At 35.3% G+C, this 72089-nt stretch overlaps 3 protein-coding genes and 1 long non-coding RNA gene across 6 annotated transcripts in view; 2 read left to right on the forward strand and 2 right to left on the reverse strand.

Moving 5' to 3' along the window:
• Positions 1-1090, forward strand: part of LOC123313994 — a 2704-nt gene extending 1614 nt beyond the window's left edge. The window contains exons 2-3 of the mRNA XM_044899107.1: positions 1-986; positions 1067-1090. The exon at positions 1-986 is cut by the window's left edge and continues 1006 nt beyond it. Of these exons, the coding sequence (XP_044755042.1) occupies positions 1-986; positions 1067-1090 (1010 nt within the window). The remainder of the gene's footprint in view (positions 987-1066) is intronic.
• A 17382-nt stretch (positions 1091-18472) lies between these two features.
• On the reverse strand, positions 18473-20883 carry LOC123313562. 2 transcript variants are annotated; one of them, XM_044898502.1, is made up of 2 exons: positions 18600-20883; positions 18473-18523 (listed from the first exon to the last, which is right to left on the reverse strand). In XM_044898502.1, exon 1 carries the CDS (start codon positions 20872-20874, stop codon positions 18757-18759), a length of 2118 nt encoding a protein of 705 aa, XP_044754437.1. In that variant the 5' UTR covers positions 20875-20883; the 3' UTR covers positions 18473-18523; positions 18600-18756. The 2 variants fall into 2 exon arrangements, with proteins under 2 accessions (XP_044754437.1, XP_044754436.1); XM_044898501.1 differs by having other exon boundaries at positions 18582-20883.
• Positions 20884-66661: 45778 nt separating this feature from the next.
• On the forward strand, positions 66662-68262 carry LOC123313582. 2 transcript variants are annotated; one of them, XR_006537755.1, is made up of 5 exons: positions 66662-67069; positions 67173-67362; positions 67418-67657; positions 67715-67908; positions 68003-68262. It is a non-coding gene; the product is annotated as an uncharacterized LOC123313582 (long non-coding RNA). The 2 variants fall into 2 exon arrangements; XR_006537754.1 differs by having other exon boundaries at positions 66666-67069; positions 67418-67653.
• A 2322-nt stretch (positions 68263-70584) lies between these two features.
• Positions 70585-72089, reverse strand: part of LOC123313561 — a 6409-nt gene continuing 4904 nt past the window's right edge. Inside the window, exon 4 of the mRNA XM_044898500.1 lies at positions 70585-71047. Coding sequence (XP_044754435.1) covers positions 70632-71047 — 416 coding nt within the window. The 3' untranslated portion in view covers positions 70585-70631. The remainder of the gene's footprint in view (positions 71048-72089) is intronic.

The raw sequence follows: 72089 nt of genomic DNA on the forward strand, positions 1-72089 counted from the left end.
TCTACGGTCTACCAAAGATCCATAAAGAGGGAACTCCTCTCAGACCTATCGTCTCCACCATTAAATCCCCAACAAGTGAACTTAGCAAGTTTGTCGCCGACATCCTCAAGTCAGCTTTCAAGGACGACTTCCACACTTGGGCAGTCAAGGATTCTTTCGATTTTGCGGAGAAGGTCAACAATTTGCAGATTCCTCCAGACCATGAGATCCTTTCGTTGGATGTGATCAGTCTTTTCACCAATATTTCCTGGGAGTTAACGGAGAAGATAATAGTAGACAATTGGAGCAGGATTGAGGCCGTCACGAACATTCCTAGGCCTAAATTTGTTAACCTATTGAAGTTCCTGTTCGATTCCAACTATTTCAAATATAAAGGCGAATTTTACTCTCAAATCTTTGGGTGCCCAATGGGCAGCATCCTCAGCCCAACTTTGGCAGCTCTGGTGATGACGGTGTTGATCGGTTACTGCCTTGGCAAACTATCTTTCATTCCAGCATTCTTGTTCCAGTATGTTGATGACATTATATTGGCCATTCCTTCAAATATGAAAGAAGAACTCCTAAGGATCTTCAACTCCTTCAACCCACATATACAGTTTACCATAGAAGAAGAGAAAGACAGATTTGTCCCATTCCTGGATACCAAAGTGATACGTTCTGAGGACAACACAGTAAAGCTGGATTGGTACAGAAAGCCGACCAGCTCAGGAAGATATGTCCACTTCAATTCAAGCCATGATTGGCAAATGAAAATCAACGTTGTTAACAACCTAAAGAACAGAATAATAGGCCTTACTCACATGGATTTCAAACAGAGTGCTCTGAACAGATTATATGACATCCTAAAAGATAATGGATATCCCCACGGCCTGCTTAAGAAGTTGATATTCTCGACATCCAATCGACGGATCTCACCTGATCCTCCTGAACATCCTCCTACTACACTGCCTCAACAAAGACAGGACGCTCCCCACGAGAGCTCACATGTCAGCCAAATAAAGTTTGCATCTCTGCCCTCATTGCCTGGTTTGACCAGTAAACTGGTTCACATTTTTTCCTCTATTAGCAACGTGAAAATTGCCAGATATAACGTTTTCCCCAATAAGTTTCTTTTCACCAATCTCAAGGACAGAGCGGACGTTCTTTCCAGCTCTGATTGTGTCTACTCAGTGAGATGTTTAGACTGTGATGGGGTCTATATCGGACAAACCTCCCAATCCCTAAAAAGAAGATTCGCGGTTCACAAAAGCGACGTCAGACTACACCCTGACAGATGTGCCCTTGCTTTGCATGCTGCGAGAACTGGTCATATTTTCGATTTCGATAATCCGAAGATACTGTATTCTTGCTCAAATAACACCAAACGGGTTTTTTTGGAAATGTGCTATATTAATGAGCAATCAAATCCTATCAATAAACGTACCGACATTAAGGGTCTTAGTAACATTTATAATTATTTGCTCACTTTGGACTCCAAAAGCGACATCTCTCCTCAACTTTCACAAACTTTATAATGTCATCCCACAAAATATGAGGATGGTAATTGTTCTCACTTTCGCTTTGGACTCCGGGGCGACATCTCTATTCCAAAACTCAAAACCTATTTCACTTTTAAAGAAAAAGATTTGACAGATTGTCATAGTCCTCTGTGGTCTGAGGATTTGTCTGTCCTCTGTGTCAACTTTTGGCGCCATTGTGCTTGTAACCTAGTTTAGCGATCTTTTTGACACGATTTTGTTTGTGTTATTACTTAGAGAATATTCATGTGGTTTCTCGAGATTGATGTAGTTTTCTTCCTTCCAATGATTTGTAATTGGTTGGACACATGCTGATTGTTTCTTTGCCATTCTTTCCACAACTAGTCAAACGTTAGTTTTTGTCTTGATGATTTTTTAGTCTGTTAGATTTTAGAGGTTTTTATTAACTTTTTTAGCATCCTGATGAAGGACCTAAACAAGTGTCCGAAATATAGATGTACATGACAAATGGTTGTTTGATTTGTCTACATAGCCCCTTTATGCCGAGTACCCAATAATTAAGTAGATTATATATATATATATATATATATATATATATATATAATCTACTTAATTATTGGGTACTCGGCATATATATATATATATATATATATATATATATATATATATATATATATATATATATATATATATATATATATATATATATATATATATATATATATATATATATATATATATATATATATATTACATCTGGCATACTTTATTGCGTCCTTTCAAAAAGCAACCTTATTGCGTCTCCCAGAAATACGCTACCTAGGTGGAATCTGATCGAAGTATATTAATCTACGCAAAAAATTACGTAGTTTGGTCGTTTCAGATCTCAAATATCTTTATTAATAAAGAAGTTGATATACGCACATTATTGCGTCCTTTCATGGTCCTACCATTAGTGCGTCCGGCGTATATTTTGTTTTCACATATAGCACAATGCTGCGTCCGAATTATATTCAATCTTTCACCATTAGCATGTTGTTGCGTCCAGCGTAGTTGCCACATATGTTTTAGAATCTGGTACAGTAGGATTATTCGAAATCGATGACGTGATCGTATTATAACATTGGCTCCAGTTATTACAACTTTCATCTTTCAAAACACCTCTATATTTATGATGGCTTTCATCCTTAGTTTGTGGACTGCTCACTTGGGGAATCGTATTTCAGAATGTTTCAAACACTCTTTAAGTGTCTTTTTGTCAAGAAGAGCTGTAGTGATTATGTAATAATTTTAAAAACGTTATATATTTCATTTTCGTTTTTTTTTAATAACGAATGAATGTGAGAGAGTGGTGCTCTGGAGATAACTTAAATTAGGAATGCATTAACTGCACAGTTGTTAGTTTATCCTACGTTTATCCTACGAACAACTTGGCAGTCTGGAGAGTAAACTACTCTCTCAGGGTAGTTAAATGGACGGCGAATGAAATTCTCGAGTTCGATAGAAGAGTTTGAATATGAATCGTAGCCTGCATCCTAGCTCTTCGATATACAAGGACTCTCTTTGCTTATAGGAGGACGAAACCATTGAGCATATCCTCAGTGACTGCCCAGCGGCAGAAAAGGTTCGCTCAGGCTGGTTCAAGGGGAACTCATGAACTACTCCTCCTCTGTTATCACCTCTTCCCTTTGGAAGATGGCACTGGAGGTGAAAGTTTAGCTCTTTGAGCTTGTTTGTGTGCCACAATAGACCGCTTTGGTCGCGGTAGCAGGTCTGGGGGATTCGACAGATGCGCCGAACAAACTGTAACTGTAACTCTTCGATACAAAGGATATACTTTCCTCGAATGCAGGAAGACAGGGGTTTCAAAGTTTGCAATACCAACATTATACACAAAAGTTGGAAATGGAATAAGATTATTGAGAGGTCAAGACCCACTCAAGGGAATAGTAGCTCATCATAAAATCAAATTCAAAGAGCTGGAGTGCTTTGGAGAAGCTAATATCCGACAAATGAATCGATCTTAAGCTAGTAGGGAAATCTATCACGCCAGCAGAACAAAAATTATTAGAAAGCCAGATTAGACAAGCAAAACTGAAGTTTTCATTCGAATATCATATGAGTAAACATATTCTTTATATATTTCAAGAGATTGAAAGACCATGACTTGCTGTAAAAATCATCTTCTGCTTTTCTGGAGTCGGTTGAGTTGATGTCGGAAACGGGAGAATTTATTCATCCAGATGGAGTGATACTAGATACTAGAATACTAGGTAGTATAAGAAGAATATAATGCAAGTGGTCACCTCAACATCTTGCAGGGCTAGCCGTGATCGACGAAAACTCTTATGCACATCTTGTCCGCTTGCAGAATTCATACTTTATCAGGGTATATAGAGAGACACAATGCAAATTCCTTACTTCCATCTGAGAGAAGTTTATGGCATAGACAAATAACCAAAGCTCTCATTTGTACCTCCAAAGACCAAAGCAGTTTTTGAGAATGATACATCTCGCATATATTGCAGTTAGGCTTTTTCAACAACTTGGCATATGCCAAGTTGTTGAAGAAGCGTCTATATACACGCAAGGGCTCGATAAAGTTCTGCCAGTAAAAGAGCTCAAAGAATTTCTTGTGTCGTATTCCCTTCGCTGCCAAAAATAATGGGGTAGTGAACGAAGAACAGAAAAGTGAAAAATACAAAGGATCAATGTTCGAACAGGGGGCTTCATACCCAGGCCATAAAGTTTGAATGGTAATTCTGATTGAAGAATTTTTAGATATGAGAACTTATAACGTTACTAAATTTGAGATTATTCTGGCCTGCAGAACTCTGGCAGAATGAAGGACTATCTCAAGAACGTGGGGACAACACCTGTTCTGTGACTAGGGGCAAGAAAAGGGGTTCTGGACGTGACAATGTTCAACGCAGCTTCCAGAAGAAGTGTTAAATCTTGGGAAATGTTGACCAAACCATCAATCTATGACCATAGGATAATCGAATATAAAATAACAGAAGAGGAACTGATCCACCATTAAGATCCATCTGAAGCAAAACTTACAACAGTTCGAAACTAATTGGCCAAACCCCTCGCATTACGATCTGGAACAAAAAGTCGATCAAGAATTTTAGAGGCCTTCCACTCCAGTTTTCCACTCCCGGAAGTTTGAACAAGTGAGGATGCATCTAATTAATCCTATTCGTGCATGGGCTCATGCCGACGATTTCAAAATCTTTGGTGATATAGGCTCTATTGAAGACTGCGTTTCCTGCAGCGTGCGTGTGGACTCATTCTTGATTTGGTGTGGCAGAAATCAACTAACATTGAGCATTTTTGAGTGCAATGTCGCCACGTACACCAGGAAAAAGAACTATTTTTGTATAGTTATAGATTTGATGGCAGCGTCCTGAGCAAAAAAACGGAGATAAAAGATCTTGGAGTTGTTTTGATCAAAGTTTTACATTTGTTCTTCATGTTAATCATTTACTTGGTACGAGGCCGAGAGTGTATGAATTCATCGTTCGTAATAGCAGATATTTTCTGATCCGGTAACCATGATTTTGCTGTTCAAAACATTTGTGACGAGCAAACTGGAGTTTGGATGCATTACTTGGAACCCAATATACGATTGCCATACACATCACAATGACATATACTCCGAGAGCTGGCGACGAAAATCGGCAAAAGATTTGTAATGGATCATAATTAAATATGAGTTAGTTTTGACGGCGATGCTCTTTGATTTATATAAAATTACAATATCCGTACTTTGGGGTGACTGCTGACTGCCTCTCTTCTATTGATATGTGGTCTGAATATTTAATTCACAAATAATATATGATATTTGAGCAGTAAATGCAGTTTCAGCCAATACAATTCTTCTGAAACAACCTCGTTAAGACAGCAACTTATGTGGTGTACTGACACACCGCGTTTCACTAAAATGAGATCTGACCACTTTTTCAAGTTTTCTGTTCTATTAACTAGTGACAATTTTCAATCATTACAAAATACTTGTAGAGTGTGTTGTAATTTCATATACCTACATCAAAGCGCATCGCCGCTAGGTGTTCCACTACCTGACCTTGAGCGTGGGTACTGACTTATGTACACCCTCAATACTAAATCATATTAAATTATACGCCAGTACAAAACTTTTGCCGAATTTCGTTGCCAGCTCTCGGACTAATGGAGGCTGTTCAGAGAAGTTTTTTCGAGTAAGATCATGATGTTTTGTTGAATAAATTCGGTGCAGTTAAGCTTGATGTCAGGAAGGGCGTTGTTTGTTTGAGGTTCCTTCCTGGACCCTTGAATGGCACATCTACTCGCTAGAGTAGGATTTCATGTAGGACGCCCAAGTTCTAGAACCGTACGATTGTTCAACCTTACTACGCCCAGAACAAATATATTGTTTCAGTCATCTGTGTACAATATGATTTGTTCTAAATTCAATCAGATCTCGCATCTCTGTGATATACACTTTGACAAACAGTCCTTATTAATTAATATATTACAGGTACACTACATATATACAAGAGTTTACATAAATTGTAGAACTTTTTAATTTTTGTGGTAATGTCACTTCTTATCCCACAACACTCAGAATACAAAAGGTCATGGCAAAAGGAGTAATCAACCCCACAGACAGTCCTTATTAATTAATATATTACAAGGACACTACATATATACAAGAGTTGACATAATTTGTAGAACTTTTTAATTTTTGTGGTAATGTCACTTCTAATCCCACAGCACACAGAATACAAAAGGTCATGGCAAAAGGAGTAATCAACCCTCACAATATCGCTCAATAAGCCAGACGGATAATTCACCGAAGGAGAACAGGAACGATCTTTCAGTTTTCCCAAAACAACCTTCACAGGTAGTAAACCCATAACTAGAATCGATACAGCAATATAGACCAAGAATCCTCGTAAGGAAGATTGGGATATTTAAAAGACGATGTTTGGAGTGGGCAATAAACACCTTCAATCTATATAGATCACCAGAAGTGTAAAGAAAAATACTAGAAGAGATTCGTCTTCATCTTCTGAAAATAACCAGAAGCTGCTTAGAATGAGTCATATACACAGAAAATGGAGAAGGACAAAAGTTCCCTTCACACCAAAATGGGGACCCACAATCTTCAAGAACAATTAATTCAACATCGTTTCTATTGAAGACGATTAGATGAAGAAAGTAGTAGATAACAACATAAGAACATAGAATCTGGAGAATACACCAATTCACAAATGCCAGAGGGCCTACAGGACCACCGATCAACAAAAACTGCTCTGTATGACCGTAGTGACTCTATAGCTAGGTTCCTGGTCCCTCGGGAACTAAAGGAAATGGAGAGGCAAATACACTTGCCTCTAGCAACAAGGGAAGTTGTTGTTTATTCATCCAGTGGAATAAAAAAATTTTAATTCACAAGTGAAATGAGATGACATAAGCATAAGCGGATAAAGCGATACCTTTCATGTCAGTTTATAAATCCGATAATTCTCTGGAAAGTGTTATCGTTTGATTTCTAATTGAAGTGGAGTAAAATTCACGTGAGTTATAATTTTTTTTCATTCGAAAAAATAATGATGACAGTATCAGTTAAAAGAACTCCATAAGGGCACTTCAATCGGAACTGCTATTGCTCTAGAAACAGATTCCAATTCTTCACCTAACAGACTTTCGGGATGACCTTGGAGCCTAGGAAGCTAAATCATTTCAGTTGTGCAAATAAAACTTGGTTTACTTGTATACACAGTTGCCAGATTTAGGACGCAACATTATGCGTCGTGTGAAAGATGTATATTGACTGTATATCAGTTTTCATCATTTGAAGCGCCCTCGAAGCGGAATTTGCGTGAACTAAAAATATACATTAGGTTTCATGAGACGCACTTTACTGCGTCTGGAGATATGTTTTTCAACATGGAATAACTCTTTTATCAAAAGATGAATGAAATCTATAATTGTTCCAAAGATAGCTCTCGACGTCCTTCACGATTTGCGACCACCCCTGTCGTTGAATCCCTCGAAATACCAGAGAAAACTTTGAAAAACAATGCTGCGTCCGGTATACGGACGCAGTATTATTCAGGACGCAATAGCGTATGGCCCAAAGACAATGTATGGACGCAACATAGTATGCTGGATAAATATATATATATATATATATATATATATATATATATATATATATATATATATAGTTATAAAGTGTTAATACCACCTCCAAAATAGTAACTCGTTTAACGCTCTCACCTCATATATATCGATGTCACCTCCGAAATCGGAGGTGACAACGTTTTGCCTTGTTTTTTAGCTTGTTAGATTCAGGAGGCTTCAGGGATCAACATATCAAAAAATCGTTTTGAGGTCACAACGCACCCCGTTTATGTACTGAACAATCTTTTAGTTCGAGTGTATATCACTGGCGCTAGTGTGCCGAGCTGTATATAGAAGAATTGCTCTGCGGGACTCTTTGCTGGTTAGCACCTCCGAAAATGGCAACGTTGTACCGTACAAGCAGATGTAGACAGGCGGAATATCAGTATACGGAGGAATTAAGTAAAGAGAGGCGCAGCGCGCTATCTCCTCCATAATTGCAATCCAGGCGGCATATCTCAACAATTTTTATCGCATTCTTTTGTAGGGGAAAGAATCACGAGAAAGAAAACCAATCTTAGCTCTCTCGAATGGGATTATGACTGTATACATTTCATCGTGTGTATCTATGCATCCGTTGAACTTCTTTCATCTCAAGCTAACACCATAATTCTGAATTTGGCGATTTAATTACTTAGGTACTTGAAAACAAATCGATTTGAATCTTGTACATAATAGTGATTCTTTCTATGAAAATGATCTATATAGATAATACCACTCATTAGAATAACGAATAAATCAGTAATGTTCTTAGAACATAGAATAACAGGAAGGAGCTTTTCTAGGTACACCTAGAGGTAAAATATATCTATATATACTATGAAGAACTTTCTTTCAGCTCGAACTTTCGATATTCATTTATATCAACATCGATAGCACTACAAAAAGTGTATCACTCACAAGAGCGTAATGCTCTATGTAGGGAAACGGCTTAAATGGATGATACCAGATAGTTTTTTGTTAAGAATGTACAACTACCTGCAAGATAACACAACAGGAGAAAAATTATTAATTGTTTCAAACACTTGTTAAAATACATATCGGGCTAAAAACCCTGAATCTACGCCAACACGAATCACGAATTTGTACAATTGGAGATATTTCAAGTTATTCCGTCTCTGGTTTCTGCATGATTTTATCGGGCCAAATGTTGCCTTGTTTCGGCCGGTTTGATAACCACTGATAGGAAATATTGACGAATTTTCAATGAAGTGTGAGAAATTTTTGAATTTCTTTTTCCTATTTTTTAATGAATAACCACTGATATATCTATGGGAGATGATTCCCCAACATGAGGGTTCCTCAAGCAACTGAAGAACAGAAGAATCTTCACTTGGAAGGCCGAACCTAGTCGAAAGACCTTCATGGTCATAAGCAAGATTTGGAATACTATTAATTCCACTACTGGGTAAACTGAGCTTACCTTCACCCACCTGAAGATGTTATTGTGTCGTGGTTCAAAACTAATTTTGTAAAATCGTATTATCTATTTTGAGTTCAATTATGGATCTTCATCCAGTATCAGTCACATCAATTCAATATATCTCTATAATTCTGAATTTGGCGAAATAATTCATTACCTACCTGAAATAAAACCATAATAATATTGATTCTTTCTATGAAAATTATTTATATAGATAATACTTCCTATTAGAATAACGAATAATCAGAAATGTTACATTGCATATAAAAAAATGAGCTGTTCAGAGAAAGGAGAATACTTTTTGGAAAAGAATATTCAGAAGTACAGGCCGATCCTTGGCGTGCCGAATTCCTTATGTGCCGCTCCGCCCGCTCCAAAGACAAAAAATATACTTTTTTTTTACATATATACGGTGTCCCAGATAAGATGAAAAACATTTTAATGTGAGATAGAGAACACCTCGAGGATTACGAAGAACCCCCACATGTAGTATCTAAGAGTTCTAGATTCTGATTTACAGGGTGTTTTTCAAATTTAAATGGAAATTGAAACCACTCTATCTCCTGAACGGAGATATTCATCCGAAATTTGATATGAAGATAGCTTCTATGAGGTTCCAGAAACTGATTTTTCGTCTTGATAGCGACAATAATTTTTTCTATCGTGTCGATATTCAACATCCTATTGATCTCATAACGAAGTGAATTTTGAATTTTTATGGATTTAATCAATTGAATCACTATTGAATGTTAATTTTAGTTTTCATTTGATCGACTACTTAGATCAGTTTTCTGAAGAGTAACTCGAGGATGGTTCTTCAACAATTATTTATTTTTAAGTAATTTAATTGGTAAAAATAAAATATAAAGTGATCGTTTTCATCCTATGATGAAGTGAATTTTATATCTTAATGAATTGCATTAAAGAATTAATTGTTCCTACATCTTTGGTTGCAGAGATGATTTTATTTGATGTTATTTTATAGAACGCACCGCACCTTTGATTTTTTTTTTGTATTGGATCAAATGAAAATTGGAATAAACATTCAATAATGTATATTTAATTGATTAAATTCGTAAAGATTCAAAATTCACTTCGGTATGAGAAGAATAGAATGTTAAATATCAACACGAGAAAAAACTTATTGTCACTATCAAGAAATTGAATAAATAAAATTTACAGTTTACGCAGATATCGAGAAATCATGAAATTCATTGGGTGATTTCGCGAAATTTTAACGACAACGACTGTCCAAATTTACTGTCCTGCAAATAGAATGATATTGATTGCAGTTTTCTGGAACCTCATGGAAACTATCTCCATTCCAAATTTCGGATGAATAGGCGATTCCGTTCAGGAGATAGAGTTGTTTTAATTTCCACTCCACTCAAACTTTAAAAACACCCTGTAAATGAGAATCTATAATCTCCCATTTGGATGATGATGTCCCTGCCCTCCGACATCTTCTCTACAGATTTTTATGTTATCTAATCTACACAATAAAAATGCAATTTACATTTTTAAGTACACCCATGCAGTAACTGTAGGAAGCATCATAATTGAACCCTAGCCGTTTTTGTTTTTACGACCACGCGATTCTATTTCAAAATCTGGTAATTTTTACAAACCCTAGACATTCCTATCTCGAGTCCCTATCGATAACGATAATTGCTCTCAGATGGTGGTTTGTTCGATCTTTACATCACGTTCTTCTGAAGCAAGCATTCTTTTGTTTTTCTTTTTTTCGGTGAAAGGGAACAAGGAATATTCGATTTGACAAGATTGAAAAATTCAGTTTCATTTAATATTTTTCGTCGTCTCATTCAAAATTTGGATAATTGGAGTTAGAAAGTAATACTCAATAATTGACACTGACTGACAAATGAAGGTGGCTGTCTGAGGCCATCCCTTTTATTTGGGCAAAAAGTTAGGGGTGGTTTCTCGGGGGTTGTTTGTCAGGGGGTGGATTTTGCTATGCTGCATGAAAGAGCGTATGGTCTCCTACGACAAGTATTTTTTTCAATTTTTTTTTTCCGCAGGTAACTGAGATATTTGCTGGCCTAAAAGCTCTGGGACACCCGGTATACAGGATATCTGTAAACAAATGCGAAGGACTAAGGGAGATGATTCCTTAATGAGAATAAGCGGGGCTAGTTCCTATAAATTTTTTCCCAAATAGACAGCTCTTCCAAGATGCAGCCTTGGAAGGCGATGACGAGTCTACAGTTTTTAATTTTTTTTTACAGGTTCTGAAAAACACTGAGTCATAAAACTATACATATTATGAAGCACTGAGTAGATTGGTACCAGTTTCAACTTCGGCAAGCTCGCAGTTTAGGCGGTAACTTCCTATCGATTTTTTTTAATGTGTCTCTCCCTTAAATTCAAAAATTTCTGTTGTTCAAAAATGTTGAAATTTGAGTTATTATGCTATTGTCATAGAAGTATACGAAACTATCAGGTCGGGGGATCCAAGATTTCGGGCCGATTCACATCAAAAAAAACATAATAAAATGAATTTCGTGAATACCGAGGCTGAAAACCACTATTCTCCGCTATAAAAATTTAATATTATTCCAATAAAATACCGAGTTAATTAATGCTACGTTGCTATTACTATAAGGCCCGGTTGTTCAGTTCAGGATAAGGCCGAGATTTAAGATGATCCTAGACTAACCTGACAGAACTGAACTGAAATGTCAAAATCAATTTAGGATAAACTTTAATCCCGAACTGAACAACTGGGCCTACTCATGTAGAGTTTCGGATTTTGCGAGAATCTACTGCTTTTTCTTCAAAACAACAACTGCGCTGAAGGAAATGTGTTTGACTGTTATCTATATCATTTACATCATTATTTGCCGAACTTCAAAGTTCTGAATGAATTAAAATCTAAACTTGAAAATACACGAGATAATTTTCGCAAGAATTTCAATGAAATCTGAAAATTTTCATCATTCTGGAGCATTCTGAACATCAATAATTCTCGAATCATCCATGGAATAAATTCAATTTTATCCAATATAACACGCAAAACGAAATGTTATTCGAACTCGGCATCTTGAGCAATTCGTTCCCGAATCAGGTAGAAAATTTTGAACCCTTCATATCAGCGTTAACACGTGTTTTGCAGTAAACAGATGCCGATTTCGTTTTCAACGGGCCATGTAACTAGGGTCGGCGTTGGGTGAAAGGATGAACGGTTCTTACAACAAGAAGAATTTGAATTTTCATATGACGGTGAGGGCATTTGTTTTAAAATTTTCAGAGTACAAGAAGTATACAGGGTGTTTCACGAGTAAACAGACAAATGAAAACCGTGAATAGAGGGCATTGAGCTGAGTTCAGAATCATACCATATACAGGGTGTTCCAAAACTAGTGAATCAAACGTCACACCACGATAGAGTAAACCAAATATTATCGAATGACACAATGAAAAAAAAAATGACACAACATTAGTTCGACGAAAATGTACCATTTCCAAAATAATCAGAATTTTATTAAAATACATAAAGTTGCCGATTTTCGAACTATTTTTCCTTATAACAGGGCCAGTTTGTGGAAATGGATATCGATTTTAAATTATATTGAAGTAATATTATTGTTTCATCTCCCCTAATTGAAATTATTTTAAGTAGTTAATCGATAACCATAACCTAAGTAAATGTAAATCAAAACAATTGTTTTTTCTACATGATTTTTAATACTCAGAATAAACAGGGGTGATAATATGGGAGAAAAACGCTATCCCTAATAACAAATTGGCCTTGTCCTTGTGACTGAAAAAATAGTTCGAAAATCGGCAACTTTAGGTTAGGTTTTTTTAGAAACGGTACATTTTCGCTCAACTAATGTTGGTGTCATTCGATAGTATTTGATCTACTCTCTATCGTGGTGTGACGTTTGATTCAATAGTTTTGGGGCACCCTATATATAGGTTTCTTCGGGGTTTTTTGAAATTTCTCGAATTTCCGTTTGGCTATAACTCCTGAAATTCTGATCAAGTCGACTGAAAATTTATATTTAGCCTTGAGTCGTTAATTTCATCGAAACAGAGCATTAAAATTCGACAAAAATCTGGACCGGGCTCAGTGAGGCTTTACTTAACTTCAAACTCATAAAAACACCATGTATGTAGTTTTTTAATCATAATTTCAACTTTTTTGTTATCTGCATTATTATTGTCTCAAAATGAATTGATTTTTGGGTTGCCCCACCTGTTGATCATGTTCTAGAAATAATTGTTTTGGTCAGACGCCTCTAAGGAATAGAGCACTTCATGAAAATGTATTTAGAAATCCTTAATTGATTTTTTTCAAAGAATATTCTGTTGAATGTGTTCAACAATTATACCATATTCGGTCTTCAAAATACTCTTTCACGAGGATAAAATGTTTCAAAATTGATAATATCCAAATATGGATGGAAAAACTACGCTATCTTGAAACTAAAATTTAAAACTTGATATTCAGAATGAATCTATTTTTCTATGGACAACTAGTTGTGTGAATAAAAACAAAGAAAGAAATCGCGGGGTGTCAGATCTGGAGATCTAGCAGTCCAATATTGGGGTCCTACCCTTCTAATAAAATGACCTGAAATACTGATAAATACTTTTGCTGGTGCATGAATATCATCAATGTTCCAATAACAAATTGTAATAAGACCAGAACAATCCATAGATTTCCATAGATCCAATAATGACTATAACGGAATCAGTGAGTGCCAATCATTACCTTCACTAAAAGACCAAATGAGGTGAAAATCAGTTCGGAAAATTACTTCAGTTCCACGTTGTCCATAAAAAGCGATTCATTCGGAAGATATCGAATTATAATTATTATTTTCATGATCATGATAGCGTAGTTTTTTATTTCTATTTTTGTTCATTATCAATAATAAAGCTTATTATCACTGTTAATGACTTATCTGAATAACCAGATATGCTATAAATATCAAAAACAAATGCAAGACATATATTGAGAACGAAAAAATTCAGTTGAACATTTCCAATTCCATTTTTAGATTTCCTCAGTTGATTGGCGATCATATTCATCCCATTAATTAATGTGAAGTGAAAGTCAATATGCAGCGCTGTTTTTTCCAGACATTTCACGATCAAACAATTATTCATTAGAAATAATCTGAAAAGGCATACCAAAGTTTCATTGATTTTGAGAAAATCAATGAAGATACCTGAAAATTTCAAAATTATGACGAGAAAAACTACAAACAGAGTGTTTTGCATGAGTTTAAATTTGAATATATCCTCAATGAGTCCGGTCCTGTGTTCGTCAACTTTTAATGTTCTGTTTTATTGAAACTTAGAAGTTTAAGCGGATAATGAATTTTTAGCCGAATCCAACTAAAATATTTGGAGTTATAGCCGAACAAAAATTGGGGAAATTTGAATAAACTCCTCTCTATATCGGAAACGGAATGCCTAAGACACACATATGAGGTGTTTTTGAACTAAGCTCAATGCCCTCTATTCACGGTTTTCGTTTGTCCATTTACTTGTGAAACACCCTGTGTACTGAAAAATTTCAAAAGACTCATCGAGCAATTAAGAAATGCCATTAAACCAAGGAGTTTCTTTTGAACCGCTATGATGAAAAATGTCAATATCCAGTTATTATTATTATTTGGGGTGATTCATCGAAAATCCCCAATATCTCGAAAACCAAGGCACTTTTGCCAAACGTAAAATATATTTATTTGAACCGCCATAGAGTACTCTACCCGCAGGCTCCATATTATCCATTCATTACGCCACACCCTGTATAATTATTATTATTATATCAATAAATTGAAAATAAACAGACATGAATACTAGGCAGTTGTTTTGTTTGAAGGTGAAGCTCCTGTTGCTTCAAACTTCTTTTAATTATTTTGACTACCATTCACGCAAGATGATTTTTGTTGAGGAATTCAACATTCTCGTAATTATCCGTTCATTTCTTCAAGAGATACCCATTCCCTACCACCTATGAGTATTCAAATCAATGCTAACACTGCATCAAATGCATTTCATCTTCGTGTTGATTTTTTTGAATTCTACAACTGATGTAACATCTTCAGCCTTCAGCCAAAGAAAATAAACAACAGTAACTCTCCTCAAGCTACTGATTACTTCCATTTTCCATGTAAATAAATAGATTTGGTATGTCTTCAATCAGTTTGTATAAATGTCAATTATGTTCGTTACATATTTTCGACGCAATATTTTCCGAAGTGATTTGATATTGTGATGAAATACGTGATTACTGAGAGTCTCACGTAGAACGGACTACGTAGCACTGATTTAAAACTCAAAAATGTTTTGACAAGCGTCTTAACCCAACATTTTTGTACCATACAGAGTGAAAGGTATTCAATTTCCATGGCCAATCCTGCGCTAAAATGAAAGTGAATGAAGTATAGAAGCTGAAAGTAAAACGTATATCTTTGTTGATTCATTCGGGAAAAACATTTCAATGGAGTTCCTCATGTCGTGAATATAATGCCCAAAATTTAGATAACTAGTTCATACCAGAACAAATTCGGTAAAATTTTCTTTGGAATTAATCTTATATGTAACGAAAAATTTCATTGTCATGTATCATTCATTTAAGGACCTATACGGTATTAAACTCCCCTATCGGACGAAGTATCGTAGGCATAGCATAATTATTCAAAACTGTTGATATTCATGAAGAAAAGATAATAATTTCTGTCCAAATTCATTTACTCCGAATCCTTATCAATCAATTATTAGCGTATGAAGTTTATCAATATTAGTATCGTTCTCGAACTATTTACAGGTTTCAATATGTGTGAATGAATCGGAAAAGCAGCTGTATTCTATATATGAGTAGAATTCAACCTGCCTTACTATCTGTCCTCCTAAAATCTGACAACGTTGCGGGAGGTGAGAGCGCACTACTAATATGAAATATATGCAGAGGTAGTAAGGTCTGATTGGTTTGAAGAATAATTTTTCGATAAAAATCTTTTCCCCTCTTTAGGTACCCCTGTTATTTACCTTCCCCTCTTCATATATAAGCAAAATGTATTCCAATTAAAAAACTCCTTCACCCGGAGGTCAGGTCGCCCAATGAACTTAACGGAGGTAACAACGAACTACAGGTTCATATATATATATATATATATATATATATATATATATATATATATTTATACATTATACATTTTAACAGAAATTTTTGAATTTAAGGAAGAGACACATTAAAAAAATTGATAGCAAGTTACCGCCTAAACTACGAGCTTGCCGAAGTTGAAACTGGTACCAATCTACTCAGTGCTTTATAATATGTATAATTTTATGACTCAGTGTTTTTTAAAACCTGTAAAAAAAATTAAAAACTGTAGAAGCCTTCCAAAGGCTGTATCTTTGTATTTGGAAAAAATTTATAGGAACTACCCCCGCTTATTTTCATTGAGGAATCATCTCCCTTAGGCCTTCGCATTTGTTTACCGATATCCTGTATACAGATATATTTTATCTATGTACCTATTCATTTTGGATAGTAGAAGTTTAATCAATATGTGTTATTTTCGAAGACCAAATCAAAATTTTCAATTGCACCTGATTCGTTAATTATAAGAATCATCATTTATTTTGAATAATAAAACTGCATGCGAAAATACTTAAATTAACTTTTATCTTTCTCCTTTCATCATGCGCCCATCATAGTGTCCGCTGTTCATCATAGCTTTTGGGAATTTACCAATCATCTGTATATCAATCATATGTATCCGAGTATGTATCTAAATTATTAACTTCATTTTGTAGATTCATCATGTCTTGACAAAAATATGGTTGCAATTTCAAAATAAGTTGACTCGAGTCATTCAAAAGACTTCAATTTTGTTTATTTTTTCCCTTACATCCTGTATGATCCATCGAAAAATGCAAATCTGTTTTGGATAATTCTTCATAAAACCTTACTTGTTCCGTTATAATTGGTAATTTTCTTTATGATACATGACTAAAAAATTTAAACCAGGTAGATGGTACAAGCTCTTAAAATTTTCGGGAAAATCCAATGATTAAACATTATCGATAATAAGAGAGATGTGTCGGAGCGATTTAAGAAAAATGTATAGAGCGTTCCATTTGAAATAACACAACAATGTCCAACATTCGGTTTAGCCGACGTTGTCCATTTCTGTGATATTGTAGAATTTGTAGAATTTTTTCTCTTGGTTCTGAAATGAAAATTTTCGGACCGGCTCATTGTCCTTGAATATTCATCACCATTTACATCTGAATATTCTTTTCCAAAACAATTTTTTCTCTGAACAGCTCCTTTTATTATATGCAATGTAACAATACAGATTATTTGTTATTCTAATAGGTAGTATTATCTTTATAGATAATTTCCATAGAGAGAAGCAATATTATTATGGACAAGACTCAAATCGATTTGTTTTCAGATAGGTAATGAAATAGTTCGCCAAATTCAGAAATATAGTGTTAGCATGAGATGAAAGAAGCTCAACGGATGCATAGATACACACGATGAAATATAAACAGTCATAATCCCATTCGAGAGGGCCAAGATTGGTTTTCTTTCACGTGATTCTTTCCCCTACAAAAGGATGCGATAAAAAATCTTTGAGCTATGCCGCCTGGATTGCAATAATGGAGGAGATAGCGCGCTGCGCCTCTCTACAGTTAATTCCTCCGTATACTGATATTCCGCCTGTCTACATCTGCATGGACAGTACAACGTTGCCATTTTCGGAGATGCTAACGAGCAAAGAGTCCCGCAGAGCAATTCTTCTATATACAGCTCGGCACACTAGCGCCAGTGATATACACTCGAACTAAAAGATTGTTCAGTACATAAACGGGGTGCGTTGTGACCTCAAAACGATTTTTTGATATGTATATGATATATATATATATATATATATATATATATATATATATATATATATATATATATATATATATATATATAAGCTAAAAAGCTAAAAAACAAGGCAAAACATTGTCACCTATTTATAATATATATATATATATATATATATATATATATATATATATATATATATATATATATATATATATATATATATATATATATATATATATATATATATATATATATATATATATATATATATATATATATATATATATATATATATATATATATATATATATATATATATATATATATATATATATATATATATATATATATATATATATATATATATATATATATATATATATATATATATATATATATATATATATATATATATATATATATATATATATATATATATATATATATATATATATATATATATATATATATATATATATATATATATGAATCGGTTTAAGGGTATATCGACTCAAAAAGGTATAAAGAAAACTCTTTTTTCTGTAACCAAGCTTTCGCAATTGTTTTATTGCTTCATCAGGGTTGCTAAAATAAAACATGAAAGTTCGTAATCTACATCACAATCACAACAAATGTATCCTACCGAATTTGAATTTTTTACCTCTAATCTTACATCTATCAAGAAACATTTACATTCAATTGAAATTATTATTAAACTATTTGGATCTTCGTATCAACACTTTATTTCATTCTCTATTTCACATCTGTCCTGTCATCCTTCATCCCGCTTCAAACCATCTCCGTCAGTTCTTCTTCTTTCACAATGGTGGTCGTGTCTGTGAATTTATGTGAGGTGCGCCCTCTGCCTGTCGCGCCAGTAGGTAGCAGTATACATTACTTAGTTTGTTTGTATCAGACTTCTTATTTATGGGATCCTTGTGTCTATTTATCTGGATCATCTCTTGTATCAATCGTCTTTGATAATTTCTTTCAACTTTCAGCACTTTCACGCCCTCGAAGTCAATTCTGTGGTCTAAATTTTGTGCATGCATTGCTAGTGCACATCTATTTCTAGTTTTTTTGATGTCTGATTTATGGAGGGCCATTCTGCTCTTGACCCACTGTGAGGTTTGTCCAACATATGCTTTATCACAGTCTTGGCAATTTAATTCATATACTACTCCACTTTTTAATCCTATTGGTATGGGATCTTTTAGTGTACTATACAGTTCTTTAACCGTTTTCAAGTTGTACGTTGCCATCTGAATGTTATAATTTTTGAATGTTTCCTTAATTTTCGATGTCAATCCTGGGATATTTGGAAAAGATACATAATATTTTGTTTCATTGTTTTCATCATTATTTTGTGCATTTGTTGTCACTGCTTCACTTGTTGCATATAGTAACTTTTTTAACATGTTCTTTGGGTAAGAATTTTGAGTAAGGATATCAAAAAGGTTATTAAGTCCCTCTTTCAAGTACGTTTCACTACATATCTTTGTTATTCTATTTTTCATTTCTTTGATAAAATTGATTTTTATATTTATCCCATGATTTGAGTAGTAATCTATGAATTTATTTGAGCTTGTGCTCTTCTTGTACCAATTTAACTTGATTTCATTTTTTTCCCTATGTACCATTGTATCCAGGAATGGGACACCTTGATCACAGTTTTCCATTTCCAAAGTGAACTGCAGATCTGCACAGTACGAGTTTAAACATTTCCATACATTGTCAATTTCAGTTTCAGGTAATGCCATTATTATGTCATCTACGAATTTCTTTATCAACTTTATTATGAATTTTAATTTTTTGGAACAATCATCTAGTAAATCATCCATGACATACTGTGCCACAATAGGACTAACCTTTGACCCCATAGCACATCCAAATACCTGTTTGTAAAACTTTCCTCGAAAGGTACAATAGTTGTTACTCAATACATATTCCACTATCTCAAAAAACAGTTTTTCATCTACCACAGTGTGTTGTCTAATCTTGTGCCATTTACTTTTCAATATATCAATTATTTTATTTTTATCCAAATTTCCAAACAAGTTTACGACGTCAAAAGATACCAATCTGTGGTCTTCTGGAATCTTTAAATTTTTAACCATTTCTGCGAAATGGAATGTGTCTCTTGTATAATATTCATTGTTTGTGTCATATGCTGCCTTGAGTATGTTAGCCACATATTCAGACAATTTATTTAATGGGCTATTTATGCTTGATATGATAGGTCTTATGGGGTATCCCTGTTTATGGACTTTGGGATTGCCGTAAATCCTTGGACTGACCGAATTGTATGTCTTCATCTCTTTCGCTTGTTCTTTCGTTATGTAGTTTTTGTCACTTAGTTTCTGTATAAACTTATTACATGCATTTTGTATAGTTGTAGTAGGATCTCTAGGTAATAATTTGAAATCTTTTGAATCAAGTATAGTCTGGATCTTATTTTCATAATCTGACCTTTCCATAATCACCGTAACCGATCCCTTATCACTGTTTAGTACTATAATGTCTTGATTTTCTCTTAAAAACTTTTTTGCTTCCATATACCATTTGTTCATGGGTGACTTTACTGGTATATCTTTGTGTATGAAGTTGGTAATTATATTTGTAACTCGTGCTCTTTGAATTTCTCGTGTTTCTTCTGGAATATATCCTATAATGTACTCTACATCTGCTATGATATTTTCCAATTTTATGTCCTTTTTTGTTGCTTGTAAACTGAATTTAGAACCTAGCGAGAGTACACTCCTCACATCTTCAGGGATGGGTTTGTTTGATATATTCTTTAACCATCTGTCTTGGATGTTTAGATTTTGTCGTTTCTGTTTACATAGATCCATGATCTTCTTGATGTTTACTTTTTTTATTTTATGAAATACTCTCTTGTAAGCTTTATTCATTCTAGAAGAGTATTCCCTCAACATAGATTCTGGTAAGTTAAGACCTAAGTTAAGACTTAAGTAAGTCTGGTATATATATATATATATATATCCTCCTATCATTATGGCTTCATGTAACATGCAAGGACCATTCATTGTGGCTTCAGGCGAATTATGACTTCAGTATATGTGAAGCCATAATGTAATTCACGTTTTCCGCTCAATGAAGCTACCGATTTGACTCTGGTTTACGTGATTCGAAGCACTGAGTGATGTGGAAGAACCTTGAATACAGATATCTGCTTAAATTGTAAAGATGACATCACTATTACGAAATGAAAATTTCTTCTCGTGAAGCCCTAATGGTCGGAGAATGGTAAATATTGTATATTTTAGTTTGAGACATTGCCACCGGGGGCGTGACTGTAATATACATGTCCTGTATATTGTAAACTACACCTTGTACTTTATGGACTCAGAGATGTGGCAACATCTCCTTCCCGTTTTTATCTATAGTGAATAGAGAGAATTCTCATCCAGCTGTTGAATTTCGAATATCCCTTGGGGATGCAGAATTCTTATTGCGCGTCAGAGTTAGGTACTCATCTTGTGGTCTTTCAAAGCTTCTATGAAGGAAAACGTCATATATGGATGTTAATATTCTAATCAGTGATGAAAATTCGTGGTTCAATTTTTTATCAGTCAAACGCATATTCTAGTTGAATACTGAAGAATAACTGATATGTTAATTCAGCCCAAATGCTATCTCAAGCCGAAACCATGTGATAGGCCAAAATATAAGGGCTTCCAGAAATTTTTTTAGGTGTTCTGATGATTCGAAGAAAATCAGAACTTCTTCACATTAACTGAAAAAAAAATGAAATGCTTGAATTGCAAACTTATTTCCAAAATTAATAAAATTGTTTTTCGCTTCATATAAAAAATTTTAATCTGATGGAAAAAACAACTTTCCATAAAAAACAAAAAACCTGTTCTTTTCATTTCATAATGAACTTGCAGTTCAAATGTCGTCGAAGTTAGTAACAAGACCTTCGAAATAAAAGAATTTTACCAACGACATAGAGCTCAGGAAGATATTCCTGAAAAATGTTGCAATGAAATGAGTTTAATATAACAAATACCTAGTTGGTTTAGTTGGTTTTAGTAAAACACAACTACATAATAATTTTCCCACATTTGATCCCCACCTCGAATGATATGAAATTATTCATTAGCATAGTAGTCTATCAGCATACTGCAAAAGTATTATCATTTTGTGGGTAAATATTGAAAAACATCCCAAATGAAGATTCAGTTTATTATTCAAACAATAATATGAAGTCAAGGATAACAGAACAAAAGTAGGTTATACATAGTGTTTGTTCATGAAAATTTTGAGTCAGTATAAAAACCAACATATTCTGAACCTTAGGAAGTCTTTATTTACGGTTCATGAGAATAAACGTTGAGATATCGTCACAAATTCGATTATCTCCTAAATTACATTAAAAGTCAACGATTTGAAAATTTTTACAGTCGAATTTCAGTTAAGATTGTATCAATATTCTCTAAAAGCCCTTATTATAATTCGATATTCAATCTTAATTTTACTCTATATCAGTATTATTATTTGGTAATGAAAAATAGTAGGTAAAGCTAGGGTTTTTAGCGTATATGGAAAACTCGGTCAACCGTTTTCAACATCTCTTCACTTAATTTGATGAAAAATATATATTTGATGATAATTCTCATCAATAATATCAATATTGATCAATTATAATTGATAAGAATGAAGGCTTTTAGAGTAATGGAAAACTCTGTCATATTGGAATACTTGTGGCGTTTTTTCACTCCTGATGAGAGTCTTCAATTCTCTTATTTTTTTTCGTGTTGAGTAATACTGAATAATGATTCTACTATGGTCTTAAATTTAGAGCCAGCTCGTCCAGCATGGAAGAAAATGACACTAAAAATAAAATACATACTGTGCGAGTTTGGCAAATCAAAAACGGTATGAGATTTTCTAAATTATTATTCTTTAAATGGGGGAAAATTTCATATTCTGCAAAAAAACAGGCTTCTTCAAGGTTGATTCGTGTTTGACTGAGGTAGGAAGAATCACTTCACGATGTGGGAGCGAGACCGATCATGTTCGAATTGTTTTCCTCAGCCGGAATGCAAGCTTGATATCTCCTTAAAAGGGGTCTACACCGTTCTAGTGGTCAGTTCAAAAAAAAAAAAAAATGAATATCTCACGTCAGAAACTGCTAATTTATATGGGGTATTCATTATAATTCAATTCAATCAGTTCGTCACCTAGAAAATTCAGAAATTTTTTTATTCGTCAAACGGAAAAAAAATTTTTTTATTGAAGAACAAATATTCATTCATGTTATTAACTTTCCGATGTGGAAATATCTCTTCTATGAAATTCCACATGAAAAAATTTCTCCAAAAGTCTCGCCATTGGCTACAATTCGTATCCTGGTGAAATTGAAAAAAGACGTTCGTCTTTTCGACGAAAGTGGAATGGCGAGGAATTCCCGTGGTATAAACTCCTCTATAAAATTGTGTTATCAAACGTTTGTTTCTTCCATTGTTAACAAATTCAGCTGCCTCCATTTATCTGTGCAGTAACTCAGATATTTTCGATTGGCTAAATAAACCTTTACTTTCTCCGCTCCCAATAAGATAAATCTTGCAGATTTGAATCTGGTGAACGAGATAGTAACCAATCGCTAGAGTATACCTCATCAAGATACTTTCTAACTGCCACTCGTGCAAGTTATGCGTGCTCCGGTAACCATATTTTTTCAATGTGGACTCATCTGTCCATAAATTTTTCTCTGCGAATCACGGATTTTCCTGATGCTGTTGTTCGACAAAAGCTACACTTGGTTGATGGTTCCGGGACAGCAAACATTTGTACTCGCGCGCGTACTCGAGTCTAATTTAATTGCGTCATTCTCAGTCTCGCTCCCACATTGTAAAATACTTCTTTCTGTTCAACTCAAACTACAATAAGCCCCAAAGAAGGCCTTGGGACACAAGAATTATTTTCAAATAACTAAGAAAAATGTCTTGGAAACTATTTTTTGCAAGGAATCAAATCGTCCACTATTCAAGGAATGATCTAGTATTTTTTCAAGAAGAGTCAGATGGTCGATGAATCGATCTCCCGGTTACAGCTTGCCGTCGACATCTGGGACACCCTGTATATATAGTGCTTACTTTATTATGACTATCATTTTTAACAAAAACCGTCCAAAATTGAATAAACAACCCCTTCATGGTGGAAGCTATGCCAGAATTTGATTTCGTTGAATTTGCAGCCCTCGCAAAACTCTTTAGATACAATCAAACTTCAAATCACAAAAGCAACATGGATCCGAATAAGAAGAAGAAACCACATATAATACCTACCAACCGCACTGGCATTTGTAGATATCGATAATCGTTTGTGGATGAAAACAGTTAAAACAGATGATTCAAAGAAAAACGCCAGCCTAGCAAACCTTCCCTGACATTCTGATCTACCAAAAATAAATTTTCAGTGTGAAATTTCTAAAGAGAAAAAAAGAGACCTCCAAAAAATGCTCATATATCTCGGGAATGAATACTGCTGATTTCATGAGAATCTTCTCACTGTTCCAAGAAACGCAGGGAATAAGCAGTTGATGTTGATATCGCAGGTTGAGAATATGAATAACTATTCATGGTTAGGTACAGTTTTCCCATTCGACTTTCAGAATTTAGTTTACTCATTGAAACTTCTTTCTTATTATTCAGTATATTTTCTTATCGGACTGTTGACTGAGCATATTCTCGTTGTTTTAGTTAACATTGTTTCTCCAGGGACAGATGTCCCTGCAGTTAAAACAAATTTCCGATACTTCTTGTTGTGTTAATATTCATTACACAAATTTTGAGTATTAAGTCAGCAGTAGTTTGAATCGTGACAGCATAGTAAACATGGTACGCAAAATGGAAAAATAGTAAATTTTCTTGTGCAGATAAAAATATTCACACGGTGCATGAATTTCTGGGTTCATGGGTTGAAGCTTGCATAGGTATATTATATTGCCATCACAATGAAAAAATTGATCAGATACGTTTCGGTATATTGAATTCTCACTGAAATAACCTTATATGATTTGGTTGACAACGAGAGGTTATAATTGTTTCGATTCAATTCCATATACAATTCGAGTATTTCAGACATCTCACTTGGTAGATAGTTGAATAGAGTAGAAATTGGAAAAAAACTGTCATCAGCAGTACCTACTAGCCACTAAATCTTCATAAACAAAAATGTGGGTTCATCAAGAGATCGAAATTTAAGTTATGCATAAGCGATCTTGAATAAAGAAAGTGTGAAATTTTAAGAGAGAACTGTATCGAAAGCATATGAAAATAAACAACAAACAGCAGCGATATCGGCACCAGTGGTTCAAAATTAAATAAATAAACTCAGTAAGTATTCAAAATAATACATTTCAATATTCAACTCATAATACTGAAAAACAAGGAACCAAAGATAGAACTCACTCACTATCGAAACGAGATAGCTGTTGCGATATATCAAAATCTATAATTGAAAAACAAAACTGTATAAAATTTTGTCAGTATTTTCTCTGATCGTGCTAAGTAGAGGTATTTTCCACTAAATCTTTCAGACGAAACAGTCAAATTCCATGAGATGGTTCTTTCCTCTGATTGAACTATCGTATACTATTTGTAGGAAACTAACGGCCGTTTTCGATAAAACTATTTATCCATCGTTTCACTTACTGACGATTAGTAACCATTGGTAACCATTCTAAAAAATATCTACAGATAGATCATAGAAACGAAATCAGATGTATTGTCTATCTTCAGTAGCTGAAACAATGGATATACGATATACGTTTATTGAAAACGGCCGTTAGTATATCGAGCACAAATAAAAAGCACACTTCATATTTCATAAACTTATGGCTTTGAAAATGAATTTTGGATGGGGACAAATCATGAATATCCATAAAGAAATCTCTTTAATCTTGAATCTTCATAAAAACGCACTTTCGAGTTTTTACATACAGTGTTTTTCATATCCGGTACATTCATACATACGACACGAAAACTGTGAAAATGGACTCTTAAGAAAATAAATCAGCAGAAATATGCTTATCTCATACCGAAAATATTCCTACTAATTCAGAACTGGATTTAAACTCAGATTTTGTTTGCTTTTTATCGAAATCATTTATCTAGCAGCTTTTTCCATTTACACTCCAGAATAGTTGTATTATGCAAACTTTATAGGTATTTTAAGTAGATAATTTTTTCATAAAATGATCAGCACCGGCTTTCGAAAAAATATCAGTTGAATATTTCAGGTCGAGTAGTTTTCACAAAATTAATTATTTTGGATAACAAAGTAGAAAAAGTTCAAAAATTCGATTCTATATTCCAGTAACCATAGATTTTTATACTGAAGTACTAGAGGATTCTTTCTGGTCCATTTTTATAATGGATAAGATCGCGATCCTGACCAGATGGATAACGAACTCAACTAGACACGTGAATATTCAATTCGAACTGGAAACGAAGCTGTAAAATCTACCTCATAATTGTCGGAATAGCAATCTCTCTGGCAACGCTGTGAGGGAATTAAACGCCATTTACATGAGTCCGTAATGTTATCTTCTTGTACAAAAAGCGTATATTTGACGCCACAATGTTATGAACTTATACTGAAGCCATAACATACGCCAGATGTTGAAAATTCGTATATTCATTTTTCATCGTACGCTATTCTTCGTAGACAGGGAGTATAATTGGTCGTTTTGGTTGAATATACACAAATCAAAACCGACATAGGTCGTCTCTTTCTAGGTGACGCCATAATGGTTGGTCTATGGTCTGAAGCCATAATGTTCGGAGATGTAAATATATATATTTACATCCCGGCATCTATAGGTCCTCACCATATGATCCAGCAATAGGTCCTCTACCAGAACCCATGAATATATATCAGATTTCTCTGCGTATATTGATTATTTGGCAAAGTTCGAATGTGAATCCGCCCTAATACTGGTCAAGAAAAAAAAAATTTTCTTCGCATTCTACTATGTTTGGGTCCTCCCACGAAAATGTTCACTTTGGCTCCTCCATGTGTATATATTTTTATCCATTTTACGATGCTTCAGTCTTCCGCTGTATATAGAATATCCAAAATGTGGTGGATAGTTCTTCCGACGTATAATTTTCATTTTATTTCACAGTGGATCACTCCTCCGACAGTGTTGCCGGAATTAATGGTCATAAAATTTACGGTTTTTATTATTCGATCCGTTCCACCAGTAATTTTGTCCGTAGTGAATCATCACGTGTTGTGGTAACAAGAATATTTCGAATGAAAGGGGGGTACAACTATCGACTTTTTAATAAGAGGATTTGCCATATGATACATCATTTGAAAGCTCTTCCTTTCAACTTTTCATGATTTGCAGCTTTTTGTACAATTGAATTGAATTTCAATAATCAATGGTTTTTCATCATATCCCCTAAGAATATTTCCTGATTCGTGCTCTTGCATGAATCTTTTCTCAAAGATGTCATATTTTTCGATTTTGTTTATTATTCAGTTTTTTGAGTTACTTGAATCAGCAAATATTTGCTTGCGGAAAAGTCAGAAAGTGTTTAGGTCAGGAAAATCAAAAGAAAGTACAACTTTAGTTTGAAACAGAAACTCTGTGAAATAGTTTTCCAAAAGAACGTTGCCATAAGTACTTTTTAAGAGAGAGAATCTCAAGTTAGAAAATTCATTTATTGAAAACTATTAGTTACACAAATGTTTAAATCGTTGAAGATCATTTTGTAACATCGCTTGAGTCATTTGTTGACATTCGTTGACAATAAGATGACGTAATTCTTCTAAGAATTCGGGCTGAGTAGAATAAATTCTATTTTTTATGTGAACCCGCAACAAAAAAATCGAGTGGTGAAAGGTCAGACGATCGTGAGGGTCATTCTGAAGATCCTCTTCTTCCAATCCAAAGACTTGGAAATATATTGCAGAGTAACCTCATTCTGCTGAAATATCAACTCATCTTCTGAATACTGCTCATTATTCTCGATAATGTCAGTCAACATATTGAATCACTGTGGTTTTGAACGTATCTCCATTCAGATTTCCTGGTAAGAAAAAAGGGCCATTTATGCGATCACCAAAGATTCATGCCGAAACATTCAGTTTTTCTTGGTGTTGTGTATAAATTTACAAAGTTAATTTGGGATTTTCATCGGCCCAACCGTTGAGAGAAAACGAACATTCATCTATAGAACAAATATTAAAAACGAAATTTAGATCATTGGCCAATCGCTCACTCATCACTTCACATGGTCCGAGAGCTGGCAACAAAAATGGTCCAGAGTTTTGTTATGGTCCAAAATTAAATATTATTTAGTTTTGGGATTGTACATGAGTCAGCACCCACTCGCAAGATCAGGAAGTGGAACACCTGGCGGCGACGCGCTTTGATCTCGGTATGAAAAATTACATGTTCTCAAAATGTTTTATAATTGAAAATTTTCAGGAAACTAGTATATAGTGCAAAGAAGATGGAGAACTTTCTCCACTTGGTCAGACCGCATTTTTGTGGAATACGGCGGGTCAGCATCCCTCATAAGTTGTCGCCGAGGTTGTAGTCATGACAGTGGAAGAGTTTTGTAATGGCTGAAAATTGAGACACATGGAGACTCAATCGAGCAAGGCTAATGTAATTTTTTGGTCTACTCGGAGAGTGCTTGGTAAAGGATGGGGCTTCAAACCACACATTATGCACTGGTTGTACACTGTAGTGGTGAGGCCTATCCTTACCTACGCATCACTGGTGTGGTGGACTTCCATGGGGAAGAACTCCAGCCGCACCATTATGACTAGATGTCAGAGGAACGCATGTCTAACCATCACAGGCGCTCTGAGGTCCACCCCTACGGCAGCTATGGAGTGTCTGCTGGGCCTACCACCTTTGGACCTTGTAGTTACACAGGTGGCTATGAAGACAGCTCTTAGAGTTTGAGCACAGGGACAATGGCGCGATAGAGGACTATTCAGGGGGCATGCGAGGGCTCTTAACATGGTGGAGGATGCCAACGCATCCCTTCTCCATAGAGGGGACCGCGCGGGCACCAGCTTCTACTTTGCCGAACCCTACAGGGTAATTGTCCCTGACAGAGACCTATGGTCTACACCAAACAGGCTTCTTGAGCCTGAAGGTCCCACTTGGTTCACCGATGGCTCTGTGATGCCCACAGGGACTGGAGTGGGAATTGTGGGACCTCGTTTCAATCTATCCATCCCCCTAGGAAAGGATTGTTTCATAGTGCAGGCTGAACTGTATGCTGTTTTAGCCTGCACACTGGAGAATATCCGCAGAGGGTATTCCGGAAAACACATCTATATTTGTTGTGACAGTCAGGGAACCCTGAAATCCCTTTCTGAGGAAAGGTTTAACTCACACCTAGTAAAGGAATGCAGAGAGGCTCTGCGGGAGCTAGGCTCTGATAACATTGTGAAAGTTATCTGGTGCCCGGCTCACGCAGGACTTCCGGGAGCCGGGAGCCCGCTCAGCTTTTGTTGGTCCGGGACCGGCGCTGCCTATCTGTCGTACATCTGTCAAGAACTTCTTCGATAGTTGGCTGGACAGGAAATTTTCCTTTGGATGGAGCATGAGAGGTGGTCTTACACAGTCGAGGCTTCTCACTGAGAGACCATCCTCTGTGCCTGAGGTCAAAAAACTCTTAGCTCTCGAGAGGTAACAACTGAGTCTAGTGACTGGAGCAATGACTGGCCATTTGTTTAATAAACACTTAAATAGAATGGGACTGACTAGCTGTTTCCTGTGCCGCTGGTGCAGGAGCACGGAGGAAACAGTTGAACACATTTTGTTTTTCTGTATCAACCTTGAAGACTTAAGGATAAAACACCTAGGAAACAGAACACGCACAACTCCTATGGTGAGAGAGACACCTCTCTGTCGACTTGTGGCATTTTTGTCAGCATGTCACAGAGTTTAAGTGTCTCCAACTACAAGCGGACGAACAATGGGTCACGAGGCCTCAGTTCAGCCCGGTGGGGCACCGCACGTAGTAGAAGAAGAAGAATGGCTGAAAATGATTTTACTGTTTAATTATCATATATTATTTGAGACTATCAGAGTCAGATGAATAGAACAGAGGCAGTCAGCATACGCTCAAAATGCGGATATTGTGATTTTTTATACAGCAATGCGCGTCGCTGACAGGTGTCTACCTACCTACCTACCTGAACTTGCGAGTTGTGACTCATGTACCTACACACTCAATACTAAATCATATTCAATTGTGAGCCATTACAAAACTCATGCCGATTTTTGTCGACAGTTCTGGGACTAACAGAATGTAAGATGAAGGGGGAAGGATGCGCTTTAAAGCCGCTCCACTCAAATGCCAACCTTACCTACTCGCAGTTTTTACAAACGAGACTCTGGCGACCGAACACGAGCGGTATAACATCGACAGGTCGAGCAGTTCAAATACTTGGGAAGCTTCATTAACACTCTTTGGCTAACCTGAACAGAGAAATATAAAACTGTATTTCGACCTCACGGACATTCTCGAAACTAAAGGACAGAGTGTTTCAAAATCACGAGATCAATCTGAAGACTAAAACAGCTGCTTAGTGGTCCTCCTAACGCTGCTTTACGGAAGCGAAATCTGGAGGCTCTACAGACGACATATTAAATAGCTTGAACAAACAAAACAACGTCGTCTGAGACAAATTATGCACATGGTTCCATGAAGTTTCAAATGCAGAAGTCTTGCAGCGCGCAAGTTGTATAACTATTGAGACTCAAGTAACGAGGTCCCTTCTCAGATGGAGTGGCCACATTCTGAGGATGCAAGACACAAGACTCCACAAAAAACCTCTGTGTGGCGAATTCACACTGAGAGCTCGGAAACCAGGAGGCGGTTCAAGCGGTTTAAGGATATACTGCATCAATTATTATTATTATTATTATGAACTCTTTATTGCTGTAATAATATTTACAAAAGTGTGTACATAAACAAGTGCAATGGGTGGACATATCGCCAAGTGCGATGTCTTCCTGCCAACCCTCCTAACTCAAGACTACATGTAGGAGTTCGTGATTTGAGAAAATGAACACAATAATTCAATAATACAATAATACAATAATACAATGGTGCTCCTGCTGGGACATAGGACGGAAGGGTCGAGGAAGGAGAAATGGGAAAAGGTATCCGAAGGAACGACATACCTACGAAGAAGAAACGGACCGCAACAAGTGTCTTTTGAGACTCCACTTGAATGACCTGAAAGTGGGCTTACGAGATATCTCCACAGGTACACGATTCCAATGCTGCAATCTCTAATATCTCTAATATCAGTTAATACCAATCATAACTGGGAACAACTAGCGTTAGACAGATCACAGTGGAGATCTCTGGTCCACAGTTATAATGGAGACTCCAGAGAAATACAGCGGCGGCCAGATCTGGTCAGTGACTATCCATGCCCGGAGTGTGATTTTGATCACTTATTCTTCAGATAGTTTAAAAGCTTAAACCTATATCTGTGGTATCTACATGCTCAATCTGTGGATCACCGGTGGGTTTTTTTCAGTCACAGGAGGGCACACAGTCGCAAGTAGCCCTAAGGAATTGTTTTTTTTTTTGGAGTCTTTTTGTAGATATATTCTTGGTAACGGGATACAGCAATGAATGAATAAATGAACAGAATTCCAGATCTGCAGGGTATGTACAAGATGAAATTTGTACGGATGGAATTTATGGCGCTTTGAAATGTTCAAAATGCTACGATCTTGGATTGAGAGCCACCGGACCAAGAACTGTCACATTCACCCCTTCATTCAGTTTTACATTTCGCTTTTTACTACACACTGAACCAGTTTCTCGGAACTATGCCATTAACTCGAATACGTACTTTCGATTTACATTTCGATCCAAATGAAGCTGATTGAATAGTTCAGCCGTTCTGTTAGCTTAGCACATAGGTTATTTTCGAAAGAAGTGATATAATTTCCAGCCTCTCTGTAATTGTGTAAACCATGATTTCGAATGAACGCAGGATAAACAATTGAACTAATCGACGAAAAAAATTAAGTGAAATGAAAATCGTGGTTTCATTGTGATTTGATTGCAAGAAACGGCTGGAGGACACAAGAATAATCTTTATTAGATATAACAAAAAAGGAATTATCAACAGTTCCACTCCGAACACGAGGTAAATCAATAAGTGCCGATATTTGTAGCAGGAAATGAAAACTCTTTGCCAATAAATGTCGAAGTTACAGAAACAAGTACCAAAAAATACAGAAATTCAGAATCAAAGAATATGACATCTTTGAGAAAAATTTATGGAAGATCACAGGTGATTCGAGGAAAAACCATTAATTATTGAATTTTATTAAATAATTTTTCATATCTGAAAGCTTAAGTGATGTGCTTACAAATGATATATCACATGGCCAATTTTTCCCTATTGAAAATTCGAGAGGGATAACCACCCAGCTTAGGGGGTGGCTATTTCACTTCTTAAATGTCTAAGAACCCATAGTTCTAAAATAAAATTTTTTCCACAATTTTAAGAAAATATTCTGTAATTTTATGAACATCCATTAATTAGTCAAATTCAATAAGATTTTCGAAAAAAGGACAAAAATAGAAATCTGACTTCATAAGCTTTCATAATATGAGGTATCACACAACCTATCTTCCCTATTCAAAAGTTGAGCTGCCACGTTCAAGGGAAGGCTATTTTACTAATAAATTATGAAACAAAAAGTGTCCTCCTTCAAACAAAAATCTCCGTTTTCAAGGAATGTGGCCAATTCGCCGCATTCTGTTTCGTTTTCAAATGGCCCCCCTGTAAGTTCACCGTAACTTATACCCTTACACCTGCGAACAAGATATTGAAAACAGAAACTCATGAAATAATCCAACCTCTACACAAAGCGTAATGTACGATTCCCGAATGAATACAGTGTTGCCGAAAACACGGAAGACCAAAGTACGGTGTACTGAAAAATTTTGTATAATCGAGGAGGACCGATCCTATGTAGAACGCTCAAAAATATACAACTCAATATACGCGTGAGAGCGCCCTCCTGGTTCAAAGCGACAACTGCCGGAACTAAAGTATTCAAAATCGACAAAAATCAGCTCTAAGTCGTCCCGCTGAAATTTTGCCAGGTGGTTGCCTATGCTATGAGGAAGCATTTAACAGGCGATGTGTTAGGTCCTCCGTATACGGACGACTTATCGCAGCCGGAGGACCCATACCATGAAATAGGGCTATTAGAAGAGGACCTATTTACCGCAGGATAAATATATATATATATATATATATATATATATATATATATATATATATATATATATATATATATATATATATATATATATATATATATATATATATATATATATATATATATATATATATATATATATATATATATATATATATATATATATATATATATATGTATGTAAATCGTCAAGTTTGGGGACATTTTTAAGGTGGATTTTTTTTTGTATACATTACTATACATTTGTATATATGACCTATTGGACCGGAGAAAACCAGAAAAAAAACATTTTTTCAAGTTTGGGGTCATCCTTATATTCGATTTTTTTTCTGATATTGTGGTATACATATGTGTTATTCCGTGAATGGAGTCAGAAAAATCACAAACAATGAAAAATCAATCGTTATTAAACGTCAATATTTGCTTAAATTCTGTTGATTCATTATTTCAGGATCTTCACGGTCTGTTTGCACAAAGTGTTCAATTCACTCGTGTAATGATATGTGTTCAATTTATTGAAATGGAAATTTCATAGATTTTTTTGGTATCTGAAAACACTTGAGTAATAAACAGACTCTATTGAGTCTGATTGTATGGGCTATTACATATATACAGGTTGAATGTATGTTATGAATTTTCATTGAACTGATTTAAATCAAGAATGATATGGAATAGTTATTTCAATTATTACTGAAAAAAAAATAACTGAACATATTTTTCAGAGAATTTTCTAATGAAATCAATGAATCTGTGAAAATTATATAAAGCATCAAGAACTTCAGACGCAGAATATTCAAAATATCACATGATATTTCATTTCGCCGAATTACTCAAAATACAAGATGGTAGTTGATCAGTGGGCGTATCTTATCTACTGAGTAGAGAATAGTAAATCCCGGATAGCATGCTTGACACCGGATTACAGCACTTCAACTCATCCATCTACTATGACTGAAATCTATGGCAGAAATATTGATTAAGATCATTTCAATTCGTGAGAATTTGAATATTCGAACCGACAAACTGGTTATTATATGCAGCAAGTTAAATGAATATTTCAGTATTTCATTGCTGAAAAAATTCCATAGTGCAAATGCTGCATCTATAAAAAAAGATTGAAAGGGAAAGAAACCAACATCTGTAATATCAACACACAAAGAGTCCACAATAATCTATTCAAGTTAAGAAGTTATATCGTTTCTTCAAATTACAATATAAATCATACTTACAAACTGACCTGTCAAGTATATTGAAAAACATGAATTGAACAATGAAATCAAAGTATCAATATGTCGAATCATCAACACTAATAATAGAAAACTTCTAATAGTAATATCAATTTGATGCTGATTGATTATTTTTCATCCTTCAGTAGTAATAGAAGACTGCAGCAAAACGAAAGCAAATAAACCGGGTTCTCGATAGAGCTTCCCGCTGCGAAACCTAATAATTTCCAAAAAGTTCCTGTCGAAAAATCTTCAGTCGGGCTTATTATGGGAAACTGAAATATCAAATTATTCAATAAAATTTACTGCAGCCAATCGTTCTGTTGTTGAAATACTGTATTTTTACAGGTAACAATATTTTTATTGTTACCATAACAAAAAGTTCTCAAAACATTACGATTCTCATAAGTAGGTATGAATATGTTATAAATATAGGAAGATCGAAGGGCCGCCACTGCCGCCCTATATAAATTAATTCATGTTACACGGAATATATCGAATGAGTCGATAAAATTCATTGAACCTTTTTTTCCATCGTTGAGGAACATTTGGAATATTACTGACCCCAAACTTACCATACCATAACAAAAAGGTTCCAAACTTTACTATTTTCATGAGTATAAATGATGTATGTTATGAATTTTCATGAACGATATGGAATAGTCGTTTCAATTATTACTGAAAAAAAATAACTGAACATATTTTTTAGAGAATTTTCTAATGGAATCAATGAATCTGTGAGAATTATATAAAGCATCAAAAAGTTTAGACGCAGAATATTCGAAATATCACATGATATTTCATTTCGCCGAATAACTCAAAATACAAGATGATAGTTGGTCAGTGGGCGTACGTTATCTACTGAGTAAAGAACAGTAAATCCCGGATAGCATGCTTGCCACCGGATTACAGCACTTCAACTTATCTACTATGACTGAAATCTATGGCAGAAATATTGATTGAGATCATTTCAATTCGTGAGAATTTGAATATTCGAACCGACAACCTGGTTATTATATGCAGCAAGTTGAATGGATATTTCAGTAATTCATTGCTGAAAAAAGTCCATAGTACTAATGCTGCATCTATAAAAAAAGATTGAAAGGGAAAGAAACCAACATCTTTAATATCCACACACAATGAGTCCACCATAATCTATTCATGTTAAGTTATATCGTTTCTTCAAATTACAATATAACTCATACTTACAAACTGACCTGTCAAGTATATTGAAAATCATTAATTGAACAATGAAACCACAGTATCAATATGTCAAATCATAAACACTAATAATAGAAAACTTCTAATAATAATATCAATTCGATGCTGATTGATTAATATTTTTCATCCTTCAGTAGTAATAGAAGACTGCAGCACAACGAAAGCAAATAAACCGGGTTCTCGATAGAGCTTCCCGCTGCGATACCTAATAATTTTCAAAAAGTTCCTATCGAAAAACCTTCAGTCGGGATAATTATGGGAAACTGAAATATCAAATTATTCGATAAAATTTACTGCAGCCAATCGTTCTGTTGTTAAAATACTGTTTTTTTTCAGGTAACAATATTTTTATTGTTACCATAACAAAAAGTTTTCAAAACATTACGATTCTCATAAGTAGGTATGAATATGTTATAAATATAGGAAGATCGAAGGGCCGCCAACTGGATAATCTCAACTATGAATTGATGTTCAATTCTTTCTCTTAGTCTCTACATACAACACATTTACTTAATACTTTTGAAAGTAGATTGTAGATCCCTATAAATTCAATAAAAAAAACTAATTATATGGACACATTTCAATTAAACTCATTGAATCCACCCGTTCTATTGTTGAGATACCTACTCTGAAGATAATATTGTCCTCATGATCATCATACTGTAACATAAAGCATAAAGGTTCCTAACTTACGTATATAACATTAACAACGATATATTTTAACTGGCAGAATCATTGAAATTTTCTACATCTCCTCCACCGGTTGGAAAAGTGTTGCTACGTAAAAGATCTCAACCCTAATTAGCCATTTTTTTCATTAATTACGTGTTTCAAACGATTTGAATATAAATCCAATCCATAGGGTGCGATATCCATCCATCTAAAGCGATCAGGAATTTTTGATGACAATTATTGACTCAATATGTATTACCAGATTGCGGAAAGGTTGTAGAATATTTGTGGGAGAAAACTTCTGAAATCAGAATTTCCGTACTTAACTGAATACAGACAAAGTATTCCCCCCTTTTCATGAACTGACCCTGAACTGAACAAATTTCGGATATACAAGCTCATCAACTCCCGAAAATTCTAGAATATTCTTCCCCGTTCGCTGCTGTCTATGAAATTAACGAATGAAATATATCCACATAGCAACAGCCGTAGAAATTACCTGATGACGAAATTCGCCAACTTTTACCTATTCAAAATATCCCAATATTGAGCAGGAAATCTTCTATAACAATGATATGAAACTCAAATGAGACTTTGAAACTCAATAGCAAGAAAGGAATATTTCGTACTTTTGATATTCCTATAGACGCAAAACTTCGGTGGGTATATACAGGGTGATTTCTGGCCAATGACCCATTGAAAGGGGATAATAGAGGACAATATGAGGAATCAGAAATGGACACTCAATCATATTTTATGCCTACTAGTTTCTGAGATACTGGGTGTTTCCTGAAAATCATTATATTGAATCCCCGACAGTTTCGAATCTGCTGATTTTGATATTTGGTAAAATTTTATCTTTGAGACAATCAAAAACAGAAATCAATAAAAAAACAGGACCGTACAAGATCATAAACTTTTTACGTTCTAGTATAGTAAAACATCCCTCTGTATATAATTCAAAAAATTTCAATTATCAATTTCGTAGACATGAAAAAAAGTTATGGAAATCAATGATCAATCTGAATAGCACAAATTTTCTGTTTATAGTAGAGCCATCTGAAGAACAAAGTATCTCGATTTTTTTTTACAAATTTCGAAATAATCGACTGATTTCAATAATATTTAAAACTATGTTTTCGAAGTATTTCGATATTAAAGACTGATTTTGAGCCCTAGTTTTGATGATCAGATATCAAAAACACCACTCCGTATGATTCACAGTTTTATCATCAACATATTCGGAAAAAAAGAAAAAATATTTCTGAAAGAATTATTTCCCATCATTCAGAATATCCAAATCGGTGGATAAGAGGGGGAAGTCCTAGAAGAAGGCCAGCACCATCTCCTGATTTTATCCCTTTGGATAATTTTTATAGGGTCATCAGAAAAAATTCATCTATCCGAAAAATATCAATACTAGAGCTGAATTATTTCAGAGATTTGATGGAGTATGTGCTGATCTTCGGTATAACCCTCGAATGTTACGAAAATCAGTTTTATATGTATAGAAAAAAGTTGAAAAATGCATGGTTATTCAAAGCAGCTTACTGATGAAATTTCATGAATAAGTTATCATATTTCCTATGTGTTCGTTAGAAGTTCAATTCAAATATGAATTGTTGTTGAATTGTGCTAATTGAATACATTGTTGCCGAATCATTTCTTCTCGTCTTCACGAATATGTTAGTTTCGAATTCATCATTGATTTCTATAGCATTTTTTCTTGTCTTCACGAAACTGACAGAAAAAAATTCTTCGCGTGCAGAGTTATGTTTTGATACATGGGCGTAAAATGTTTATAATAGAGTACGGTCCTTCTTAAGAGAATTTTGCAAGAAAATTGCAGAAAGTATGCAACTGAACAGTGAATTCTACTGAAAGTACGTATGTAACTGCAGAGAATTCACGGTGCATGAATTCACTAGTAATTATCTAGAGAATTTTCGACTGTTGTAAACGGGCTTTAAAGACAAAAATATTCAATAGTTTGAAAATTATAGAGGTTTGAATATACTATGATGGTCAGAAAACACCAAGTATCTCAGAAATTGGATGTTTGAGTGCCTATTTCTGACGCCTCATATGATTCCCTATTACCACCTGCCCGATGGGTCATTGGTCAGAAATTACCCTGTATACTTAGATACATTGGATCTTTTCGTATTTTATACAGAGAGGTTAAAAAGATTCACCTTTTTTTCCGAAATATTTGTGTCGACTTGAGTATTTCGATCGTACCGAAAGTGTATATCAAATGAAGTCAAAGTTCCTGAAAAGAACTGTTTTTAATATTTTTCATAACTGATCCATGAAAAGTGATTGAAAACTTATAAATCGTTCAGATTTTTCGGAAATAAATTTGGTAATTCAATGACTGGTAATACAGCAGGAAAGTGATTGCTCTATATTTTTGGGGACACCTTCGGCGAATGACAAATCTTGTCAAAGGTCTACAACAGAAGGAAAATTTTAGACTCAAGTATATACTATAAATGAACCATTTTCGGGTAGAATACATTTCACAAATGAATTTTATTTCTGGACGTAAGACATGAAGTTTATTTTTGAAGAAAAAGAATATTTTTTTACGATGAGGCCTAATTAATATATATCATTGAACTAATGAGTTCAATGAAATCTACAGGGTGTTTCAGAATGAGGTTCCGTGAATTCGAGATCCTATTCCTCAGATGATTTGATGCTACAAAGACGCTATGGATATTGATTCTGAAATACAGGGTGTTCAAATACAAAAAATTGTAAAATCAGAAGTTATCTTCAATGTACATGTACATGAGTACATGAGATAAGTAATTGCAGAATTTCATAGCGATCTGATGAAATTGCTTTTATTTTTATCTCAGAGAGTATTTATTTTAGGTGAAAAACTCAAGAAACCATTCTGACTGTGGATTATTGGATAATTACGAGAATAACTTCGAATTTGAAAAAAAGCATTGTCGTACCATTTTTTACTGAATTTATTCGGAAAGAAGTCTCTACGGACGCCTCTGGGGAATATAAGAAATAGTTTGAAATTTGAAAAAATGTATTTTAATGCGTACTCATAACCTACCAAAACTCAAATGAAAACAGTGTACGGTTTTGAAAATATTTCCGAAAAATCAATTTTTGTTTTGAATTTCAAGAGCCTGTATTTCAGGAACAATGCACAAGAAACCCATAGTCCATGGTATCTTTGTATCATAAAATCATCTGAAGAATAAGATACCGAATTTACAGAACCTTATTCTCATCTTGAAAATTCATTTAATGAATTGAGTGTTTGGGCCCTATAATCATGGACTCCAAATGTATATGTTTAAAATGAGTTTCTATTCAGTGAGGATGAATTAAAGTCTCAAATGCGTTTCTCTGCTGAATATTAAATTTTAATTTACAAAAATACAAAGCAGTACCTATTGTCGATATAGCCGTCAAATATCAAAGAAACAACATTTTCAGCCTTCAATCCAGATTTCTTAGATCGATAACGGAATTCCATGAATTGAATTTGATTTTCACAATTATGACAAAAAACGCGGACTTCAAACATAAAAACTCTCAGATCACGTAATAGGAAAAATTATACCAGAGAAACGCTGAAACATGCGATATTTTCTTTACATGTATAAATCGTAATATTTGAGGACGTTTTTCGTTATGGTATGGCCAGTTTGGGTCAAAAATATTTCAGTCAGAAACAGGTTTTATTTCTGGAGAATAAGAGCATTCACAATGAGGCCGTCATGTTAATCTCTACGTCGTGTTATGACTATAATTATTCGAAATATATTTGTGTTTTCCAATATATTATAAAATATGTTGCTAAATATGGTGAAAGTATTTATTATATTCAATTGATTCATTGTGGAAACCTTGAATCTTGGTCTACAAATTTATATGTGTGTGAATCGTAAAGTTTGAGGTCGTTTTTCGTTTCGGCCAGTTTGGGGATTTTATTCATTAAATGATGGAAATACCTCTGGTAAATTCTGCACCAATTCCTCAGGAGCAAATCAATTGGAACAATTGTCGCCCGGCAATGAGAGAACAATGAAACATCTACATATTTCAGATAGTAATTAGATGTGTCATGTACCCTGATTCTAGTATATTTCACCCTCAATTGTCGATAACTGACGAATCAGCGAAATGTTCAGAGAACAAATAATTTTTGTTATGGTAATATTAAGTTAACCATGTAAACCATCATAATATGAATTTCCAGTGTGTGAAATATCGACTGATGGATTGTAATGAGGAATGATATTGATCGGGTCAGCAGTCAGTATTAGGTGTTTACTTTCTCTTTATTGTTTAGGCCTAGCTTTCGGAAAACCTCGTTTCCATCTTCAGGGCCACTAAAATGTACATGGTAATAAAAACAAGAAACATACAATATGACAACAGAGACTTACATCAATGCGAGAAGAAAAATATCAATACCAATGCATTTATTACGACAGATATTTTTCTTCTCGCATTGATGTAAGTCTCTGTTGTCATATTGTATGTTTCTTGTTTTTATTACCATGTACATTTTAGTGGCCCTGAAGATGGAAACGAGGTTTTCCGAAAGCTAGGCCTAAACAATAAAGAGAAAGTAAACACCTAATACTGACTGCTGACCCGATCAATATCATTCCTCATTAATATGAATTTCTTGAAGTGGATATAGGATAAATTTCTTCACGAACCCTATCAATCTGATTTCGTGCATTATTATTGATCATTAAATCATTATTGGTCATTGAACTTTACTGCACTTCATAACTTTTTCTGTTGTGTAAGTTGTGAGGTTTGAGCTTGTTTTTAGTTATTTTATGAACAGTTTGGGGATAAAAACATTTCGAAGACTCTTTCAGTTTGGTCGTCTAAGAAAGTCATTTAACTGTACAAAATTGTTCAACAGATTCACTTTGTAGAATAATTCGAAAGAATACAATACTCTCAGGAGAGATGCACACATTTTTTTGAATCACGTCCCCAAACTAACCATCTAAACAATTTCTGAAAAAGTTTGGGGTCAGGTCTCCAAACTAACCAACTCCCAGGAGAAAAGTTTGAGGGCCGACCCCAAAGTTGACAAATGTCTCCAAACTGACCATTTAGCGACTGAAAAGTACCCCAGACTTGACGATTTACATATATATATATATATATATATATATATATATATATATATATATATATATATATATATATATATATATATATATATATATATATATATATATATATATATATATATATATATATATATATATATATATATATATATATATATATTATAAATAGGTGACAATGTTTTGCCTTGTTTTTTAGCTTATATATATGTTAGCAAATGTTAATTTGACCCCCCTTAAAATATACTGATAATGTCCGACGACGAATGTCGAAGGAAGAATAAGAGTATAGAACCTATGCTCTGTGAACTCTGTGCTCCAATATTACCTGCCCTCTCTTCGAACAGGCCGAACAGACAATTACTTGAACTATCTTGTCGGGCGATACTCTTTGTACCTGACCCTTTGTTAGAGCACCTCCACGTGCTAGATAACCGACCGCCATCTTACTTTGTGAATAAAAAGTACCAACCACGTGTTTTATTAAATCTAACATCAGAAGTGGGATTAAATTTCTTCTTTCGAGAAAAGAAATTGAGGATCCTATTTTGTGAGTGAAAATCGTTTGTGTTTTGTGAGAATCTACAAGAATAAGCCAAAATGGACCAGCAAAATCTCAACAAAGCTCCCGAAGAAAGTGAAGCCATTTCGTTTAAGGAACGACACCGACCACGTGGTGACCGCATAATTATCGTTAGACCAGTTTGACCCCGACGATACATCCTTTTCAACCAAGGAGTGGATTGAGGAAGTTGATCAAATTAAATTCGAAACAGGTACGTCTGATACTGTTGTAGTATTAAAAGCTGAGCAAGCCCTGAAAGGCCGTGCAGCCAAAATTTATCAAAACTGGAAACCGATTGTTAGAAATTGGTTAACATTTTCTAGGAATTTAGAGATAGCGTTCCCTGAGAAAGGAACTCCGGCCACGAGGCTTAAAGCTAGCATGTTGATAAGTAGTGTAAATTTTAGTTCGTTAGTAGAGTATGCTCATGCCAAGTTGAATTCGATCTCCTGATCGTGAAGTGAAGTGAAAAGTTTCCGTGGGAAATTGTGTTGAGCTTGATAGCACATGATATCACTAATGTAGAAGTTAAGAATAGATTATTAGTGCAAGAATCTAAGAATGAAATGCAGCAGCTGAAATTGCCTTCTTCATAGGATTCCGACGCTCCATATTAGTCTCAGATAATAGTAGAAAACTAGAAAAATGAAGCAGCTACTGAAAACAGAATCAGACAAAACCTTTCATGGGAATTGTAGGAACTGTGGAAAATTTAGGCATAGAAAGTTAGATTATTGTGAAGAAACGTTGTTTTAATTCTAATCCAGAAAATTCCAGTCTTGAATGTAATTTCTGTGATAGAAAGGGACATACTGAAGATTTTTATTTTGTTAAGAAAAAGAGAGAAACAAGTTCAGTTAAACTTTAGTTACCCATTGTTCGTAACAATCAATTAGCACATTAGATTTGAATCTAGACTTGTCAGGATTGGACGAGCGATTAGTGAAGTATTGAATAAATCGAATGTTGTCAAATAACAAAAATATCAAGCATGTCGACTAACTTAGTCGAAACATACCTAGTGGAAATAAGATACTGGCGCTTTGTTATGTTTCAGGAAAATCAAAATCAATTGCAAAAGTTTGATCTGTTTTGTACGTGAATTCTTATGAAGATTTACACAAGACAAGCGCTCTCAAGAATGTAAAATGTTCCCGTTGAGCAATCCAGGAGTATAGTATAACGCTGGCAGGTGACATTTATCGAATGAAGAAAAACTGAAGCCAACATTTATTGGAACTTTCGAAGTGCAAGCAGTCCTACCAAACGATCTATATGCCTTGAGAAGAGTAGGAGTCCAGAATAGAACCAATGAGATCTTGGCCTAAAAAAAAGCAAATAGTGATGAGTGAGTGCTAGTTTCAATGATGCGCCATGATGAAGTGAAATATTCTCATGTCCATCAGATTTTATGTTCTATACTGTTCCTTATGAGATTCTTATTGTTATGTTATGATCCATTGTATTGTCTCATGTTCATTTTATGTTGAATGTTTTCCAAAGCACTTGAAATTCCATGATAAGTTTTCGGTACTTTAAATACGAATATGTAAAATTGACAAGTAAGGCCCAGACGGGATGTCGCTAGTGAGGCTAACTCTGTGCAATTGAGAAGTAAGGTCCGGACGGGAGTCCCTAGTTGAGGCTAACCTCTGTTCAATTTCACAGTTGTGATATTGACAAGTAAGGCCTAGACGGGAGGTCGCTAGTGAGGCTAACTTCTGTGCAATTGACAAGTAAGGTCCGGACGGGAGTCCCTAGTAGAGGCTAACTTCTGTGTAATTTTACAGTAGTGATATTGACAAGTAAGGCCCAGACGGGATGTCGCTAGTGAGGCTAACTCTGTGCAATTGAGAAGTAAGGTCCGGACGGGAGTCCCTAGTTGAGGCTAACCTCTGTGCAATTTCACAGTTGTGATATTGACAAGTAAGGCCTAGACGGGAGGTCGCTAGTGAGGCTAACTTCTGTGCAATTGACAAGTAAGGCCCGGACGGGAGTCCCTAGTAGAGGCTAACTTATGTGCAATGTCACAAACCTAATTTAACAGTTTATATGTTGTAAATGACAATTTTATCAACTTTTGAAATTCAAGTGTTTTGCTGACCTGATCTGTAAACAGTAAGCGGTGGTGGTTTTTTTCTCGCTTGGCTCTTTTTTCCATCTATAATAATGCCGCAGCGCGAGCCAGCGCATCAAACAGAGCCATGTACACAAAGATTCAACTGTTTTATGTTTACAAGCTTCCTTTAACAAAGTTGTTTGATATTAAGATATTGTTTATGCCTAGTAAGTGAAACGAGGACGTTTCAGTGGTCAGTATGGCCGTGTTAGCAAATGTTAATTTGACCCCCCTTAAAATATACTGATAATGTCCGACGACGAATGTCGAAGGAAGAATAAGAGTATAGAACCTATGCTCTGTGAACTCTGTGCTCCAATATTACCTGCCCTCTCTTCGAACAGGCCGAACAGACAATTACTTGAACTATCTTGTCGGGCGATACTCTTTGTACCTGACCCTTTGTTAGAGCACCTCCACGTGCTAGATAACCGACCGCCATCTTACTTTGTGAATAAAAAGTACCAACCACGTGTTTTATTAAATCTAACATATATATATATATATATATATATATATATATATATATATATATATATATATATATATATATATATATATATATATATATATATATATATATATATATATATAACAACAAATCCGGGATATGTGGAAGTTGAGGGATGCGAGAATAATGCCGCTGATAATATCTGCCAACGGTATCGTCCACAGAAAAACCACCCAACATCTACTCGAATTGAAGCTGCCGCAAAACACGATTATGTGGATGCAAAAGGCGGTTATACTGGGAACAGTGAATATAATAAGGAAAACCTTATACCCTCACTAGCAGCAGCACGGGACTACCCTTGACGGCAAGTCCGGGTAGTCGCGAGAAACCCACGAATATGTGTGAAACTAAAAAAAAAAAAAAAAAAAAAAAAATATATATATATATATATATTTACATCTCCGAACATTATGGCTTCAGACCATAGACCAACCATTATGGCGTCACCTAGAAAGAGACGACCTATGTCGGTTTTGATTCGTGTATATTCAACCAAAACGACCAATTATACTCCCTGTCTACGAAGAATAGCGTACGATGAAAAATGAATATACGAATTTTCAACATCTGGCGTATGTTATGGCTTCAGTATAAGTTCATAACATTGTGGCGTCAAATATACGATTTTTGTACAAGAAGATAACATTACGGACTCATGTAAATGGCGTTTAATTCCCTCACAGCGTTGCCAGAGAGATTGCTATTCCGACAATTATGAGGTAGATTTACAGCTTCGTTTCCAGTTCGAATTGAATATTCACGTGTCTAGTTGAGTTCGTTATCCATCTGGTCAGGATCGCGATCTTATCCATTATAAAAATGGATCAGAAAGAATCCTTTAGTACTTCAGTATAAAAATCTATGGTTACTGGAATATAGAATCGAATTTTTGAACTTTTTCTACTTTGTTATCCAAAATAATTAATTGTGTGAAAACTACTCGACCTGAAATATTCAACTGATATTTTTTCGAAAGCCGGTGCTGATCATTTTATGAAAAAATTATCTACTTAAAATACCTATAAAGTTTGCATAATACAACTATTCTGGAGTGTAAATGGAAAAAGCTGCTAGATAAATGATTTCGATAAAAAGCAAACAAAATCCGAGTTTAAATTCAGTTCTTAATTAGTAGGAATATTTTCGGTATGAGATAAGCATATTTCTGCAGATTTATTTTCTTAAAAGTCCATTTTCACAGTTTTCGTGTCGTATGTATGAATGTACCGGATATGAAAAACACTGTATGTAAAAACTCGAAAGTGCGTTTTTATGAAGATTCAAGATTAAAGAGATTTCTTTGAGGATATTCATGATTTGTCCAAAATTCGTTCTGATTTTTTCAAAGCCATAAGTTTTTGAAATATGAAGTGTGCTTTTTATTTGTGCTCGATATACTAACGGCCGTTTTCAATAAACGTATATCCATTGTCTCAGCTACTGAAGATAGACAATACATCTGATTTCGTTACTATGATCTATCTGTAGATATTTTTTAGAATGGTTACCAATGGTTACTAATCGTCAGTAAGTGAAACGATGGATAAATAGTTTTATCGAAAACGGCCGTTAGTTTCCTACAACTAGTATACGATAGTTCAATCAGAGGAAAGACCCATCTCATGGAATTTGACTGTTTCGTCTGAAAGATTTAGTGAAAAATACCTTTACTTAGCACGCTCAGAGAAAATACTGACAAAATTTTATACAGTTTTGTTTTTCAATTATAGATTTTGATATATCGCAACAGCTATCTCGTTTCGATAGTGAGTGAGTTCTATCTTTGGTTCCTTGTTTTTCAGTATTATGAGTTGTATATTGAAATGTATTATTTTGAATACTTACTGAGTTTATTTATTTAATTTTGAATCACTGGTGCCGATATCGCTGCTTTTTGTTGTTTATTTTCATATGCTTTCGATACAGTTCTCTCTAAAAATTTCACACTTTCTTTATTCAAGATCGCTTATGCATAACTTAAATTTCGATCTCTTGATGAACCCACATTTTTGTTTATGAAGATTAAGTGGCTAGTAGGTACTGCTGATGACAGTTTTGTTCCAATTTCTACTCTATTCAACTGTCTACCAAGTGAGATGTCGGAAATACTCGAATTGTATATGGAATTGAATCGAAACAATTATAACCTCTCCTTGTCAATCAAATCACATTAGGTTATTTCAGTGAGAATTCAATATACCGAAACGTATCTGATCAACTTTTTCATTGTGATGGCAATATAATAAACCTATGCAAGCTTCAACCCATGAACCCAGAAATTCATGCACCGTGTGAATATTTTTATCTGCACAAGAAAATTTACTATTTTTGAATTTTGCGTGCAATGTTTACTATGCTGTCACGATTCAAACTACTGTTGACTTAATATTCAAAATTTGTTTAATGAATATTAACACAACAAGAAGTATCGGAAATTTGTTTTAACTGCAGGGACATCTGTCCCTGGAGAAACAATGTTAACTAAAACAACGAGAATATGCTCAGTCAACAGCCCGATAAGAAAATACTGAATAATAAGAAAGAAGTTTCAATGAGTAAACTAAATTCTGAAAGTCGAATGGGAAAACTGTACCTAACCATGAATAGTTATTCATATTCTCAACCTGCGATATCAACATCAACTGCTTATTCCCTGCGTTTCTTGGAACAGTGAGAAGATTCTCATGAAATCAGCAGTATTCATTCCCGAGATATATGAGCATTTGTTGGAGGTCTCTTTTTTTCTCTTTAGAAATTTCACACTGAAAATTTATTTCTGGTAGATCAGAATGTCAGGGAAGGTTTGCTAGGCTGGCGTTTTTCTTTGAATCATCTGTTTTAACTGTTTTCATCCACAAACGATTATCGATATCTCCAAATGCTAGTGAGGGTGGTAGGTATTATATGTGGTTTCTTCTTCTTATTCGGATCCATGTTGCTTTTGTGATTTGAAGTTTGATTGTATCTACAGAGTTTTGCGAGGGCTGCAAATTCAACGAAATCAAATTCTGGCATAGCTTCCACCATGAAGGGGTTGTTAATTCAATTTTGGACGGTTTTTGTTAAAAATGATAGTCATAATGGAACTTACTTTATACAAATGCGCGTTCACTGAAGAACAAGATTAATGAGCTCGTGACACTCGCTGACCACTTCAGGCCTCACTTGATATGCGTCGCGGAGACCTGGTTTCATCCAGAGATACCGGACTCTTCTTTCAGTATCGATGGTTACTCATTGTTCCGGAGTGACAGTGCTACAAGCGTTGGTTTCGGTGGCGTTTGCATCTATGTTGTGGAGGAGTTACGTAATAGTTTCGATATCAAAGTCACTAGTCTTGCGTTGCCTGGCATCGATACTATATTTTTCGACTTGTGTTCTCCTGAATTCTCAGCCTATGTTGGCTGCATATATCGTCCTCGTCCCTCCTCTTCAGACAGTTCTCTCTTCGAGCATCTGACTTCCATTTCAGGTTGCAAAAGGAATATAGTTATTGCTGGGGATTTCAACTTCAGAGAGCTCACCTGGCCAATTACTGTTCCCCCACCTGGTACTTCCTTGGCTGCACAATTCCTCACAGTGCTCCAAGATGCAGGTCTATCCCAGCTTGTTGATTTCCCTACAAGATTTGTACCGGGCCAGACTCCGTCCACACTTGACCTTTTGCTGACTGACGATGATGGAATCACTCCTCAAGACCCTATCGGGAGGTCGGACCACGCAGTTATTACAGCTAACATCCAGTTCACATGCTACCCGAGGACCACTTGTAGTAGGAAAAAGAAAAAAATTATTGATTACTGCTCCCTGAATCAGAGTTTGTCATCGGTGGATTGGGATCAGGTGTTTTACCCTGGTATCGATGTCGACACTGCCTGGAATTCTTTCGTTTCCGTTCTCAAAGAGAATATAGATAATAGTACCACCTTTCGCATCACTCGAAGAATACCTACCAAACCATGGCTGAATGATGGCTTGATAGACCAAATCCGCTACAAGAAAAGTCTCTGGCAGCGATATCTGCTTAATAGATCGCGGTCCAGCTATGATGCTCATAGACGCTATTCGAACCAGTTGTCGGCATCCATCAAGTTGGCGAAGGACAATTTTGAGAACAAATTGGCTAGCTCAAGAAATCGGAAGCAATTCTACAAATACGTCAGATCGAGTCTCAATTCAAAAGTTTCAACACCTCATGTTCGAGACCATGATGGTGAGCTTTGCTCTGATTCTCTGGAATGTGCCAACTCCTTTGCCAAATCTTTTGCTTTATCGTTCACATCGGAACCGGATGGCCCAATTCCAGCTGTAAAGGCACCAAGATGCAACCAGACTTTGGATCGTATTGACTTTGATTCAACGGATGTTGGTGATATTCTGAGGTCACTTGACCCCACCTCTGCACCAGGTCCTGATAACATTCCAGGAAGCATCCTTAAAAACTGTGCTGAGTCTCTAGCAGATCCCATTACCAGACTACTCAATATGTCTTTCGACTCTATGAAGCTGCCTTCATTATGGAAACATGCCAAAGTAACTCCAGTGTATAAGAAGGGGGACAAGCTCGATCCTTCTAATTATAGGCCCATAAGTCTGCTTCCGATCGTTGGTAAGATCGCTGAGAGATTGGTGAGTTCGAGACTTTTGTCGTTCCTTCAGCTCAATGGCATTATTCCTGCTGATCAGCATGGTTTTCTTCCGAGGAGGTCAGTCATAACTGCCTTGTTGAACTGCTTTGACGAGTGGACTAAGTCAATTGATAGAAATATTCCGATAGATGTTGCATATTTGGATTTCTCGCGTGCATTCGATCGTGTGCCGCACAGAAGACTCCTCCACAAGCTCGAACATTTTGGTGTCAGGGGTGGTCTTCTTCGGTGGATTGAGTCGTTTCTACTGGATCGCCGATTTCAGGTGAGGGTGGCGGACGTTGTTTCTCCGGGATTTGCAGTTAGTGGTGGCGTGCCCCAGAGTTCTGTCCTCGGCCCAATACTTTTCCTGGCCTACGTGGCTGATCTGCCGACGGGATTGGTCTGCCGTCACTCTTCATATGCTGATGACATTAAGATCTTCGCCGATGTCTCTTCAAGTGCAGGCTTACAGCAGGATTTAGATCGCATATTCGAGTGGTCCAACAAGTGGCTCTTGCCATTGAATATTGAAAAATGTGCTATTATGCACTTGGGAAAAGGAAATCCCGGGCACGACTATTTCATTGATGGGCACTTGGTGCGTGTTACCAGATGTCATAGCGATCTTGGCGTTCTGGTTTCCGACGACCTCAGTTGGTCCCAACATATTGATAGTGTAGCAAGCAGAGCTAATAAACTCATATACCTCATTAGGCGATCATTTCCTCGATGCTCAGTGGAGACCTGCAAATTACTCTACACGACTTATATTCGACCCATCCTGGAGTATGCTGGTCCTGTCTGGGCACCTGTGCTGGTTCGAGATCGTGAAACCCTGGAGTCGGTCCAGCGTAGAGCTACCAGGATTCCATTCGGTGTCACGCGTCCAACTTACGAGGAGAGGCTCAGTTTGTTTGGTCTACCATTTTTTTCGGATCGTCGTGCGCGAGGCGATCTCATCGTGGCTTATCGCGCCCTGCACGGGCTTTTCGGATGTGAGATGAGTGGTCTGTTTGTGATGGATCGGGCGGGCCGCCGTGGTCATCGTCTCAAGCTGTACCGCGAAAATTTCAAGTGTACCGTTCGTGAGCATTTTTTCTCCAATCGTGTATTCCGAGCTTGGAACGCACTGCCTAGTGAAGTGGTATGCGCCCCGTCAGTGAACGCTTTCAAAAACCGTCTTGATCGGCACTTGACTGTATCGTAGTTCTCATTCTCTTTTTTCTTGCCTTCTCTTTTTGGTTGTATCGTTATAATTCTTTTTGAACTCTTGTACGTCTTGCGATGTCGGTGTGTTTTTTTTTTATCTGTATGTATCTGAGATGTATAGGCTCCTGCCTCTTCTCTTATCAATATTAAATAATAATAATAATAATAAAGTAAGCACTATATATACAGGGTGTCTCAGATGTCGACGGCAAGCTGTAACCGGGAGATCGATTCATGGACCATCTGACTCTTCTTGAAAAAATACTAGAGCATTCCTTGAATAGTGGACGATTTGATTCTTTGCAAAAAATAGTATCCAAGACATTTTTCTTAGTTATTTGAAAATAATTCTTGTGTGCCCAAGGCCTTCTTTGGGGCTTATTGTAGTTTGAGTTGAACAGAAAGAAGTATTTTACGATGTGGGAGCGAGACTGAGAATGACGCAATTAAATTAGACTCGAGTACGCGCGCAAGTACAAATGTTTGCGGTCCCGGAACCATCAACCCAGTGTAGCTTTTGTCGAAAAACAACATCAGGAAAATCCGTGATTCGCAGAGAAAAATTTATGGACAGATGAGTCCACATTGGAAAAATATGGTTACCTGAGCACGCATAACTTGCACGAGTGGCAGTTAGAAAGTATCTTGATGAGGTATACTCTAGCGATTGGTTACTATCTCGTTCACCAGATTCAAATCTGCAAGATTCATCTTATTGGGAGCGGAGAAAGTGAAGGTTTATTTAGCCAATCGAAAATATCTGAGTTACTGCACAGATAAATGGAGGCAGCTGAATTTGTTAACAATGGAAGAAACAAACGTTTGATAACACGATCTTATAGAGGAGTTTATACCACGGGAATTCCTCGCCATCCGTATAAGGCGTAAAGGGGAAAAGACTACCAGAATGTGGGGTCTTTCCAGAACATTTAAACGATCAGTAGAAGTTACGAATATTACAATAGTTTCCACTTTCGTCGAAAAGAAGACCGTCTTTTTTCAATTTCATCAGGATACGAATTGTAGCCAATGGCGAGACTTTTGGAGAAATTTTTTCATGTGGAATTTCATAGAAGAGATAATTCCACATCGGAAAGTTAATAACATGAATGAATATTTGTTCTTCAATAAAAAAAAAAAAATTTCCGTTCGACGAATAAAAAAATTTCTGAATTTTCTAGGTGACGAACTGATTGAATTGAATTATAATGAATACCCCATATAAATTAGCAGTTTCTGACGTGAGATATTCATTTTTTTTTTTTTGAACTGACCACTAGAACGGTGTAGACCCCTCTTAAGGAGATATCAAGCTTGCATTGCGGCTGAGGAAAACAATTCGAACATCTGTTATAAACCTTATTATCTAAATGAAACATATTAAATGAATTTTATAATAGTGTCATCATCGGTCTCGCTCCCACATCGTGAAGTGATTCTTCCTACCTCAGTCAAACACGAATCAACCTTGAAGAAGCCTGTTTTTTTGCAGAATATGAAATTTTACACCATTTAAAGAATAATAATTCAGAAAATCTCATACCGTTTTTGATTTACCAAACTCGCACACTATGTATTTTATTTTCATTTTCTTCCATGCTGGACCAGCTGGCTCTAAATTTAAGGCCATAGTAGAATCATTATTCAGTATTACTCAACACGAAAAAAAAATAAGAGAATTGAAGACTCTCATCAGGAGTGCAAAAACGCCATAAGTATTCCAATATGACAGAGTTTTCCATTACACTAAAAGCCTTCATTTTTATCAATTATCATCAATAATATCAATATTGATCAAACTTACTATTTTTCATCAAATTAAGTGAAAAGATATTGAAAACGGTTGACCGAGTTTTCCATATACGCTAAAAACCCTAGCTTTACCTACTATTTTTCATTACCAAATAATAATACTGATATAGAGTAAGATTAAGATTAAATATCGAATTATAATAAGGGCTTTTAGAGAATATTGATACAATCCTAACTGAAATTCGACTGTAAACATTTTCAACTTGTTGACTTTTGATGTAATTTAGCAGATAATCGAGTTTGTGACGATATCTCAACGTTTATTCTCATGAGCTGTAAATAAAGACTTCCTAAGGTTCAGAATATGTTGGTTTTTATACTGACTCAAAATTTTCATGAACAAACACTTTGTATAACCTACTTTTGTTCTGTTGTCCTTGACTTCATATTATTGTTTAAATAATGAAATGAATCTTCATTTGGAATTTTTTTCAATATTTACCCACAAAATGATAATTCTTTTGCAGTATGCTGATAGACTACTATGCTAATAAATAATTTTATATCATTCGAGGTCGAGATCAAATGTGGGAAAATTATTATGCAGTTGTGTTTTACTAAAACCAACTAAACCAACTAGGTATTTATTATATTAAACTCATTTCATTGCAACATTGTTTAGGAATATCTTCCTGAACTCTATGTCGTTGGTAAAATTCTTTTATTTCGAAGGTCTTCTTACTAACTTCGACGACATCTGAACTGCAAGTTCATTATGAAATGAAAATAACAGGTTTTTTGTTTTTTATGGAAAGTTGTTTTTTCCATCAGATTAAAATTTGTTATATGAATCGAAAAACAATTTTATTAATTTTGGAAATAAGTTTGCAATTCAAGCATTTCATTTTTTTTTCAGTTAATGTAAAGAAGTTACATGATTCTTCGAATCATCAGAACACATAAAAAAATTTCTGGAAGCCATTATATTTTGGCCTATCACATGGTTTCGGCTTGAGATAGCATTTGGGCTGAATTAACATATCAGTTATTCTTCAGTATTCAACTGGAATATGCGTTTGACTGATAAAAATTGAACCACGAATTTTCATCACTGATTAGAATATTAACATCCATATATGACGTTTTCCTTCATAGAAGCTTTGAAAGACCACAAGATGAGTACTTAACTCTGACGCGCAATAAGAATTCTGCATCCCCACGAAATTCAACCGCTGGATGAGAATTCTCTCTATTCACTATAGACAAAAACGGGAAGGAGATGTTGCCACATCTCTGAGTCCATAAAGTACAAGTTGTAGTTTATAATATACAGGACATGTATATTACAGTCACGCCCCCGGTGGCAATGTCTCAAACTAAAATATACAATATTTACCATTCTCCGACCATTAGGGCTTCACGAGAAGAAATTTTCATTTCGTAATAGTGATGTCATTTTTACAATTTAAGCAGATATCTGTATTCAAGGTTCTTCCACATCACTCAGTGCTTCGAATCACGTAAACCAGAGTCAAATCGGTAGCTTCATTGAGCGGAAAACGTGAATTACATTATGGCTTCACATATACTGAAGTCATAATTCGCCTGAAGCCACAATGAATGGTCCTTGCATGTTACATGAAGCGTCGAATACCTACCTCACACAGGGATACTTGTTTCCACAAACAGAAGGAACTATTTTTGCCATCCAGAACCAGGTGGTTCCCACACGCAACTACACCCACCACATCATGAAAAAGCAACTCGAGACAACCAAATGCCGACTTTGCAATGCCGCAGAGGAAACAGTGCAGCATCTGTCAGCGGGATGCTCCACTATCGCAGGAACCCAATACCTTTCCCGCCACGACAATATGGGTAAGGTGGTGCACCAACTGCTTTGCCTTAATAAACAGCTGATCCAACATTTCACCCCGCACCATTTGTATACGCCGGTGCCTGTACTAGAGGATGATAACACCAAGGTGTATTGGGATCTCACTGTAATCACTGATGTGGGGGTTGAACATAATAGGCCGGATATGGTGGTCTGGAATAAGAATGAGAAGACTGCCACCATAATCGAGTTTGCAGTTCCCCAAGATTACAATATGATGAAGACCTATAGGGAAAAAATTAGCAAATATGCTCCACTAGCCTGGCAGATGAAAGATCTATGGAAGCTAAAAAAGGTGGATATCGTGCCACTAATCATGAGCGTGAACGGTCTAGTGCTGAAGAAAACTATTACGCATTTGGAGGAACTACAGCTACCTCACAGCGCTATAACATGGATGCAGAATTTTTTTTTTTTTTTTTTGTCCACCATAATAGGGTACGGCTCTTCATCGGGCATGCCGGGTCAAGTCGACCAAGGCATTTCTATGCACTGGTGAGGAACCCACGCAGTATTCGCGTCGTCCATAAGATGACCTCCCGCTGCGCATCACTGATCAATCTCTCGTCCAGTCTCAGGCGTCTTGTATTTTCAGCTAGGTGTTTCTCTACAAGTCCATTAGTTGTTATTATGAGAGGAAGGATCGCTGTGTAGGTAAGTTCATGTGTTCTCTTGAGCTCAAATGCTAAATCGTGATATTTTGATATTTTTTCAGTGTATGCTCTCTCCGCATTATCGTCTGCTGGGATGGTGATGTCGACTATGGTAACCTTTCTTCCGGTTTTCTCGAAGATGACGATGTCAGGTCTGTTGTGAGGGATTGGCCTATCTGTGACAAGTGGAAAGTCCCAATATAGCTTCACCTCATCATTTTGCAACAGTTCTTTAGGTGCGTATTTATGAACTTTTTTTGGTTTTCTAATCAGTCCATATTTCAGTGCGAGTTCTTGGTGGTATACTTTGGCCATTGCATTATGACGGTCTGTGTATTCCCTAGGAGCAAGTATCGGACAAGAAGACATCACATGCTGTATGGTTTCGGTTGCATGTGAGCATTTCCTGCATTTGTCAGTTATCATATTCTTTTTTGCAATATTTTTCAGATATGCTCGAGTGGGAACCACCTGATCCTGTATGGCCGCCAATCTCCCTTCCGTTTCCGGAAAGAGGTATCCAGCCTTGAGGTAAGTAACAGATCTCTCCCTGTCTACATTTTCCCTTTTCAGAGCGGTCGGATATCTGCCGTGTAGTGCCTTACCATGCCATTCCTCAGCGAAACCTGACATTGTAGCCTGCTGAGCCTGTTGAGTGTGGGCAGCCAGGTTCAGCGGTGTGACGTGTTCATCAATCCTGCAGATTGTCCTGATGAAGCTATTGGTTTTTGCATGAAAGTATCTTCTCATTTCTGAGATAGTGGTGTGGTGTGTGATCTCAATATTTTGAAGACCCCTTCCTCCATCCTTTCTTGGAATGTACAGCCTGTTTGCCGAAGCGTGGGGATGATGTATTCCATGTTTTGTTAGTAGGGCTCTTACTTTGATGTCCATGGTCTTGAGTTCTTCTTTCGACCATTTGACAATGCCGAATGAGTATGTCAAAGCAGGCATTGCCCAGGAGTTAACTGAGGTGAACATAGCTTTTGCATTTAGTTTGCTTTGCAGAATTTTCCGTAGTCTGCTAAAGAATTTGTCCTGAAATGTGTTCTTCGCTATTCTAGTTTCAATGTCTAGCCCCTGTTGTATTCCCAAATATTTGTATGTTTCTTTGGGTTCAAGTGGTTGGATAGTTTCCTCATTTCTTATGAGCTCCTGGTCTCCCTCTACAATTTTTCCTCTTCTTACATGCAGTGTGGCACATTTATCGATTCCAATTGTCATTCTGATCGTATTAGTGAAGGATGTTACAATTTTCAGCATTCTGGTTAGTTGGGCTTTATCAGCGGCATAGAGTTTAAGGTCATCAACATAGAGCTGGTGTGATGTTTTGGTGTTGTTAGTTTTGTCTATGATGTACCCATATCCAGAGTTGTTCAATAGTCCACTGAGGAAGTTGATGGCAAGGCAGAACCATAGAGTGCTGAGCCTGTCTCCCTGAAAGAGTCCTTTTTCGATATTTATCTCGTTGCTAGTGATGGTGTTATTTTTCGTATTTACAAGCAGTCTGGTTCGCCACGACGTCATTAATTCAGCAAGGAGGTTTACTACGCTCTCCGCTACTCCGTATAGTCTTAGGGTCTTCAATAGCCATGAATGGGGTATCGAGTCGAATGCTTTTCTGTAATCAATCCATGCGATTGATATATTTCGTTGTCTCTTTTTGACTTGTTTTGTAATGAGAGCATCTATGATGAGCAGCTCCTTGCATCCTCTAGTATCTTTGCGGCACCCAGCCTGTTCACGTGCTATTATATTATATTTTCCAATGTGTTTGGAGATGTGGAGTGTGAGTGTCCCGGTAAGAATTTTGTACACTGCCGGAAGGCATGTTATTGGACGAAAGTTTTTAGGATTTCCATTTACTTTTCCCTTGGGTATCATACGAGTAATTCCTGCTGTGATGGATTTTGGTATGACTGATGGATCTGTAAGTGCTTTCTGAAATATATTGGCAAGGTGTTCATGGGTAGAGTCAAAGTACTTCCACCAGTAGTTGTGTATTCCATCAGGTCCAGGGGCAGACCAGTTGTTTGTTTTCTTCATCACTGATTTTATGTCGTTCTCGGTTATATGTACTTCTTCCATGTTGTAGTTTTTTGCCTTCTCTTCAGCATCTCGTATCCAGAATGCCGTATCGTCATGGTTGTCTTCATGTTTCCAAATCTCTTTCCAGGCCATGTGCATACTTTCAACTGCCGGTGGTGTTTCCTCCATGTCTTCGCCTTCTTCAAGTGAGCGATAAAATTGTTTAGTGTTTTTATAATATAGTTGGTTATTTCTGAATCTCTTTACTCTGTTATTATACCGCTGAATTCGATTACCTAACACTTTAACTTTTTGTTTAAGGATGTCGCAAGCTACTTCCAGTTTTTGTCTGAAATCTTCACTTCTTTTGACATGGAGCGATGATGCGATGTGATGTACTGTTCTTAAGACTCTTCTCGTGGGAGTCTGTGTATGCAGGTAGGTATGCAGCACGCCAATTTTTTTTCTCAAAGCTGTTATTTTTGACTCTAGGCGTATTTTCCAGGGTGGTATTTTGTTTTGCCTCAGTGACGGCTCTTCTTTCAAAAGTGGTATCCTGTTTTCCTCGCAGACTGCCGCCGCTCCAGCGTAGACATAGTCAACTATCTCCTCCAGGCTCGTCCTGCCATTAATGCGGATTTTTAGAATATTGTTGATTTCATGGACGTTTGCAATAATGTTTCTAGAGCCTTTGAGTCGTGGTATCTTTGGTCGTTGTGATGGAGAAACCCCTATGTACATTTGTAAGTTCCTTTCAAATATACGTGCTATTCTGCTTGGTTGTCTCATCATTGGTGTTTCAGGTGTTGTTACTTCAACAGGTAGTTCATTGTTCCCGGCGACTGGTGCAAATGGTCTCACGCTACGTTGAATCTCATCCAACTCAATACTAGACAGCTTGTTGTTCTGAAGAATCCATTTGACTCTGTTTGAGAGAAGGTTCGCATACGATTGTTTGCTGGGGTTAATTTCATTCCAGGTTGTTGTAAGAATTTCTCGGTAGGTTTCTCCAGTTATTTGTTGCAGTTCTTGAGCAACGAAATGAGTGCGCATCAAAAGGATATTCTCCTCTTCTGACCAGCGCATTCTTCCATCTCGTCTAATGGGCGCCTCAGTGGGTAGGGCATTTATCCCAACCAAACTAGGACTCCCAAGTTCCAAAAGATTTTCCGGTATAGGACGTGATGGGATTCCGTCCAAACTGACACTTCTTCTATTTCTTCTGAAAGTGTTCGAGCTATGGCTTACGGTGCCATCTCGGGGGGCTGCGCCGCTTGCCCCACAGCTGACCCCAACAGGCTCTACCTCCAGACGGCTCCGAAGAGGACCAGCCTGCTGCCCTCTACCGCCCTGCATCATGCTTCTAGTGACAGGAGCTTTTTGTTCAACAGCTTCCCAGGCTGCTAACCTGGGGGCTGGGTGACTCGGGTGCGCGGGGCCGTCAGTCCCCGAAGGCATTGCGCCCCCCTGCATATATATATATATATATATATATATATATATATATATATATATATATATATAGTTATAAAGTGTTAATACCACCTCCAAAATAGTAACTCGTTTAACGCTCTCACCTCATATATATCGATGTCACCTCCGAAATCGGAGGTGAAAACGTTTTGCCTTGTTTTTTAGCTTGTTAGATTCAGGAGGCTTCAGGGACCAACATATCAAAAAATCGTTTTGAGGTCACAACGCACCCCCTTTATGTACTGAACAATCTTTTAGTTCGAGTGTATATCACTGGCGCTAGTGTGCTGAGCTGTATATCGGAGAATTACTCTGAAAGACTCTTTGCTCGTTTGCACCTCCGAAAATGGCAACGTTGTACTGTGCAAGCAGATGTAGACAGGCGGAATATCAGTATACGGAGGAATTAAGTAATGAGAGGCGCAGCGCGTTTTCTCCTCCATTATTGCAAGCCAGGCGGCATATCTCAACGATTTTTTATCGCATTCCTTTGTAGGGGAAAGAATCACGTGAAAGAGAACCAATCTTGGCTCTCTCGAATGGGATTATGACTGTTTATATTTCATCGTGCGTATATCTATGCATCCGTAGAACTTCTTTTATCTCAAGCTTACACTATAATTCTGAATTTGGCGAACTATTTCATTACCTATCTGAAAACGAATCGATTTGAGTCTTGCCCATAATGATATTTCTTCTCTCTATGGAAATGATCCATATAGATAATACTACCTATTAGTATAACGAACAATCAGTATTGTATCATTGCATATAATAAAATAACCTGTTCAGAGAGAAACATTTTTTGGATAAGAAAATTCAGATGTTAATGGTGATGAATATTCAAGGACAATGAGAAAATCCGAAAATTTTTATTTCAGAATCAGGAGAAAAAAATGCTACAAATTTCACAATATCACAGAAATGAACAACGTCGGCTAAACCGAATGTTTGACATTGTGTTATTTCAAATGGAACGCTCTTTATATTTTTCTTGAATCAGATTTCTCAAAGATTTTGAGGAATCCTTTGCTCAGAAACATCTCTTTTATTATCGATTATGTTTAAATATTGGATTTTCCCAAAAATTTTAAGAGCTTGTAGCATCTCTCTGGTTTAAATATTTCAGTGATGTATCATAAAGAAAATTACCAATTATATCGAAACAAGTAAGATTTTATGAAGAATTCGCCAAAACAGATTTGCATTTTTCGATAGATCATACAGGGTGTAAGGGAAAAAATAAACAATATTGAAGTCTTTGGAAGGCCTCGAGTCAACATATTTTGAAATTGCAACCATATTTTTGTCAAGATATAATGAATCTTCAAAATGAAGTTAATAATATAGATACATACTCGGATACATATGATTGAGATACAGATGATTGATTAACTTCTACTATCTAAAATAAAAAGGTACATAGATAAAATATAGCTATATACAGGATATCTGTAAACAAATGCGAAGGAATAAGGGAGATGATTCCTTAATGAAAATAAGCGGGGGTATTTCCTGTAAATTTTTCAAATCGACAGACCTTCCAAGATACAGCCTTTGGAAGGCGATGACGAGTTTACAGTTTTTAATTTTTTTAACAGGTTCTAAAAAACACTGAGTCATAAAACTATACATATTATGAAGCACTGAGTAGATTGTTACCAGTTTCAACTTCGGCAAGCTCGTAGTTTAGGCGGTAAATTGCTATCGATTTTTTCAATGTGTCTCTCCCTTAAATTCAAAAATTTCTGTGAAAATGTTGAAATTTGAGTTATTATGCTATTGTCATAGAAGTATACGAAACTAGCAGGTCGGGGGATCCAAGATTTCGGGCCGATTCACCTTAAAAAAACATAATAAAATGAATTTCGTGAATACCTACCGAGGCTGAAAACCACTATTCTCCGCTATAAAAAATTAGTATTATTCCAATAATATACCGACTTAATGAATGCTACGTTGCTATTACTATAAGGCCCGGTTGTTCAGTTCAGGATGAGGCCGAGATTTAAGATGATCCTAGATTGATCTGACAGAACTGAACTGATATGTCAAAATCAATCTAGGATAAACTTTAATCCCGAACTGAACAACTGCTATACATGTAGAGTTTCGGATTTTGCGAGAATCTACTGCTTTTTCTTCAAAACAACAACTGCGCTGAAGGAAATGTGATTGACTATTATCTATATCATTTACATCATTATTTGCCGAAATTCAAAGTTCTGAATGAATTAAAATCTAAACTTGAAAATATACGAGATAATTTTCGCAAGAATTTCAATGAAATCTGAAAATTTTCATCATTCTGGAGCATTCTGGACATCAATAATTCTCGAATCATCCATGCAATAAATTCAATTTTATCCAATATAACACGCAAAACGAAATGTTATTCGAACTCGGCATCTTGAGCAATTCGTTCCTAAAAAGCCCGAATCAGGTAGAAAATTTTGAACCCTTCATATCAGCGAACACGTGTTTTGCAGTAAACAGATGCCGATTTCGTTTTCAACGGGCAATGTAACTAGGGTCGGCGTTGGGTGAAAGGATGAACGGTTCTTACAACAAGAAGAATTTGAATTTTCATATGACGGTGAGGGCATTCGTTTTAAAATTTTCAGAGTACAAGGAGTATACAGGGTGTTTCACGAGTAAACAGACAAATGAAAACCGTGAATAGAGGGCATTGAGCTGAGTTCAGAATCATACCATATACAAGGTGTTCCAAAACTAGTGAATCAAACGTCACACCACGATAGAGTAAACCAAATATTATCGAATGACACCAACATTAGTTCGACGAAAATGTACCGTTTCCAAAATAATCAGAATTTTATTAAAATACATAAAGTTGCCGATTTTCGAACTATTTTTCTTAATAACAGGGCCAGTTTGTGAAAAAGGATATCGATTTTAAATTATATTGAAGTAATATTATTGTTTCATCTCCCCTAATTGAAATTATTTCAAGTAGTTAATCGATAACCATAACCTAAGTAAATGTAAATTAAAACAATTGTTTTTTCTACATGATTTTTAATACTCAGAATAAACAGGGGTGATAATATGGGAGAAAAACGCTATCCTTAATAACAAATTGGCCTTGTGACTGAAAAAATAGTTCGAAAATCGGCAACTTTAGGTTAGGTTTTTTTAGAAACGGTACATTTTCGCTCAACTAATGTTGGTGTCATTCGATAGTATTTGATCTACTCTATCGTGGTGTGACGTTTGATTCAATAGTTTTGGGGCACCCTATATATAGGTTTCTTCGGGGTTTTTTGAAATTTCTTGAATTTCCGTTTGGCTATAACTCCTGAAATTCTGATCAAGTCGACTGAAAATTTATAATTAGCTTTGAGTTGTTAATTTCATTGAAACAGAGCATTAAAATTCGACAAAAATCTGGACTGGGCTCAGTGAGGCTTTACTTAACTTCAAACTCATAAAAACACCGTATATGTAGTTTTTTAATCATAATTTCAACTTTTTTGTTATCTGCATTATTATTGTCTCAAATTGAATTGATTTTTGGGTTGCCCCACCTGTTGATCATGTTCTAGAAATAATTGTTTTGTTCAGACGCCTCTAAGGAATAGAGCACTTCATGAAAATGTATTTGGAAATCCTTAATTGATTTTTTTTCGAAGAATATTCTGTTGAATGTGTTCAACAATTATACCATATTCGGTCTTCAAAATACTCTTTCACAAGGATAAAATGTTTCAAAATTGATGATACCCAAATATGGATCGAAAAACTACGCTATCTTGAAACTAAAAATTAAAACTTGATCTTCAGAATGAATCTTTTTTTCTATGGACAACTAGTTGTGTGAATAAAAACAAAGAAAGAAATCGCGGGGTGTCAGATCTAGAGATCTAGCAGTCCAATATTGTGGTCCTACCCTTCTAATAAAATGACCTGAAATACTGATAAATACTTTTGCTGGTGCATGAATATCATCAATGTTTCAATAACAAATTGTAATAAGACCAGAACAATCCATAGATTTCCATAGATCCAATAATGACTATAACGGAATCAGTAAAGAATTCGAAAGTGCATTTATCACACTTATTCGAAGTGCCAATCATTACCTTCACTAAAAGACCAAATGAGGTGAAAATCAGTTCGGAAAATTACTTCAGTTCCACGTTGTCCATAAAAAGCGATTCATTCGGAAGATATCGAATTATAATTATTATTTTCATGATCATGATAGGGTAGTTTTTTCTATTTTTGTTTATTATCAATAATAAAGCTTATTATCACTGTTAATCACTTATCTGAATAACCAGATATGCTATAAATATCAAAAACAAATGCAAGACATATATTGAGAACAAAAAAATTCAGTTGAACATTTCCAATTCCATTTTTAGATTTCCTCAGTTGATTGGCGATCATATTCATCCCATTAATTAATGTGAAGTAAAAGTCAATATGCAGCGCTGTTTTTTCCAGACATTTCACGATCAAACAATTATTCATTAGAAATAATCTGAAAAGGCATACCAAAGTTTCATTGATTTTGAGAAAATCAATGAAGATACCTGAAAAATTCAAAATTATGACGAGAAAAACTACAAACAGAGTGTTTTGCATGAGTTTAAATTTGAATATATCCTCAATGAGTCCGGTCCTGTGTTCGTCAACTTTTAATGTTCTGTTTTATTGAAACTTAGAAGTTTAAGCGGATAATGAATTTTTAGCCGAATCCAACTAAAATATTTGGTGTTATGGCCGAACAAAAATTAGGGAAATTTGAATAAACTCCTCTCTATATCGGAAACGGAATGCCTAAGACACACATATGAGGTGTTTTTGAACTGAGCTCAATGCCCTCTATTCACGGTTTTCGTTTGTCCGTTTACTTGTGAAACACCCTGTGTACTGAAAAATTTCAAAAGACTCCTCGAGCAATTAAGAAATGCCATTAAATCAAGGAGTTTCATTTGAACCGCTATGATGAAAAATGTCAATATCCAGTTATTATTATTATTTGGGGTGATTCATCGAAAATCCCCAATATCTCGAAAACCAAGGCACTTTTGCCAAACGTAAAATATATTTATTTGAACCCCCATAGAGTACTCTACCCGCAGGCTCCATATTATCCATTCATTACGCCACACCCTGTATAATTATTATTATTATATCAATGTACTGAAAATAAACAGACATGAATACTAGGCAGTTGTTTTGTTTGAAGGTGAAGCTCCTGTTGCTTCAAACTTCTTTCAATTATTTTGACTACCATTCACGCAAGATGATTTTTGTTGAGGAATTCAACATTCTCGTAATTATCCGTTCATTTCTTCAAGAGATACCCATTCCCTACCACCTATGAGTATTCAATTCAATGCTAACACTGCATCAAATGCATTTCATCCTCGGGTTGATTTTTTTGAATTCTACAACTGATGTAAAATCTTCAGCCTTCAGCCAAAGAAAATAAACAACAGTAACTCTCCTCAAGCTACTGATTACTTCTATTTTCCATGTAAATAAATAGATTTGGTATGTCTTCAATCAGTTTGTATAAATGTCAATTATGTTCGTTACATATTTTCGACGCAATATTTTCCGAAGTGATTTGACATTGTGATGAAATACGTAATTACTGAGAGTCTCACGTAGAACGGACTACGTAGCATTTATTTAAAACTCAAAAATGTTTTGACAAGCGTCTTAACCCAACATTTTCGTACCATACAGAGTGAAAGGTATTCAATTTCCATGGCCAATCCTGTGCTAAAATGAAAGTGAATGACGTATAGAAGCTGAAAGTAAAACGTATATCTTTGTTGATTCATTCGGGAAAAACATTTCAATGGAGTTCCTCATGTCGTGAATATAATGCCCAAAATTTAGATAACTATTTCATACCAGAACAAATTCGGTAAAATTGTCTTTGGAATTAATCTCATATGTAACGAAAAATTTCATTGTCATGTATCATTCATTTTAGGACCTATACGGTATTAAACTCCCCTATCGGACGAAGTATCGTAGACATAGCATACTTATTCAAAACTGTTGATATTCATGAAGAAAAGATAATAATTTCTGTCCAAATTCATTTACTCCGAATCCTTATCAATCAATTATTAGCGTATGAAGTTTATTAATATCAGTATCGTTCTCGAACTATTTACAGATTTCAGTATGTGTGAATGAATCGGAAGAGCAGCTGTATATGAGTAGAATTCAAGCTGCCCTACTTTCTGTCCTCCTGAAATCTGACAACGTTGCGAGAGGTGAGAGCGCACTACTAATAAGAAATATATGCGGAGGTAGTAAGGTCTGATTCGTTTAAAGAAAAATTTTTCAATGAAAATCTTTTCCCCTCTTTAGGTACCCCTGTTATTTACCTTCCCCTCTACATATATAGGCAAAAATTATTCCAATTAAAAAACTCCTTCACCCGGAGGTCAGGTCGCCCAATGAACTTAACGGAGGTAACAACGAACTACGGGTTCATATATATATATATATATATATATATATATATATATATATATATATATATATATATATATATATATATATATATATATATATATATATATGCGAATCGGTCTTTTTGAGGACATTTCATATATTTCTCATATATCAAATAAAATGACATAGTTAGGTTCGCATTGTAATTCTGGGTCATATAATTCGATCCGTTTGCCCATATGTGAATTTTTTTGCTATCTATAGGGAAAAATGCATGTATGTGACCATTTGAGGACGCTCGAAAAAAATTTTTTTTTTGTGTTTTTTTGGATAAAGGTGGTGTATTCTTCTTCAGCTTTGTACTGAATTGCAATACACACCACTTTTCATACTTTTCGAAGAAATTTTACATTAGCACACCAGGATTCAGGCGCGGATACACTGGAACCAGTCCCGACTTTTTACGAGAGAACTTTTAGATATTTTTGCTGATCTTGTAATTATTTTAGTCTTAGTATGTTTCAAATTCAGGGAAACCAGCAAAATAAGGGGTGTCCTGAGCTATTGGGGTGGGAAGCTCACAAGGAGGGCATTATCTTGGGAATTCATTTTGGAATGAGACTTTTTTGGGGTGATCTTCCTTAGAAATGGTAAAGCGCAACGCTCAATAGATTCAGAGAAAATGATCTTCAAAAGTTAAACTTTAGCTTTTCAATTAGAATTGATATACCCAAAATTTGAAAGGGGCGCACGTAGCCGAACAGCTAGTTCTGGGTTTCGCCTGGAATATCATGGTTCGTACCTTGTTGTAGTAGTCTTACTTTTTATATTTTTGCAATAAAATGAGTTGATTCACTAATAGTATTGACCACTTGACGAACAAAAATGATATTTAGCAACCGAAAAAAAAAATTTAAATCATTATTTAATTTCATATATTGAAGCTGGATTTTACAATGGTGAATCACTTCTTTGAACGATTTTATGCTCAATATGCTGTGAATTTAAAGGAATAAAAGTCAAGAAATGAATTCATGTAAAAATTCAGTCCTGTACATCATCATAACCAATATTTCATAAAATGATTCGCTTTCAGGATATAATGATAATTAAATTGAACTTCTTAATAGGCCATCGCAGTTTATCACCCTATGTAGGGCATGTATTTATTGAGCGAAGAGAACTGTATTATTCAAATCATCCATTGATATACTGAGTAGCAGTTATTTGATAACAAATAATTGGCATGTATTCATTAATAATTTTATAATATGTATCATCGTTTCGAGGAATGCAACACTATGTCCCATAATCATTTCATGTAATAATGTAACAAAAATTCATTTGAATTAAGGTGAGCAGTCACAATGCCCCCAAGGAAAATCGCCATAATATTCTGTAATGAAATTTATCTGGCAACGCTGCTCAGACCAGCCCCTCTAGCTAGGGGATGAGTTTAAAGACGGAAGACGGAACCGAGATGCGAATTCCCAAAGCAGGTAGAATGGTCCAGTAAAGGAAGGGCTGAAATCACTTTTTCTCGGAAAGAGCTGCATTTTTGATATGTTAATTGTTATGAAAAGAGAAACATATGGACAAAAATGCAGGTGTCAAAATTTTCAAAAATTCGTGAAAATATACGGTTTTTCTGAAATTTTCGAGAATGAGAAGGTTTATGAAAAAAAAAATTCTAGTAAGAGTTATGAAGCGGAAAAATCTAGTCGAAATTGTTTGCTTTCCCGTGGAAAGTGATTTTGTATACTGTTTAGCAAGGTATTTCTCTAACGCGGCAATAGCAGTGAATTCGAAATTTGGCGCCTATTATTCAAAGCTTAGACTAAGAAAGTTAGTATGTTTACATTTTACTGGGAACACACCTTGAATTTGATCACTTGCGCTGTTGCCAACTCTATGCGAGGGTCAGCCGTAACGAGCATGTTTTTTAACTAAAAAATGTAAAAACTAAAGAAATTGGGCTAGAAAATTGCTGAGACAGAGATCGAAACTCATAAAGCAAACCTTTTCATTTCTGATTTGGTAAAAGGAATACTTTTCATTCAAAAATGAGTAAATATATTTTTCCTGAAATTGCACTAGAAAAGATAAACATCAGAGATTCAGCCCAATTTGGCAACTCCGTACTATCGGAATGTTTACCTTTGGAATCTGTATGAATTTGTAATTATTTTCGAAATTAGCGTTACAGGCAGTGTTTCACAGTCTAAAACTTCTGAAATTTATTCGAAGAAAGTTTTCATAATGGTAAGATACGGATAATTTCATGAATTAAATCCGAAGGATTCTGTAAATGGAACACATTCGTAAGTATAGGTTAACTTTATGTTTGTTTTGGTTTTCAGTGTCGACTCATACCACTGGTTTCAATTAAATGGTTTCAATGGATAAATATTTTTTTTGTTATAGCCTTCCCAATCGAGATTCGAAATGATGGGTTTTCTCTTTGAGGTTTGGAAATTGATCGGAAAAATCCTAGATTCATTTATATATGCCCGAATCACTTCAACTGGATATAATTTATGATAAGATTAGTAAACGTTAGCCCATTGCCCTTCCAACTCCATACATTTGAGAGCAAAGAGACTAAGACTTCAAGGTGGGAATTTTCATTGTTGTTCAAAATACTTCTTGAGACTGTATTCATATTTTAGCACTTCTCTGATTAAAAGTATGAGTACTTTATCAGAGGACACTTTTCCGAAGAGGAAACCTAGGGCAAAATTAGTTACCAATTATTTTGTTGTTATGATACCTACATACAATATACATGAGTAAAACCTCCAGACCCTCCCCAACCTTTTGAAAAGAAGCATCAGAAGAAATTGTTCAATCAGAGAAAATATTTACAGAGAAAACATTGAACCTAAAGTTTCTGCAATCAAACGAAGTAGGTAAGCTAGGTGTGGCATTTAAAGATTCATTATTGAAATATGTTTTTGTTATTTTAGAAAAACCTATGTTTGGGACATGGCTGAAGAAGAATTCAGTTCGGATAAAACAAGGCCAAACTTCATATTCATGAGGAGAACTATTTTTCGCTTCGGAGTAATGTTCATTCTGTAGTCGAAGCTATGGAACTTGAATAATCTGCTATATTTCAGAGTAAATCCTTTCATCACAGTCATCTATAAGTGCTTCTAAGGTGTAGTATTCACAAAATCCAACATAAAAATATTTTAATTTTCCTCATGAATAAACATTATTCTGTATAAGAATCAATTATGTTCTCTTTGTAGGCTCCTCTTTCTGGTAAAGGAATAAATGTTTGAGAGGAAGTTGAAAGACCTATCAACACAGATATACAGTCCTGCATTGAGATCATTTACTTTGACATTCTAATCCCCAAGAGCTAATTATTTTGCACGCATTCCATTCAACAAAAATGTTTGAAATATAAATTGATTGTGAGTGTTTTGGCCAGGGAGTTAAAGAATATTTGTGTATGCTATTTCTTTTCATTATCTTTCAAATTTTGGTAATTATTAACTGACAATGAGACATTGTTGTTTTTTTTTATCATATAACATCATTTTTGTTCTTAATAAAGATTTTTATATATAAGTGTTTATTAATAAGAAAATATCATGCCTATTTAGGCAAGTACATATGTACAAAGAAATGGACTGGTGAGAGCGAAACCGGTCTGTCACTACTCAACCTTGATGATGGCTCGTTTCCAATGGTCATTCATATGATGGTCTTTACCAGTCCATTTCTTTGTTCATAAGTGTTTATTTATACATAAGTTGAATACAAATTCTTGGGCTGAGTTTTTGAAAATTGTGTTACTCAAAATTGTCCACTTGTATAATTTATGTGATTAGGTATATGGAATCAAATATCGAAAGTTTGAATTATAAAATACTGTGTATAGAAATAATACTGAAATTGAATTCGGTCAGAAATGTACCCACTGTGAATTGCATTGCTAAGATGCAGTTACTATCTGTTCGATGAATAGTCAGAACATTTATTCTATGATAAATGATTCATCAAGCCATGTAGTCGAATCAATCGAAATTACGAATTATAATATATCCGAGTTATAATGTGTAATTGGTTATTTTATTCAACTAGATCAGGAATTATACCATTTTGAACAATTCGCTCAATTTTCTAACTTCATTTTAGTAAAATCGTTGAATTTAAAGTCGAACTTAATTCTGCTATTCGAATTCGAAACAGTGAACCTAATTTCTAAGTGAATTGAGCACCCTTAGGCATGCCTATGGCATGGCCCAGGAAACAGCCATTTTTATTTGTGTTTCTCTCTAACGGATGTCATGTATGCCTCTTTTTCTATATGTTTGTTCCCAAAACAAACCCGTAAATGAATGACTTGCTTGGTCTATTTATTCTTATTAGTATGGTTCAAATATAAGAGAATACAAACAAATAAACCAAATCGGTTTGTTTTGCGCATTACCAACATCTTATTGGTCAAACGTTCTTATCTACAATTCTTTTGTCGCCCTTTCTTTTCTCTACCTGTTAAATTCCCGGTCTATTTTAAAGAATGAATGACAGCTCGTTTGGGCTATCAATAACACTATGTAATTATTTGGTTAAATCTCATCAGTTTGAAATCGATATTTCAGTGACGAATTGAAATGAATAATTGCCTCAACAAAACTTCCTTTTCATATTATCAAGTAACACGTTGACGAGATTCTGAATACTTGCAAGAATAGATTATTGTATAAATATGTTTTCTATCCTTCTGAAATTAGAAATAGTATCCTTCCATAATAATAATACAGGGTTTTTCACGGTCGATGGTACGTGGTACATTTTACGTTTACAGAGAACGGAAAGCAAGAGTACATTGAAAATTTGGTTGGCAACTGCTCTTTCGATCTAAATAATGAGGACAATGATGACCGATGACGTGATAAACCAGAGGATTAATTTATGATTCCTAGATGGAGAATGAATAATCAATATAGGTTCGCATAAATGAAAAAGAACTTATCATGCAGATTTGATTCTTCATGACTATTTTTTTGAATTAATTCGACATACCTATTATGTGATTTCTTGGGTGAACTGTATTACAGTGCATAAAACTAAATAATGTTTTTTTTTCACTAATGAACGTCTCGTTATCAATTATGTACAATTATCGTCATCCCAACAGCAAGTACCATATTCATAAAAAAACAAAGATTCGAAATCTTGAAATAATCCTACTTCAAGGTATGTTTTCGAAATTTCAACATTACTCTCCGATATCAGTATAAATCTCATTGATACATGATACAGGGTTTTTCAAGAAGACCGCAGGTTAAAACATTTGAAGGAAATACTCGTGATACACAATTAAAATTTTAACAGTTTGCTAGGAGATGTTAATTCTTGGAAAAAACATCGTTCGACCTCTGTTTCCACCGGAAATGATACTTTCGTTTTCTAAACGTGACACCACATTTTTATTCAGAATCACATTACTTATTGAATTCTAAATTGTTTTTACGTATCAGTAGCATATTTTCCCCTAAAAATATGTCTGAAATCTAAATAAAATACAAAATTTCTCAACTTGAGCTTTTTTCCATAGTAGTTTGTTTATCAACAAAGGAATACAAACAGGTGATTTTCACACCCAATAAGAAATATTCCAATGTTTTATAGCTTGTATCACAAGGCGCATATCAATGCTTATCGCTTCTCATCCTTCGACTCAAAAATTTAATTGAACATACGGGCGGGTCTTTACATTTAATTGTCAGAGTTAGCTATGACAGAAATCAAAAATTTTTTTTTTCAAATGAGAGCCCATTTTATTTATTGATCAGGTGGGGTAGTGTAAAATATCATATTCAAAACAAATGCAGAATTTTATTAAATAATACACATCGAAGGTTCTTAATTTCGGCTAATAGCTTCCTTCACTAAATTCAGTATCTCACTGGGATTATATTTATTCAGAGACGGTGATCTTGCGTACATGGTATAGCAATCCTCAAGAGTTGGAACAACTTTTTTAGCAATATTATCCGCAAATAAGAGGTAAATTGTATTTGGAATTGAATTCCTCCTCTGTTGGCTATGGCTTGTCGAGGTTTCACTTTTGTCTGATAAAAGAATTTTTTTTTTAGAATGAAGCCATGTTCTTATTTGCGGCACTGTTCTTTTTCGCAAGCATGGTGTGCTGTTGATGAGTTGCTGTATTTGGTGGGATGACGGCAATTTTCCTTCTCCCAACGTTTTTCCAAATGCGTTCATAACTGCTGCTCTCGAATCTGGATCCCATTTGGCTTTTTGGTTCTTCGGAGTTATGACTGCAAATCAGGGAATATACATATTCAGAAAAATAGATTTCTTGAAAAATTCAATATTTTTTCTAATAAAAATTAATTAATCTGAAATATTTCCATTTGTCGTAATTTTATTCAACATGGTATCTGCGAATATACACTCATAATGCATGACAGATTGAACAGCGAGGAAACCGTGTAAAGATTAATTGAAAATCTTATTTCTTTCGACTAATCGAGCCACCAATGTAGGAACGTTTCAATGTTGAATTATTACAGAAGAGAATGATAAAAATACTGAAAAATATTGCTCAAGTCATAAAATAATTTCATAAGAGAAAAAAAATGGAATTCTGCATCTGTAATTATTTCCGCCTATTTCAATTCATATCTGAAATGATTTGAGTTGAAGTATTCACAGAAGTTCAATTCACCATTACCATTGAGTTTAAATATATTTAAACTCAATGCCATTACTCAATGGATTCTCATTTAGCCGTACCTACATGTTCCATGAAATTGAATACCTATAAAAGGTGTCAACGGAATATGGAAACATGCTCGGGTTTGAATATCCTTAGAGTTATCGATTTTTTTAATGTAAAATACATTCCGATGAGAATAATTCGACTGAGAAAAAATGTCAGAAGTACTTCCGGGAAGACCGGAAATGATAATTTTTTCATATTTTCATTGTGCACGTTACATTGAACTAAAGTTCAATGGCACGTCATTACGAATCAACTGTCAATTTTTGACATATCAGGTCAATTATTTTGAATATTTCATTTTTATACCTAGATGGCTGAGAATGGATTCAATCGTTCAATTTTCAGTTTCTGAAATGAACTTTCAATGAAAAATATGTTTTTTCAGATGCATGTATGCTGGAAACAAAGTACAATAAAAAAGTTTTTTCTTTCCGCTAAATTTGATACAATTAGCGGAACTGAAAATTGAACGATTGGATCCATGTTCAGCCATCTAGGTATAAAAATGAAATGTTCAAAATAATTCACATGATATATCAAAAATTGACGAAAGACATATCGTTGTGTTCATAATG

Source organism: Coccinella septempunctata, chromosome 5 (genome assembly GCF_907165205.1).
Source record: "Coccinella septempunctata chromosome 5, icCocSept1.1, whole genome shotgun sequence".
Lineage (NCBI taxonomy): Eukaryota > Metazoa > Arthropoda > Insecta > Coleoptera > Coccinellidae > Coccinella > Coccinella septempunctata.

Bases quoted from the DNA above. Each gene is read 5' to 3' on its own strand.
- LOC123313562 (XM_044898502.1), bottom strand. From the start codon at position 20,874: ATGTTGAGGGAATACTCTTCTAGAATGAATAAAGCTTACAAGAGAGTA.